Raw genomic sequence first — 72,089 nt, 5'->3', positions numbered from 1 at the left:
CTTCACTGATTTTTAGGGCTTTTTTTTTATTACGGGGTTATATGATGAAATTGATCATTTAAGTAGCTTCATATAGTTGTTTATAATCGATTTGCACTAGTTATAACATCAAATGATAGCTTGAAGTGTTACTTCGATTGTTAGGGTTTATGTGTTTATATACTTTAATCGTTTTTGTATTTCAAAGAATCTGAGGTTAGTTTGTTGTTAGGGGTTTGATTGTGGATGCTTTAAGCTTTATTTTAAGCTATAGATTGTAATTTTTCATGTACGAAATTGGATTTTGGCCAGAGTTTTGCTTGGTTTGATCGGAAAAATCATTAGAGGGGTTATCAGAATTAGAGGTTGATGCCATTGAATTCCTGATGAAATTCTGAGTGAAATCGTTGTAAGAATCGATTCAAACGATTCGTAGTTAAGCCAAATCGACGTCGCCGAAGTTCGCAGTGAAGCTCACCGGCAGTTGCTCTATTTCTGGCCGGAGAAGACGACCCATGCGGCGAGGATGGAAGAGGACAATGGGGTTGTGTTGCTGGAAGGCTGGGGAATGAAAACCCTCAGTTAATTTCATTGTTTCGTTACTGTATTGGCCGGATTAGTTCGTTGGAAAACCCACTAACGTCGTTGCCGGTTAGGCTGTTCTTGAAGACCCGTGAACCCGAATTCCGACCCAATTATCTAATTTCAAGACCCGGTTTCTATTCACTAAAACCCAATTTAAGTTTCCGAAACCTGTTTCTGTAATTTTAATTAATTACTTTTATTTTTATAAATCAGAAAATTAGTTGTAAATTCTAAAAATCAATTAAAAATCAGATTTATAATCTGAATTATTTTATAATTAATTTCTAAATTATTTTATTAATTTGGTAATTCGAAATTAATTATTTATTTAATTAATTATTTATCTAATTATTTATTTAATTATCTATTATTTAATAATTAATTAATTAATTAATAATTAAGATTAAATAATAAGATTGAATAATTCGAGTAATGATTCGATAATTAATCGAATAATGCGAGTAACTCGTAGTTGTTCGAGTTATGTCTCGATAATTGAGAATAGGTGTTCGAACGTTGATTCGCTTATTTATGCGATCAAAGTTGTAATGATTATTAGTATCAGATAATTAATTATAAGTAAGTGTTGTGAATATGTTGAGTACTTGATGATTACCTAAACAAAACATCTAAGTAGATTTTACTTAGTGAAATAATGTAGCACTCGACGGATAAGAATTATAGTCCCGACGGATAACTCATTATAGTCCCGACGGATGATTAATGTAACGGCCCGCACTTCCGGACCATTAAATCTAAATCAAAACTAATAATAAAATATATTATTACTCGATAATTCTAATAGATCACGAAATTCAAAGCAGCGGTCAAACTCAATAATCAAAATCATAAAAATAGAGACGCAGCTCCACAAATCCGATAATAATTGTCTAACAGATAATTAAATTTATTCTCTAAAAACAAAATCTTTATTCTAATTCAAATAGCACAAAACGAAGCAGCACAGATCTCCTCATAGTTCTCATTCCTTAATTTTAATATGCTCCAAATTCCGAACCTGAAATGTTAAAAGGGGTGAGCTACACAGCTCAGCAAGTACAAATTGACTATCTCTTAAACAGAAAAACAATGGGTGTTTTCATAAAATGATTTTTCTCAAACAATAATAATTTTGTAAAACAATTTGTTAAGTAGATCCAACCCAAGTTTTATATTTTAAAATTCAGAATTTAAAACAGAATAGAGCAGAATTTATAACAGATCAGAACAAAATAAAATAGAACGAAACGATAATTCTAATAAATACCACAGTCTTGATCTACGGCCACACTTTGCCAGTAGCCGGCATCTAATTCTTATTCTTATTCTTTATACCACACTTTGCCAGTGGTCGGCATCTAAAGTTCAATAATTACGCGCCCTTAATAGGTATCTAAAGTTGCACACTTGTGCGCCTACTAAGGGTATCTAAGGCTAGTTCCGGAACTATAGCGTAAATTACGAACGGGTTCGAAAACGTAGAGACTGGGTTCTAAAATTCACAAATACTTATATCTTATAATTTCAAAATCAAAATTCTTATATCTTATACGAAATTAAAAACAGAACTGAAATATCTTTTTCGAAAATTAAAAGTAAGTCAAAAGTACTTACCTCAAAGCCTGACCAGATCTGAATTTACTCTTTTTGACCCTCTAAACGATATTTTCTTGAAAAACACGAAACACGAAAGCTGAAGATAACGAAAAGACCTTTCTGAAAAGTCCAGAATCACTGAATTCTGACTTACGATGAATTTTCTACGAATTTTACAAGACAGCTGATTTTTGCTGAGAAAGTCCTACGAATTTTAATGATAAAAACAAGGAATACGAATATGGTGTATTTATAACGATACAAAACCCTATATCTCAACTAGGAAATAATAATATTTCCTCCTAAAGATTTACAACCTCTCCAAGTAAATTCCATAAATAAAATATTTGATACACACAATTACCTAAACTAAAAAAATTTCGATTTTCTAAATTATTCTTACACTTATTTCCACAAATAACAAATCTTTTCACAAATCAACTACCTTGCACAAAATGTTTTCAGAATATTCTAATTTTAAAATATTTATCTAGACAAATTAATATCTAATTTCTAATAAATAAATTAAAAATAAAATTACGAATTTTACAATTAACTTATTATCCATCGAGTGAGTAGCTTATGTAATAATAAGTTTGTAGCACAGTGTTGTATGCACCTTTGTATAGAATCTGAAGTAGCATATAAGTCATGTTGACTTTAACTAGATATGCAGAATAGGTTGATTAACTGTACATAAGCAATGTCTTGTAATTCTGTATAAGTGAAATGAAGTCAAGTGCCAAAATAGCTACCAACGGATGCTTAACAAAGCTTCGACGGATGATCAAATGACTATCAACGGATGTTTAACATAGCAGTCGACGGATGATCAATTAAGTCATCGACGGATGATCTGAAAGTCGACAGATGATCATATCAAGATTCAAACATCAGTTGAACAGTGAAAGCTGACACACAGCCGTTGAGTTGGATACAAGTACACTGTGGAAGCCCATTAACTGGGTAATAGAGGATGAAAAGCAGCAAAGATCAAGACTGTTAGATTTTATATTTGTTCAGTTCTTTTGACTTTGTAATTTTGGTAATATATAAACCAAGAGAGTAGCAAATAGAAAAATAGCTGACATAGCTAAGAAACAATAACAGAGAAATCTTTGTAAGCACTATCTTTAGCATTTCCTGTGTTCTTAGCAGTTCTATTTGTGTAAGCAGCTGTGAGCATTTCTGCACACATAGTCCTCTCGATATATTAAATATATCTCTGGTGGAATTGTTTAAATCCACCAGAAAGTTTTTAAAGACTCTTGTTTTTAATTACTTATGTTTTGATTCATTCAAGTTTACATTCCGAATTGTGCTAATCAAAACAAATATATCCATAATCGAGTTGAACATTTTTATTTCAAGAAAAAGGTTCAAGAATTCCATTCAACCCCCCTTCTGTAATTCTTGCTATATTGTTAAGGGAATAACAATTGGTATCAGAGCAAGCTCTTAATCTACAAAGAGTTTAAAGATCAAAACAATTCAGCAAGATGAACAAGAAAGATGTTGGAGTCAAGATTCCTTTTCTTGATAAAGATAATTACGATCATTGGAAGGTAAAGATGCATCTTCATATGCTTTCTCAAGATGAGGCCTATGTGGACTGCATAGAAAGAGGCCCTCATGTTCCAATGAGAGCTGCAACAGGAAATGAACCATCTGTTCCAAAGCCAAGGCATGAATGGTCTGATCCTGATATTGAACAAGTCAGGAAAGATAAAAAGGCCATGAACATTCTGTTCAATGGTGTTGATGCAGACATGTTTGATAACATCATCTACTGCAAGACTGCCAAGGAAGTTTGGGACACAATACAGATAATCTGTGATGGTACTGAGCAAGTAAGAGAAAATAAAATGCAGCTCCTGATTCAGCAATATGAGCATTTTCACAATGAAGAAAGTGAGTCACTCACTGACATTTTTAGTAGATTCCAAAAGCTACTAAATGCTCTTAAATTGCATGGAAGAGTCTATCAGACTAAAGACTCCAATATGAAATTTCTCAGATCTCTTCCAAAGGAATGGAAACCAATGACAGTCTCATTGAGAAACTCACAAGATTATAAGGAGTTTACTTTGGAGAGACTGTATGGCATTCTGAAGACCTATGAGCTTGAGATAGAGCAGGATGAAAGAATGGAGAGAGGAAAGAAGAAAGGAGGATCCATTGCACTAGTGGCTGAACTAGAAAAGGAGAAGGAAGTGAAGATGGAAGCTGTGGAATCAACTTCAAAGGCCTGTGAAAGCAAGGGTAAAGGGCTAGTTGCAGAAAGTGAAAATTCATTGAGCCAAGATGACATGGAGGACATTGATGATCACCTAGCATTCCTTTCAAGAAGATTTGCCAAGCTCAAGTTCAAGAAGAACTTTGGAGCTGCCAAGCCAAATAGAAACATGGTGGATAAATCAAAATTCAAGTGTTTCAAATGTGGCTTGGCAGGGCATTTTGCAAATGAGTGTAGAAAGTCAGATTCCAGTAAGAAAAGATTTGAGTCTGTGGATTATAAGCAAAAATACTTTGATCTACTCAAACAGAAGGAAAGGGCTTTTATTACACAAGAGAATGACTGGGCAGCTGATGGTTTGGATGAAGATGAGGATGTCAACTATGTCAATCTAGCCCTTATGGCCAAGTCTGATGAAACAGAGACAAGTTCCTCAAGCAATCAGGTAATCACTACAAAACTTGCACATTTATCTAAAGCTGAGTGTAATGATGCAATAAATGACATGTCTACAGAATTGTATCATTTGCGTGTTACACTTAAGTCCCTCACTAAAGAAAATGCTAAAATCAAAGAAAACAACTTGTTTTTGAGTGAGAGGAATAATGTGCTTGAGTCTCAGTTTGTTGAGTTTGAGAAATTAAAAATTGAGTGTAGAATTGCCAAGGAGGAATTAACTGAGTCCTTGAAAAAGGAAGAAATTTTAAAGAAGCAGCTCGATCGTGAACAGGAGGTGATTAAAGCATGGAAAACATCCAGAGATGTTCATGCTCAAATCACCAAGGTTCAAGGAATTGAGTCTTTTTGTGATGAAGCCTGGAAAAAGAATAAGGAGAAACTAGAACCTATTTTGGTAGATAGATTGCTGATAGATGTAGACTCGACGGATGATGAGGACTATCCGTCGGATAACAAAAACTGTTATCCGTCGAATGATAAAAATCCTCATCCGTCGGCTGTGAGCAAACCCATTAGCAAAGCCAAATTAACCAAGCTAAATGAAAAGTATGGGTCTGTTTCCAAGAACTTTGTTTCAGGAGAGTCAAGTCAAGCCAAGAAAGGGAAGAAGGCTAATGTTGGTCACATGACTGTCAAACAGTTAAGTGACAGACTTGAGAAGATAGAGGTAAAAATAGAGACTAAAAGGAAAAACAATAGGAATGGTAAAGTAGGGAATAACAAACATAATAACTACACACCTGACAAATATGCTCCTAGAAAAATCTGTGTCAAGTGTGGTAGTGTAAATCATTTGTCTGTTAATTGCAAATCTGCCATGCCTACTCCCATGTCTGTTCAGCCTCAATTCTCTAACATGAATGCCATGCCTCGCATGCCGGTTAATGCTATGGCTACACAGAACATGAATGCACAGTTTGCTAACATGCCATTTGCACCTAATCCATATTATGCTGCATATAATATGCCTCAAATGCCATTTAGCATGCCTTACTAGAATAACATGTTTGTACCAAGCATACCATTTCCTGTTAGCCATAACATGCATGATAATTCTGTTGCATCTAGTGGTTTCAAAGGCCCAACCCAAATGACTAAGGAAGAATCTGAAATCCTAAGTCAAATGAGTTAAGACCTAAGAAACAGAAGAAGAAAGCTAACAAGGCAGGACCCAAGGAAACTTGGGTACCAAAATCAACTTGATTTGATTTTGATGTGTGCAGGGAAACAGAAGGAATCTTTGGTACTTGGATAGTGGTTGTTCAAGACACATGACTGGTGATTCTACCCTGCTCACAGAGTTTGAAGAGAGAGCTGGCCCAAGTATCACTTTTGGAGATGACAACAAAGGTTATACTGTGGGATATGGCTTGATTTCAAAGGACAATGTCATCATTGAAGAGGTTGCCTTAGTGGATGGTCTCAAACACAATCTGTTGAGTATCAGCCAACTTTGTGATAAAGGCAACTCAGTAACCTTCAACAAAGAAACCTGTGTTGTGATTAATAATCAAAACAACAAAGTGGTTCTCACTGGTATGAGAAGAGGAAATGTGTATCTAGCTGATTTCAACTCAACTAAAGCAGAATCTGTAACTTGTCTTCTTAGTAAAGCAAGTCAAGATGAAAGTTGGCTATGGCACAAGAAGCTATCCCATTTGAACTTCAAGACCATGAATGAGCTGGTAAAGAAAGAGCTAGTTAGAGGCATTCCTATGGTGGAGTTTACAAAGGATGGACTGTGTGATGCCTGCCAAAAAGGGAAGCAGATTAAAGCATCATTCAGGAAGAAACTTGATTCAGCAATTGAAGAGCCTCTACAACTGCTTCACATGGATTTGTTTGGACCAGTCAATATATTGTCAATCTCAAAGAAAAGATTTTTCCTAGTAATTGTAGATGATTTCTCAAAGTTCTCTTGGACCTATTTCCTAAAGTCCAAGGATGAAGCTAGTGAAATCATCATCAATCACATAAGGCAAGTTAACAATCACCCTGATTTCGAAGTTAGAAGAATCAGGAGTGATAATGGAACTGAGTTCAAGAACCCTGTCATGAGAGCATTTTGTGAGGAAAATGGAATCTTGCATGAGTTCTCAGCAGCAAGGACTCCACAACAGAATGGAGTAGTGGAAAGAAAGAATAGATCTCTTATTGAAACTGCAAGGACAATGCTTGAAGAATCAAAACTACCAACATACTTCTGGGCTGAAGCTGTAAACACTGCATGCTACACTCAGAACATCTCTCTGATTAATCAAGCAAGATGCATGACACCTTATCAATTGTTCAAGAACAAGAAGCCAACTCTGAACTTTCTTCATGTCTTTGGCTGTAAATGCTATATTCTGAGAAATCAAACTGATCAAAATGGGAAGTTTGATGCTAAAGCAGATGAAGGATTTTTTGTTGGATATGCTGTTGGCAAAGCATATAGAGTCTACAATCTAAGAACCAACATTGTTGTTGAATCTATACATGTTGTGTTTGATGATAAAAAGATTGGACTAAAAGATGGAGATTACCATGAGAGCCTCAAATTCGACAATGTTGAGATGGTCAATGATGAAAGTGATGACGAGAGTGATCAAGAAACAGTGTCTAAGGATAATGCAGACAAATCTACTACAAATGAAGCACAAAACTCAACATCCGTCGAGTTACATAACGCTTCATCCGTTGGAAGGCAATCTGTATTATCCGTCGAAAGACAACCTGCCTCATCCGTTGGTACTCAAAATTCACCATCTGTCGGGTTATCAAAAGGAGCAGGAAGTCAAGGCAGATCACCCATAGAAAGCACCCCAATCTCAAATCAAAGATCCACAAACTCAGGGGGAGTTTCTAGCAATCAAAACCCAATCACACATCAAGACAACATTGAGGTCTCTTCATCTAGGGCTAATCTACCTCAACCAAGAAAATGGATAAAAGATCACCCCTTTGAACTGATTATTGGTGATGTTTCTTCCAGAGTTCAAACCAGGAGAGCAACTCAAGAAGAATGTCTATACAGCAGCTTCCTATCTAAGGAAGAACCAAAGAAGGTAGAAGAAGCCCTGTTAGATCCTGATTGGATTTTAGCTATGCAGGAGGAGCTAAACCAATTTGAAAGGAATAAAGTATGGAAGCTGGTACCCAAGCCTACAGGAAAGAATCCAATAGACACCAAATGGGTATTCAGAAACAAGATGGATGAAAATGGCATAGTAGTAAGGAACAAAGCAAGATTGGTTGCTAAAGGCTATTGTCAGCAAGAAGGAATAGATTTTGATGAAACATTTGCTCCTGTTGCAAGACTTGAAGCCATCAGAATCTTCTTAGCCTATGCAGCCCATGCCAATTTCAAGGTCTATCAAATGGATGTCAAAAGTGCCTTTCTGAATGGAGATTTGGAGGAAGAAGTGTATGTAAGTCAACCTCCTGGCTTTGAAGATCCAAATTTCCCAGAGTATGTCTATTATCTACTGAAAGCACTTTATGAACTGAAGCAAGCACCTAGAGACTGGTATGACACTTTATCAAAGTTCCTTTTGGAAAATCACTTCACAAGAGGTACTGTAGATAAAACTTTATTTTTCAGAAATGTGAATGGCTCTAGCATACTTGTTCAAATTTATGTAGATGATATTATTTTTGGCTCTACAGATGAGAAACTTTGTAAAAAGTTTGCCAAACTGATGCAAAGCAAGTATGAAATGAGTATGATGGGAGAACTAACTTACTTTCTTGGTTTACAAGTTAAGCAAGTTAGTGATGGAATATTTATTAGTCAAACTAAATATATTTTTGATCTTTTAAAGAAGTTTGATCTAATGGATTGCACATCTGCAAAAACTCCCATGACCACTGCAACTAAGCTTGAACTAAACACTACTGAAAAGTCTGTGGAAATTTCAAGTTATAGAGGCATGGTTGGCTCACTTCTGTACTTAACAGCTAGTAGGCCAGATATAATGTTTGCTACATGTTTGTATGCTAGATTTCAGGCTGATCCTAGAGAGTCTCATTTGATAGCTATTAAGAGAATCTTCAGATATCTCAAAGGAACACCAAACCTTGGCATTTGGTATCCTAGAGATTCTGGCTTTGATCTAACTGGTTATTCAGATGCAGATTATGCAGGTTGCACAATTGATAGAAAAAGCACAACAGGAACCTGTCAATTTTTAGGAGACAAGCTTGTGTCCTGGTTCAGTAAAAAGCAAAATTCAGTTTCTACTTCTACAGCTGAAGCTGAATATATTGCTGCTGGCAGTTGCTGTGCACATATTTTATGGATGAAAAATCAATTGCTAGACTATGGTTTGCAAGTTGAAAGGATTCCTATTTTCTGTGACAACACAAGTGCAATTGCCATCACTAAAAATCCAGTGCAACATTCAAGGACAAAGCATATAGACATCAAGTACCATTTCATAAGGGAACATGTAATGAATGGTACTGTAGAGTTACATTTTGTTCCAAGTGAGAAGCAACTTGCAGATATTTTTACCAAGCCACTGGATGAATCCACCTTTTCTAGGTTGGTAAGTGAGTTAGGTATGCTTAATTACTCTTGAATTTATCTGAATTATTTTGCAAGTTGAAAAGTAGCCAAAAATTTAACTTTTTTAGTCTTGGATGAAATTTTTGGCTAAGTCAAAATTTGCATCTCGACGGATGACCATTATTCATCGAGTTGAGTCATCCGTCGATATACAAATTGTAAATAAAAATCAATTACTTTTCTGGAGTATTTTAAAGCTCGACGGATATCAACTTATCCTCATCCGTCGAAGTGTCTAAATCTTAACCGTTAATTCCCTGAACATTATCCATCGAGTATACTTACAGTTTGTAAGCATTACACGACGGATAATGGGTGGAATTTTTACAGTTTATTTTAAAACGACTATTTTAGACAATTTCTATTGGGTAATTTACTTCTCTTTATTATTTTTATCAGTTGATTTTGAGTAAAGTATAAAAGCTTATTTCATTCGAATCATTTTCTTTTATCATTCTCAAATTCAACTGTGTTACTTCATTCTCTCTCAAGCAAAAATCCTCTTTCTCTTCAAGCTTTTCTTCTCTAACAATGGCACGCGTAGTTAAGATCATGTCATAGACTGGGTTCATCTATGAGAAGAACAACTTCACTGCCTTGGTCAATAAGGGGATTCAGCAATTTGAAGACTATCATAAGATGATGGACTTTGTGAACAACTGCAAGTTAAGTTTTGCCATGCTGGAATCACCCACAATTTATTGTGAAGTTGTTGAGGAGATGTGGACAACAACAATCTATAACTCTACTGACAAAACCATCACTCTAACCATCAAAGGTAATGATTTCTGTATCAATAGTGATGTCATAAAAGCATGTTTCAAGATTCCTGATGATAATGTAACTGCACCACACACTGACACTGATATTGTCAATATGCTCAATTCCATTCATTATGCACTTCCTACTGCAAAACTAAGTGAAATTAGAAGACTAGGTCTTAGGAAGGAATGGAGTTACTTGTGTGATGTAGTAACTAAAGTCTTTTCTGGAAAAATCAGTAATTTTGATTCTGTGAACATTTCCATGCTTAACATGCTATACATGCTAGTTACAGACAAATATTACAATTTCAGTGACCTTGTTGTGTATGAGTTAGGTTTTAAACTAGGTGACTTAGCCAAAAGAGGAAAGAATATTTACTATGCTAGATTTTTTATGCTGTTGGCTAACCATCTTTGTCAAGAGATTGAACTTGAGAACCCAAACAACAAATTAGCTTGTTGGGTTCAAGAGAGAAGAATCATTGCAGACTTGAACAGAGCCAACCATCACAAGGATGTGCCAATGTTCTATTTTCCTGTAATGTTGACATCTCAGGTAAGTGAGGTAAGTTCATCCAGACCCTCAACTATTCCAATCTCTTCTATTTCTTTGACTTCAGGCATAGCTATGGCAACTGTGACAATGACCAAACAGTTGCCAACCAAAGCTGCCAAAACAACTGCAATTTCTAAATCCAAATCAAAGAAAACCCCCTCTGGTATCTCTCAAAAGGTACCGGTTCAAAAATCTACCAAAACCAAAGAGGGGAGTGTGAAGGAGGGTAAGATAGGTGAGGGAAGGGATGAACATCAAAAAAACCCCAAGGATAAGGTTGGAGAGTTGAGTGAATCCCAGCCTAGCCACACTGCAGTTTCCCAACAAACTGTAGTGCTTAAAAAGGACAAAAGCTCACTTCTAGCTGCATCCTCCCAAAAGGATGTGGCTATTGAACAAAGCTCTCATCTAAGAGCACAGGCCAAGAGGGTTAGGGACACAAGCTCACACCAAACTTACACTAGAAAGAAGAAATCCAAAATAACTGGGGATGCACAAGGCACACACTTAGTGCAAACTGGTGCTAAAGACACAGTCCCTGCACCTTCTCAAATTCAGATTGATGTGGCTCCAATAAATGTGGAGTCACAGCCAAAATCTCTCATAATAGAAGCCACAGAAACACAATACTCACCAACTAACTCACTGGAAGTGGACATGATAAACACTTCAATTCCTGATTCCCCTTCTTTAACTCTGTTGGGGAAGCCAAAATCTAGTGTAAGTGAGCATTATCTTTTAGATGATTTGTTGGCTCACTTGCGAATTCTTTTTTATTCTATTGTGACATCTGTGCCTCAAATAACTTCAATCAACACAGAGTCAACAATAGTTTCTCTTCCCACCTCATTCATTTCTACTCTCTCGATGGATATTGCTCATCCGTCGAGTAGTGACTGTATCCCGACGGATAAGCTTAATAGCAGTTATCCGTCGGATAGCTTTACCACTCACCCGACGGATATCACTTATCCGTCGAGTGTCTCTGCACAACTTCAAACTTTAATAATTTCAAGTGCAGAAGATTTGGTGGTAATAAAATCACTCTTAGGACTGAGAGAGGAGAGTGCATTGAGTGAGAGGCTGGGTTGCTCCCAGGAAAAAGGAGAGGAAAAGAGTGAATCTCAGCAATCCATTCATTCAGGATTGGCAAAAGTGAGTGAGAGGAGTCACACCTTAGTAGGTGAAGGTGAGGGTGTGAGGGTAGGGAGCCAGGGTGAGACCCTGATGCAACAAAAGAGAGAATATGAGAGAAAGGCAGGTACTGGAGAAATAAGGATGGAACCAGCCATTGCTAGTAAGTCAATGATTGTGGATGATGCTGAAAAGGAAAGACAATTTTAGCAACATTACAAAGCTGTAATTGATAACATTTCCTTGGATGCTGACACTTTTACTCACCCTGTTTCAGCCTATCAACTGTTGGCTGCTCAGGGCAATGTGGAGGCAGAGCAGACTTTGAATTTAGTGCACACCACAGAATCCCTTCAAAGAGATAAAGCTGCTGTGAACAGAATGCCTTCTCAAGCTGGAGAGCCATTTGAAGAATTTGGAGTAAATTCTGATGATGATGACTCTGGTTCTTTGGATGGAAGCATGAACTTAAGGGGAGCTGAAGGCCCAAGTTCTGCTTTCAATTTACCTAAATGGGCATGGGCAAAGGAATTTTCACCAGGGCAATTTGAGGTGTCTTTGGTAAAACAAGTAATAGCTATGCAGCAGGCCCTTCAGGAAGCTTCAGATGCTGGTACCAAGGCTGTTCTTCAAGCTCACCTAGACTCTTTACATTTAATGAAGATCCAACACTCAAGACAGAATCTTAGTGTGGATGAATTGAAAAAGGATATAGCTGACTTAAAGACATATAACTCTGAGAAGCTGGATTCAATAATGCCATATGGTACCATGCATGATCTATTACTAAGATTAAAGAGAGAATCAGATTCTGACAAGAAGATAGCCAAGCTGGAGAACAGAGTTCAGGTTATTGAGAATTCAGTGGCTCTACTTCTTCAAAATCAACAGACTCGGACAAATCTTCTTATGCAACTGGCTAAAGCACAAGGCCTAACTCCTCCACTTGATGATAACAAAAAGGGGGAGAGAGAATCAAGTAAGGGGGAGAAAGGACCAACTGAGGGGGAGAAACTTCTAGTTCAAATCAGCAAAGTAATTGTACCTTCAATTACTATCTCAAAGCCACCAGTTGCAGATGGTATAGATCTTATAAATGCAGCAGCGGCAAATTTGAAAGATGCTGATAAAGGAGAGTTGACTCTGATCAACTGGAAAAAGATTGATGAGGAAATACAGAAAAAGTTTCAATTAGTCAAGGAACCATATCAGTCAGCCATCCATCACTCTCATGTCAAGCCAATCAATGTGAATGAGATGAGCATGAACTATCTGGAGAAAGGACAATCTTCCTGCATCAAGACTACAAAGGCTGAGATAATTCTTAAACCAAGGGCAAACTATCCAAAGTTATCTTTGAAGAACCCTATGGATTTTGTGTATGAGACACCCAAGCCTGATGAAAAGAAGCTTCTGTCAAGATCTATTCTCCTCTACAAAAATCCAGCTGATTCAGCCTCAAGAAAGAGAATTGCAAAGATATTCAGAAATGGGAAGGAAATTTGTGTGGTAGCTGGACATCCACAATTTGCTCATGCAAAGGAAGAAGAAAAATCCAGATTGAAGCAGGAAAAGAGGCAAGCTGCTCTAGATGCAAAGAAGTCTAAACAAAAGAAAGAATAGTTTGCTATCTTGGCCAAGCTACAGGCTGTGAATTCTTCTCAACAAATTCCCTCTCAACCATCTCAAGCTACTGAATCAGAGAAGAAGATTGAAGAACAGAAGAAATCCCCAAGAAAGAAAGAACTGGCTAAAAGAACAAAAAGAAAGTTGGATGTTGTTGACAAGGAATTGGAAGATCAATTTCCAAAGGAATCCACTCAAGCTGAAACTCAAGCATCAAAGCCCTCTGTGGTGTTTGAAGACATAAGGGTGGTGGACCCCTACAGGAACATACATGGAGAGCCTACTGTGCCAAAGGATGAGCCAATAGAGTGGGATAAATTACCAATTCTTGACTTCAACTTGCCAATTCTTACTAAGCCAAGAAGGACAAAATCAAGGGTAGTCAAGAAAGTGAAGCTGTCACCTCTCAAATCCAAGTCAGTAGTCAAAGCTCAACCCAAGGTCAACAGGGGAGACTACTTGTACTTGTGTGACATCAAAGAATTCTCAGATCTAAACCTTTATCTGGAGGAGCTGGATGAGGTAAGGGCAATTGATGCATACAGAAACCTACCTGAAAGGTTGGTGTTCAAGTACAAAGGGGGAAGGGAGATTCAGTGGCCTCTTCACAGGATACTTCAAGAAAGCCAAGCTGTGTTGATCAAAGTCTATTCATCCTTCAAGAAAAACTTTGGGTTCAATGTAACTGCAAGAAGATTAGTATTGAAGAAGATTGAAGAGCTAAGGAGTGTTAGAGCCAAAGATGCACTACCCAAAACTCTTATCATCCCATACACAGGGAGGAGAGTTCATCTAAGGCCCTACTGGCTGATGGAATTCATGGATGACAAGGGTGTGAGAAGATTCTTCAGATTAGAAGACCAATTGAGTATCTCTAGCAATGAGACTCTCTTGGAAATTCAAGAAATGTTAGATCTCTCAGAATCTGATGAATTAGAATTCCACAGACAGCTCCAGAATCAAATTGAAGAAAACAACAGAAAGCTTGGAAGAAGATCCAAACCTTCAAGAATCTAGAAAAATCTGCTCAGACTAGAGGAGCATCTTGAACTGACTGTGAGCCAAACCTTGTACATTTTTGTTTAAATTGAAGCACTTTCAGTTCTATCTACTTATCTTTAAAAATATATGTTTAGGATGTTTTGTTATCATCAAGTATCTCTTAATTTATGGCTACAATTCTAGTAGACATAAATTGGGGGAGATTGTTGTGAATATGTTGAGTACTTGATGATTACCTAAACAAAACATCTAAGTAGATTTTACTTAGTAAAATAATGCAGCACTCGACGGATAAGAATTATAGTCCCGACGGATAACTCATTATAGTCCCGACGGATGATTAACTTATTATCCATCGAGTGAGTAGTTTATGTAATAATAAGTTTGTAGCACAGTGTTGTATGCACCTTTGTATAGAATCTGAAGTAGCATATAAGTCATGTTGACTTTAACTAGATATGCAAAATAGGTTGATTAACTGTACATAAGCAATGTCTTGTAATTCTGTATAAGTGAAATGAAGTCAAGTGCCAAAATAGCTACCAACGGATGCTTAACAAAGCTTCGACGGATGATCAAATGACTATCAACGGATGTTTAACATAGCAGTCGACGGATGATCAATTAAGTCATCGACGGATGATCTGAAAGTCGACAGATGATCATATCAAGATTCAAACATCAGTTGAACAGTGAAAGCTGACACACAGCCGTTGATTTGGATACAAGTACACTGTGGAAGCCCATTAACTGGGTAATAGAGGACGAAAAGCAGCAAAGATCAAGACTGTTAGATTTTATATTTGTTCAGTTCTTTTGACTTTGTAATTTTGGTAATATATAAACCAAGAGAGTAGCAAATAGAAAAATAGCTGACATAGCTAAGAAACAATAACAGAGAAATCTTTGTAAGCACTATCTTTAGCATTTCCTGTGTTCTTAGCAGTTCTATTTGTGTAAGCAGCTGTGAGCATTTCTGTACACAGAGTCCTCTCGATATATTAAATATATCTCTGGTGGAATTGTTTAAATCCACCAGAAAGTTTTTAAAGACTCTTGTTTTTAATTACTTATGTTTTGATTCATTCAAGTTTACATTCCGCATTGTGCTAATCAAAACAAATATATCCATAATCGAGTTGAACATTTTTATTTCAAGAAAAAGGTTCAAGAATTCCATTTAACCCCCTTTCTGTAATTCTTGCTATATTGTTAAGGGAATAACAGTAAGCGGTTTAATCAAATAATTCGTAATAAATTGTAATTAATTCTAAAATTAGGGAATAATTATTTTAAAATGTAATAATTCTTAATTAATTATTTAAAAATATAATTAAGGTTTAATTAATTATGATTAATTATTTATAATTGATTTATTTAAATAATTAAATCTTGTTTATTGCGTAATAATTAAACCGTTAATCTGATTTGAGTAAAACGAAGACCGTTAGACTCAGAAAAATGGCCCGATTCCATTAAAAATAATTATAAATCATAATTTCTTTCAGAAGCGAGTCGGCTTATGATAATTAATTGTTTATAGGCCCTATTAGGGGTAAGAACGAGTCTAATAAATCCCGGAAAATTAGGAATCGAACAAGATAGTGTTAGTTAATGCGAGTACAAGTCTAGTATCGAATATAAAAATAATTATAAGTCTAAAAATTAATTATGTGACTTATGTGCTATGTGCTTTACGTGATTATGTGAACCTTGTGTGTTATATAATAATATGCGAGTCGGATAGAATCGTATAGAAAGACGATTAGGGCTACGTGGTATCAACCTGAGATTGTGTATGAAGTAAGTCATCTAAACGAATATCTTTCTGTGATAGATTCAGTCCAACAAGGCGAATCATGCAAGAGACAGAAGGCAGTGAATCATACGAGGTGAAGCACGCACCAGGTAAGTTTTTCCCCTATTCTAAGTTCAGAATAGTGAATTACATCCAACTTTCCATATCAATTACACCTTGATAATTCTTATTCACATATACTGATACATAATTATTGATCCTTGTTCCTCTTTTATTTTGATTCTTGATTTCTTCTAATTCATTGAATGCTCTATTCATATTCCAATACTTATACCTGTATTTATATATACTCTGATATATCCTGATGTTGGGATACATCGAAAGCATACCGATTGTTCCGGATGCTAAGCTATGGAGGATGGTTACGATGCGGGCCGGGTATGAACCGGACCCTTAATTATTGGCCATAGTTTCCTGGGTATCCCTTATATTGGTTGGGTCTATGCAGTTGGGTATAGATCTGCACTGTATCCTGACTGATCAGCAGGTTATAGTACATATGTTGGTTCTTGTTTCCAGTCTCGTTCATTTGGCACTCTCCAGCAATGGCATTTATTATTCTTTACAGAAACAGATGGTTGTTCAAACTAGAAGATTACCGGTTCATTTATTTTTCTCTCTTTACACTATATATATATATATTGTTGCAGGCTTGTTGAACAAATTTGGCTCACCCTCTTTTATTGTTATTCACCTTGTTTTTCAGTTTAGGTTGAGATTGAAATCCATCAGGATCCGAATAGTCAAGAAGCGGGTCAAGCACCGGGACCCTCTAATTCCAAGGGTGTTTGTGCCTATCCCAGAAGAGTGTTTTGAGTTGTCAGAGTAGGTGTAGCAGGATAAGTGATAGTTGTAGTTGAATAAAAGAAGTTTAGTTTAAAATGTAAATAGAATAATGTTTTGTAATAAAGAGAGTTCTTAAGACAGGTTATTTAGATTAGTTGGTAATAAAGTTGGTTTGTGGTTCTTGTTTTCAATCCTTAACCTTGAAAAGATCCTGAGTAGTATTAGTTCGGGGTAATTATTTATTTATATTATGCTTGTACAGGTTTAGTAAGTAGTTAATGTTAATAATGCCCCAAATCTATACCCCGGATTTGGAGGGTGTTATAGTTGGCATTAGAGCTTAGGTTTTGGCCCTTAAAAAACAAGAACATTAGAGTTAAGATAAAATAAGAAGATCACATAAGATAGTTTCTTAGATTTGGATTTTGTGAGTTTTAGGAATGTGATTTGATTTTCTTGTGTTATGGTTATTGTGTCAGATGGCGTCTTCTGCATCGTCTTCCGAGCGGACAGCCTCAGGACCAGCGGTACCCCCAGGATCAGTTCAGGTTTTTCCATCATTACCACCACCTCCACCCTTGCCACAGGGACCAGTACCAGATCAGCTACTAGCACCAGGGGTACCAGATTTTATTGATTACTTTCCTTACTTTGATCCAGAGATACCTGAGCTCCCTCCATTAGAGTTTCCGGCATTTGATATTCCTGATATAGACGATTTGCCTCTGTGGGAGGATTTAAATTTGCAGGTTCCAGTAGAGCAGCCGCAGCCACAGCTAGAGCCCCAGATGTTCACACCACCAGATTAGCCTGTACTATTTCCAGCACCATTAGTTGTCTATGCCCCTGTGCTTGGGATATATCAGTTTCCTCAGCATGAGTTTATGGACGAGATTGTCGACAAGCCAGTGCCACTGCCTACCCGAGGTTCTCGGAAAGATCTTTGTAAGCCCCGTATGGTACCGTATCAGCAATATCAGAGTGAGAGAGAGGAGAGGCAGAGATGGCAGGATCAGTGCAGGGAGATACTTGGATTATTTGAGACACAGGAATATGGACCAGTTAGAGCACTCCAGCCAAATTATATATTGAGGGAGAGACTCCTCCAGATACATATGGCAAGGTCCCAGGAGATGGCCAATTTGAGACGAGAGGAGATTCGCACCGAAGTTGTTTACCGCAGAGCGATGAGACTGACTGAGGCCGTGCTAGAGGCACTACAGCAGGAGTTAGGCTGAGTGCCTCCCGAATTTTGAGTTAGCTGACAGTAAGGATGTTGTATTATGTGATATATGTAGATAGATGCAGTATAATATAGTATGGCTGGTTTGTATACATGTAGCCGCTAGTTTTGACTGGTAATAGTAGCAGGATGACTGATCTGATGTAGACTCTTTTTGTATCAAGCACTAACACTTGTAGCTGGTGTCATATCTATATATATAATGAACCTTTCCACTTTTTCTTTTATTTTTCAGTCTTTCAAGCATTTATATTTATATTACTATTTTACCTTTGTATATTTTAAAATACTATTTTATTTACAACCATGTTGTACCATTTATTTTTCCAAAATTTTCAATTATTTCTACACAATTTACTTAAACATTAAACTATTTTTAATTACTTGTTTCAGATATTTTGTAAACTCTTTTCTTTCCAATATCAACTGTTTAAATGTTGTTTTAATACCATATAAAATTGTTTCTTTATTCATATCACCCGTTTAATAAATTGTTATCAAAAGAACCAATTGTTTTATTATCAGAACCATGACACCAAAAAGAAAAACAAGAACCGAGTCTTCTCATGGCAATACCGAGGGTCAGAACAATAATAACCAAATGGACCAAATATTTCATCTTATGCAACAATAAATGATGATGATGCAGCAGCAACAACTGCAGCAATTTCAGCAACAAATGTTACAACAAGGAGTTCGTCCAGAACAACAAGCACCATCAGTAGTACCGGTAATTACTTTTAAGCAGTTCCAGTCAGTGAAGCCTCCGAAATTCGAAGGGTCAGCAGATCCTACTAAGCAAGAGCTTGGTTAAAAAAAATGGAGAAGGCCTTTGCGTTGGTTAAAGTTAAAGAAGACCAAAAGACGGATTTTGCTAGTTATTTCTTGAAGGGAGAGGCCAATTACTGGTGGGAATCTAAGGAAGCACTGGAAGGTGAAGGTGTAGTGAATTGGGATAGATTTACCGATCTTTTTCCGGAGAAGTATTTTCCTCGTTACATGAAGAATTAAATGGAAATCAAGTTTTTGGAATTGAAGTAGGGAAATTTGTCGGTAACGGACTACGAAGCCAAGTTCACTGAATTGGCTAGGTTTGTTCCTGAGCAGGTAGATACTGATGAAAAGCGAGCCAAGAGGTTTCAGCAGGGATTAAAGTCATGGATCTGTAGCAGGGTAACAGTGTTTGAACGGATGACCTATACAGCCGTAGTTTAGAAGGCCATGATTATCGAAGGAGAAAGTAAAGCGTCTCAAAAGGAAAAAGGACCAGAAAGTTTTCAGAACCGGTCCAATAGAAGGCCTGGGTTTCAAGCCCGGGGAAATGTGAATTTCAGAAGGACGGAGCAGGGCAACCAGAGGATGGGTAACCGACTCCCAGCCCCAAATCAACAAAGACTTATCCGACCACCAATACCTGATTCCAGAACATGTGGAAAGAAGCATATCGGGATTTGTAACAAGCCAAACATCATGTGCTTCAAGTGCAAACAGAAGGGACATTACTCTGGGGAATTTCCGATGGGAAGGCAGAATTCACTTGTTTCTAATGTGAAAGAAAAGGACACATCGCCAAGGACTGTAGAGGAGTAATAATGGCCGCCAGCATTCCAAGGGTTTTAGCATTACCTCCGCCACCACAGCAGAATCAGCCCAGGGCAAGGACTTTTAACATGTCAATGAAAGAAGCTGTGTAGAGTACGAATGTGGTTACAGGTACGCTTCTTGTGAATTTTGTAAATGCCCAAGTATTGATTAATTCTGGAGCTACGAGGTCTTTTATTTCTGAAAAATTTATTCCTAAGCTATATTGTAAGATCCAACGGTTAGATGAGACATTAATTATAAAGTTAGCAAATGATGATCAGATTGCGGTAGATCGAGTGTGTCCAGGTTGCGATATTGAAATAGCGAGACATCATTTCTCAGTTGACTTGATACCTTTCAAGTTAGGAGAATTTGATGTTATTTTAGGAATAAATTGGTTAGCCAGTAATAATGCTCAGATCGATTGTGCAGATAAGAAGGTGAATTTTCGAACCGAGGAAGGTGAATTTACGAACCGAGGATAATGCAACAGTAACGTTTAAAGGCGAAAAGCAGAAGCAGAGATTCTTAACGATGATGCAAATGAGGCGATTGTTACATCAAGGATGTCAAGCTTATTTAACCTATGTATTGGATACGGAAAAAGAAAGTCCGAAGATCAAAGATATTCCTAAAGTTTGTGAGTTTCCCGATGTCTTTCCAGATGAACTTCCAAGACTACCTCCGGATAGAGAAATCGAGTTCACTATTGATTTAGCACCAGGAACTAAACCAATTTCAAAAGCTCTGTATCGAATGGCGTCTGTTGAAATGAAAGAGTTAGCAAAGCAATTACAAGATCTTCTCTACAAAGGAATCATAAGGCCCAGTGTATCCCCAAGGGGTGCACCAGTATTATTTGTAAAGAAGAATGATGGTATTATGCGACTATGTATTGATTATCGTGAGCTAAATAAGTTAACTATCAAGAACAAATATCCTTTGCCCCGAATCGACGATTTATTTTGATCAACTGAAGGTAGTGGCATGGTTTTCGAAAATTGATTTAAGATTGGGTTATCACCAATTGAAAATCAAGGCAGAAGATATTTCAAAGACTGCGTTCCGAATGAGATATGGACACTACGAATTTCTTGTGATGGCGTTTGGACTAAGCAATGCACCGGCAGCATTTATGGATTTGATGAACCGAGTATTCAAGAAGTACCTGGATAAATTTATCATTGTATTTATTGATGACATCTTGATCTACTCGAAGACTGAAGGAGAACATGCAGAGCACCTGAGAATGACATTGGAAACGTTGAGGAAGGAACAACTTCATACAAAGTTTTTGAAATGCGAATTTTGGTTGAAGGAAATGCAATTTATGGGTCACATCATCAGTTTTGAAGGAATTCAAGTCGATCCAGAAAAGATTGAGGCTATTTTAAACTGGGAAAGACCAAAGATTCCGACGGAAGTCAGAAGTTTTTTGGGATTAGCAGGTTATTACCGAAGATTTGTTAAAGATTTTGCAAAGATAGCCACGCAATTGACCAAGTTGACCCGGAAGAATGAAAAGTGTGACTGTAATGAGAAATGTAAAGAGAGTTTCCAAGAAATGAAGAATCGACTAGTAACCGCACCTATACTTATTTTACCTGATGATCAAGGAGACTTTATCATATACAGCGACGCATCCTATCGAGAACTTGGATGTGTTTTGATGCAGCATGGCAACATAATCGCTTACGCTTCTAGAAAACTAAAGCCTCATGAGAAAAAGTATCCGACACATGATCTGTAACTAGAAGCAATTGTTTTTGCACTAAAACTTTGGAGACATTACCTTCACGGCGAAAGATGTGAAATTTACACGAATCATAAAAATCTGAAGTACATTTTCACGCAGAAGGAACTCGACATGAGACAGCGACGTTGGCTAGAGCTAATCAAAGATTATGACATATCAATCAATTATCATCCAGGAAAAGCGAATGTTGTTGCAGATGCATTGAGTCGAAAGGAAAGATTGAACCTGTTAACATATATAGAGGAATTGCTCAAAGAATTTGATAAATTGGAAATTGAAGTTCGTGTTCCAGAAAACTCCACTGAAATGATTTATGCAATGACTTTTCAACCAGAATTATTGGAAAAGATAAGAAGATGTCAAGAAGAAGTAATGAATCACGAAATCGACAATTGGTCAGGAGAATAAATTACCAGCCAGAAAGATGACAAGAGAATTTTTTGAGTGGCTTCGAGAATCTGGATACCTAATGTACCGGAATTGAAAGTGGAAATTTTGCAAGATGCCCACAGCTCAAGATATTCAATTCATCCCGGAAGCACCAAGATGTATAGAGATATGAAGGAAAGCTTTTGGTAGCCAGATATGAAGAAAGAGATAGCGGAATGGGTCAGTAAGTGTTATACGTGCCAACGAGTCAAAGCTGAACATCAACGCCCGAGCGGATTACTACAACCACTAGATATTCCAGAATGGAAATGGGAGCATTTAGCTATGGATTTTGTAGTAGGACTTCCAAGGACCAGAGCAAATCACGATGCAATTTGGGTTATCATTGACAGATAAAAAAAGTCAGTATATTTCCTTCCAATCAACAAGAGGTTTTCTCTTGACAATTTATTACACCTATATCTTAAAGAAATAGTAATATTGTTGGTGAGACTGCGTAGCTGTATGAACAGTTACGTGAAAACTCAACACGATAATAACACTATAATATGACAGGTTAATAATACTACGTCTACACAAGAAATCAGGAAGAATGAAGACAAGGCAAATACAAAGAATCAGAAGATTAAAAAAAGGCCTGAAGTCTGTCTACAGGTCACTAAAAGAAGTTCATTAATATGATTATGCCTTAGTGAAGAACAAAGGTTAAAGACTTTCAGGGTTTCAGAAATATTGAAGATTCAGTATACAAGTGCTACCGGAAGATTTCAGTGTATTGGCATTGATTGAAGATAGACAGTGTTCGAAGCATAGGTTTCTGAAGAATTGAGAACAGGGTATAGACAGAGGTTAATGAAGATATTTTCTAAAGTACCAGAAAGGATTCCAGTGAAAGTACAGTTGTTTATTGACAGTCAGTGTCTGAAGCAATAAAGTTGAGGCAAGCTTAACAATTTAATCGAGGCCATAATACGAAGACCTGAATCGGGGTTAGTCGTCTGTGAACCAGACCAGTTGCACTAGGCGTCAATAGCTCGTGAAAGGAATCTGGGTATTATTTATAGAAGAATTTTTAAGTTGAGGAACGTACTTGGATTGAACATTTATATGTTAAAGTACGAGAAGAGGTGCACGGGGTATATAGCTAAACAGCTCAGAGGACTGGCGAAGCTTAAAGTTTAATTGGTAAATTAAATAAATTTATTTAGTGGACTTTAATATAATTTATTTAATAAACTTAAATTGATTTATCTTATAAACTTTAAATAAGTTTATTCTATAAATATAAATTAGTTTATTTATATAGGTTATATTTAAGTTTCTTTTATAAATTAATTTAATTACAATTTAAACTTAAAAAGAAAAAAGGAAAAGAAAATAGAAAAAGGAAAAACAAAAGAAAAAACAAAAAAAACAAAAAGAAAACAAAAAAGAAAGGAAAGAAAATCAAAAAGAAAAAGCAAAAAGAAAGACAAAAAAAAAACGAAAATAAAGGAAACAAAGTAACATGTGTTTGTTTTTGTTTTGGTGGTTAACAACTACTAATGTACCAGTGTAGTTGTCGCCACAGGTTGCCCCCTCCCCCTGGTCGCCACACACACATGCAGGTAATAAACTAAGTTATAAAAGGAGCCTCTCACTATGTCGCCACAGAACAAAGATTGTACCTGGTCGCCAATGAATCCTCAGCCACATATTTTATTGGATAAAGTCTACACTTTGCAATAGAAGAAAAGAGTCATTCCTTCATTTTGGATCAATTTTCTGTTCATCTTCTCTCCCAAAAGAGAAGTGAAAATGGCAGCATTGATTTACAGAGAAAAGCTTCTTGTTTATCCGTTTACCTTCTCACCGGAGTAACGTTATAATACCCGATTTAACTCTTATATATTCATAGGGGCATTATAATCGTTACCCGATAATTAAATCCTTAGACAAACAAAAGCTAGATTATTGTATAGGATTTGATTTGTAAATCTTTGTAGTAGCTAGGAACTTTGTTGTTCTTAGATTGTAGCCGGTTAATTTATTTACCGGAGTGTAGCAACACCCTCGAGGATTTATATACAAATATATACTTCCCCGAATATCTTGTGTTCCTCGTTTTTATCGTTCCAAACACTATTCCTCTCAAGAACACGAAATCACTAACCGAGCACTAAATCTATATCCGCTAAAGATTCGAAAGAATTTTTAATTTAGTGATTATCGTATTCAACCCCCCCCCCTTCAACGATAATTCGGGACCTAACAATTGGTATCAGAGCTGACTCATTGATACACAAATCAGGATCCTTAAATAAATTTATTTTATTAATTTGAATTTATATTAATTTATTTTATAAACCTAATTAAGGAAATTTATTTTATAAATTTATTTTAAATGAATTTATTATTTAAACTTGAATAAGTTTATGTTTTAAACTTAATTTAAATAAATTTATTTTATAAATTTGATTTAAATTAACTTATAATTTAAATTATAGTAAATAAGAAATTTTAATTTAGATTAATTTAAATTTATTCTCAATTTATTTAGTTTCCAAATTAATTTTCTTGGAAATTTAGGCTGCCATTTTTAGCTGCCACAACTGGTTGATCAGTCTGTTGTCTTGAGCAGCAATTGTGTTTGAGAAGTAAAGTGGTACTTGTATTAGTTTGGCAACAATTGGAAATTGGAAGCAAATTAATGTAGGTGCTGTGAGTATAACACGCGCGGGAAATAACAAAAAAAAGTTGTACGCCGTGGGCAAGAGTCACGCGCTCATATGGCTATCAGGTCACCGTTGTTGTGCACGCGCAAATCGTGAACTGCACGCACGGCATCCAACAGTCCACTTGCTACTCGCGCTGGTTTTGGTATGGACAGGAATTCATTCACAGACTTTTGCTCCTGGTTGCACGCTCTTAACAGGTTGACAAACTTAGTTTTTATTCAAGTGAATAAACAACCTCAGTATAGCTTTGGGAAAACAGATTGATATAGCCGCCTGTAATACACACTAGCAGCCTGCGAGTCGCCACATGATTACTAAGGTTTTGTTGTCGCCACAGCCGAGCTGCTGGTCAGCAATAGGTGTACAAGAGGACGCCACAGAAACTTGTGTTGCGACTTGCTTTGATCGCCACAGCAAGGCAGTCGCCATGGAGTAAAAACGGCACACATGTATTGCACTTAAAGCAGCTAACATGAGGTCTCAATACAGATGATCGCCAGAGAAACACTTCAATTTTTTTACCCCTTAATTAATTAGTTCCGATTTCTTTATTTTTCCAATAAAATTTAAAATTCTTAAATTTAAATTTTTCTTAAATAATAATTTACGTTTTATTTAATTTTTAAGAAAATTCAAAATTCTTGAAAATTAATTTTCTCGTAATTATTAATTTTTGATTAATTTATTTTCTAAGAAACTTAAAATATTGGAAATTTAATTTTCTCTTAAATATTAAATTAAGGGTACTCAAGGATTGATAAAATCGGGATTTCTCCGGGCTTTTAAAGTGGATTTTAATATTTCGAAGAAAACGAAGACCATATGCTATTCAGATGGAAAATTCTCGAACACGGAAATTATAGATATTGGTTTTCTTACTCCAATAGAACTGATTTCAAGACCTATAGAGGAAAATTGTGGATCTTCCTCAAAGGCTTACTCCATAGGATACCACTGGGTTTTCAGACGCAGGAAATGAAGGAAATTTCTACGGGTACAATTTTTCTCGGACATTTTAAGACAATCCTTTGATTCCAGATTATACAGTCACACAGTGGTTTGTACCAATGCTACATTTATCAAGGAATCAATGAGATCAAATAGGAAGGAATTGAGGAGGTCAGAGAGAATAGTGGGGACAAACAAATATCTCAGTTACAGGTAGTAAAGTTGGAACCTCAGGACAAAATATAAGAGTTACTGATAGCTGAATCAGAGGAAGCTCAGGTCGAAGTACTTGAGGGACTGTACGTCAGGGCAGTATTTCACTTGTCAGGGAAGTTCAGTCGCATCAGATTCACAAGGAGTACATAAGCTATATTAAAGGATCAAGCCTATCTATTCCGAAGCAGAGATTCTTATAGATTCAGTTCAAGAGGTGATTACAGACTGAGGTTGGGACATAAACAAGATTTGATAGCTACATGTTTGACAAGCAATATGTGTCAAGTAACTATCAGGGGTTTTGCTACAACAGAATAAAAAGCTTGAAAAACAAGGATGAGTAGGGATTCAGTTGAAGAGTTGAGACAAAGGTGGAATATTTTCTTAGGGAAGTAGCCAGTCAAAACTTATAGTGCACAAGAAAGAGTTAGGATGGATCAGATGACGAGAATCATGAATATCTTGCTTTTATAGCAATCTCTGAAGGTGATCCAACTCACATATCTCAGGTTTCAATTTCTTGAACCACTGCAATATTTTGTTTTCAATATTCAATGCATGTTAAGATCATATTGTTTAAATGTTTAACACTCGCACAAGCATGATAGCATCACACATAGATAATGTTGTACTAGTTCACTAGATTATTTTCTGGTAACTAGGTTTGATGTTTAACTTGTGCAAGTTACTTTAGATGATCTTAAATATGTGTTTGAATATTTGTTGAACATGATTAATTGCTTTAGTGAGGTATATGTTTTTCCAGCATATAAGACCTTTATTTATGCTTATCTTCTATATCCTAATACATTGTGATTTATTCATTTGATCTGAATTGTTTGTTAAGATGTATTACTTTATTATTGGATTGAGATAGCTAGATGAGATTTATCAACAGGATTGGACTAGTAGAATAAGTGATTTATTTGTTAATTCTGTTTGTTCCATATCATGCATGTCTTGCTTAATTCTTATGTGTAATGTTTCTGAATGAATGTCATGTATTCTTAATACAATGCTTGCTTATTTTAATACCATGAATGCATCTCCTCGTACTTGCATTAATTATAGAAGAAGCATGTTTAGGATTATAATAGGGCAAAGAATGCTAGTCCTCCTTATATAAGGTTGGAACCATTTTTCCCCTAGCCTAGAGACAAATCTGTCAAGGGTATGTAAATGGAGAAAATGGTTAGTCAAAGCTAAGAATTAGCTTGATAAGGTTGCAGCTGTTGTTATTTCTGTTTATAGTAAAATCTCTAATCCATCTGGACCCAAACTAATAAGTTGGGTACCAAGAACTGTTAATCCATTTGTGAGTGCAAGACATAATAGGTCAATTGATTCATGTGTATTCTTGGTAATTTATACTCAAGGCATATGATCAAAGAAAGAGCCTCATTATCAAATGTGATTAACATAAGCTATTCCGTCAATAATCTTTGAAGATGACAGCAAAGGTTTTCATTACGGGACAAGCTATGCAGAAAAGGGATATCATGATAGACTCAACAATTGCTATCACTGATAACAACTAATTATTGGAGTCATTGATAACAATTGAAGCAACTTCCTTGTTGGAGAATCAAGGCACAAATCTTCCTATCATAAAGTTCTGCATCAAAGAACAAAATGTCAATTCAATGAAGGATTAGTGTCTCATCTGAAGCAGGAAGATTGAGAAGCTTGCTCTTCTTAAAGTAAGGAAAGGGAATGCTCGTGGCTAGACTGGAAACTCTGAAAAGGTGAAGCAAATGGTTTATACTGTAAATCTTCATCTGACAAAAGTTTAGCTATGGTATTAGAAGCTCTCACCATTGAACATCAACTCAAGGAACTCCTTTGTAAAAAGGGATTAGTGAGAGGACTGCCTAATCTGGAATTTATAAGATGACAAATGTGAGGCATGTCAGAAAGAGAAGTCAAAGACAACATCACATCAAAGTAAAGATATACCTCAGTTATGGTGGTTGACTACTCTTATGAAAAAAGTTATTGTTCCTGCATTCTCAAGACAAGACATCACAGATGGTGATTGATCATATCAGGAGATCAAACTGGAAGCAACTGTAGAGACATATTCAGCACTGGGAGCTCCGTGTCAGAATGGAGTGGTACAAAGGAAGAACTATAACTTGATTAAAGCTACAAGGGAAATATCAAGCTAATCAATACTTTCTAAATACCAAAGGGCTGGAGCAGTCAAAACAGTTTGCAACACGTGAGATCAAGTCTTGATCTGGATGTATACATGAAGACCACTAATTAGTTAATGGCCAATAGGAGCAAACACCGGATAACCTGAAAGTGTTTGGAGAGAATGTTCTACATGAGCAAACAATGAAATATTTTCAGTTGTTTGAAGATCTTGGCATTTGCAGCTAATACTTGTAAGGATATTCTTCATGGCTACTCAATGGAGTCTACAACCTACAGGACATTTATGGTTGATCAGCAGAAGATGATTGAAATTCTAAATGCACAATTCAACAACTCAATGCTCCAAGATGTTAAAGGAGAAATTAATGGTATTGATGATTCATATCCAAGCAGTGGAATGGAAGTGTATACCACAACTCATTATCTCAATGAAGCCAGTCAGCAAGGGTAAGGATTTTCAAAAAATCCCAGCAACAGCTTAGGGGGAGCAAAAGAAGGATCAACTAGTCAGAAACAACACCACATTGAAAATCAGAGGACAATGAAGAACATATCTGCTGAGACAAAGGGTTTGATGTCAATATTATTCCCAGAGTCTAGTTCTTAAGTGATCCAGATGGTGGAGTAATGATTACAAGGGATACTGAGTATCAATGAGTATCTCTCTAGTTTTCTATCTAAGGAAGAAACTAAGAAAGTTACAGAAGCTCTGATATATACGGATTGATTGGGTGATTACAAAGCAAGATGAACTCAATCAGTCAGCATGCAGATTGTAGGGAAGCTGGTATCCAAACCAAATGACAATATTGTAATTGGTACAAGGATAACCAGAAGTCAAACTGGATAACAATGGCATTGTTATGAGGGATAAGGCCAAACTGGATGCTAGGTTATTATCTGGAAGCAGTATCTATCATAAAGCACCAGTGATGAGACTTGAGGATATTACGACATATCAGGCACCTGATGCACATTACACTTGGAATTGGACTCTAGTAGATGTGTACAAGTGCACTCCTGGTTGGTGAGTCAAAAGAGGAATTCAATGCACCACAGTTCATGGACTTTGCAGTTGTAGATCCATTGGACAATATATATCTCTTCTTCACAATCTCACTTCAGGTTGGTATGAACTAGTATACTACTCAAGCAATTGTTAAAGATATGGTATGGCACTCTAACTGAAGTTATAATTTAATGTGAACTAGTAGAGTCGTCATATTAATAACTCTCTTATCACTAGGCACAAACATATTGTTTTATATGTGCAGTGATATAATGATAATGTTATATGTTGGTTTACTAACAAAAACTTGTGCAAGATTATTTGCTAAGTAATTGCAGAGTGGGTATGGAGGAGCATGTTGGAAAGGTTGCAATTCTTTTTGGGATTACTTTAAGCAAGCCATTAGAATAATTCTTTTAGAAGCTCAAGCAAGCCAAAAGAACAATTCTTTTAGGAGCACAAGTAAACCAAAAGAATGATGGCAATACAAGTAAGTTAAGGATCTTTTGAAGATGCAAAATTTGGAAGATTCTGAACATGCCAAGACTACTTACCAACTGAAACACCTAAAGCTTGATCAGTGCAACTCAGGTAAAATGATAAGCTATAGAGGTATGCCGAGCTCACTCTTTTACAAAAATGCTAATAGATAACATGTAATATATTCAAGATTCCAAAGTGCAAGGTTCTAAGTAGATCCTAGAGAATCCAATCTTATAGCTATTAACAAGATAATTAGATATCTTAAGGGACTATCAACGCTTGGAGTAAAGTACCCTAAAGATATTATGCTTAACATGTTTGGCTATATAGATATAGATTACGCAGGTTGTAAGAGTGACAGGAGAAGCATCTCAGGAAGCTGTCATCTTCGTGGAAGAAGACTGATTTCTTGTTACGATAAGAAACAGCTTCAAATCCAACAACTCTGTGGAACACTCTATGACAAGGCACCTTCACACCAGGTATCATTTATTTAGAGAGCATGTCTTTTAGTCAAAGAATTACTGACAGAAACATTTATTAAATCACTTGATAAAGTTAATTTTTCAAGACTGGTTTGTAAGTGTGGGATATCATTCATTGCACATTAGTTGGAAATCCCATCTGTAAGGAATTCTTAATAAGTTCACAAGTATTAAATCTTCAATATTTAAAGGACTTGTGAATTTATCAGTAATCCAGTACCTCGTACTTAGTGCTACTATCTTGATTATCATGATTACAATGTCATATATATTTGTGGTAGTTAAGTATTATAGCATTAAGTTTGAATATTATTTTAATTGATTTAAATTATGACTTTAGACAATTCTATTCCATATCAGTCTCATAATTTAAATTAGGTTAAAATAATATGTAGCATAGTTATTTGTATCTTGTATGAATAATTGTGATACTTTTAGTATTAGTGATATTATTTAGAATTTTTGTTCTAAGTAATCAATGCTTATTTCTAAAATCACTGATATTGAAAGTTGAAGTATTTTCTAAGTTATGTGTATAAAACTCTCAATATTTTATATGCTTAGAAAGTATTTCTAAAATTATAAATATTTAAGTTCTATTATCTAACTCATAGATATTTAGTATTAATTTATTTAATATTTATTTTGGGTAGTTTGGATTATGGAAATTGAAGCAATTAAATAATTTTATTTGCTCCATAATTCAAACTAACTTAAAATAAATAAGCAGCATGATTGATTATAACTAAATCTGTCAACAATTGATATCTAGTATATTGATTGTGACTTGTGTGTTATAAGTTAATTATGAGATTTTGGTTTTAGTGAATTTAGCAATGTTCACATCTCAAGAATTCACTGAAATCAGAACCATGATTGTAGCATGATTAGTTGTATGCTAATTCTTGATTTATATCAGTTAATGATATTTAGTTAAGAGTTTAACTATGAATTAATTGTGAAGTATTAGTATTTGTCACATTACTTAGAACTCCTCTAAGTAATCAATGCTTATCTTCAGTCACTTATACTAATATAGAAAGTGTAGAAATTTTTCCTAAGTACAACTATGGTTAAAATGTTTGATTGCTTTATTAGAAGTAACCATACATTGTCAAGTTAGAATAATTTTTATACTTATTTGTAAATTCCTAAACACTTTGATAATAGGTGCAATACTCAATGGATCAAATTATATGGAACTTAAAATATTTTCTAAGATTGCAAACAAGACAATATTGGTTAATGTTGCTTTATTTATCGAACCAATATTGTTTGAGATACAACAATTGTTAGGAGTTAACAATTGTATGATATGTGAAATTGAATGCTGATATCTTTTTAATAGATAACTGGTATTCAATTCATTGATATCTTATTTTAACATTTAAAACAGGATGCAACATAATTATTGGTATCTAAAGTACTTGACAAGTACTAGTCAATGATATGTTGTTAATATTTTGTAGCAGATAATTGTGAGATTTTAAGTTCTAGTGAATTTATATGAGTTGCTTTATCTGACAGATTCACTACAATTTGAAATCAGCAGCATAGTCATTCTTATTAAGATTATTTATCAATAAACAATGTTGTTGGTAATAGTTTTATGAAGATAGATTATGGAGCTTTTGACGTGAATGAGATTTGCGTAGACTTTACCCTAAGTGATCAATACTTTTACAAAAACTCATTCATATTGAAAGACAAAATCTTTCTTTCTCTTCTTAATACTGCTAGGTCATCGGTTTGTGTCTTATCAAATCATTTATCTTTTTAGGCATAAAAACAAACTTGTGCACTCGAACAGTTTTAGAAGAAAATCAAACTTCTTTCTACTTTAGTGATTGCTTATTTCATTTAAATCATTTTGAAATCACTATTGTATATCATTTCTCTCAAAAGATTACATGCATAATTTTCATTCATTATAGATCTTAAGTGCATTTTATCTTTATATTGCCATATGCTCTATGATACAGGTTCAGCCTCCAATGGCCTTCTTTCATTTGATCGTCATGAGGTTGAAAACCCACAACTTCTATCCCCAGACTGTAAAGACAAACACAGAAACAGAACCAACCAATACTCTCTTACCACTAAAATGAAGTATGAATGAGCGTGAGGGAGAAAATGCCTTAGTGCACCACATAAGGAAGGTTCTGAAATAAACCCAGCAGCTCTGTCTCCTACAAAGTTGAGATATATTTAAACAGAGACAACTGCTAGCCCCATACATCTTCTCAAAAAGATGTAATGGCTGAAAAGGCACAAACATAATTATTAGATTCATCCTCTCAACAGGGTGCGTCTATTGAAATTCGCCTGTTGGCCAGGGTATCCGATGTAGTGTCACCACCTCAAACATAAGCAATTCTTGATGCACAAGGAAAGGTTACACACACAAAGGATGAGTCGACGGAAACAAGATTTTTGACCATTTTACGGTCAGATTCGATTGTTCAAGGTTCTTTAATGGACCAACTACCTTTACAGGTGTTAGGAGAGGATACTGATCTATTAGCCATATATCAGTGGTCAGTGTCAACCTCCCCAGGACTAATAAACCTGGATGCATCTGCAGATAGTGGATCTGACATATGTGCATATCGGTAACTTGTTGACAATGATTTAGATATTACCTGATGAGTCACAAGGAAATGCCTTCACAAACATTAGAAGGAAACTTTGATCTTTATGCTAAATTCTTTGGATCATTATTTACCTTCCCGGAGTTCAAATCTGGAACCCTAAAAGGGAAACTAGCAACTTGTAGATTATGACTCAGATTCATCTGACGAGTCTAACAAGGATGGGGATTTGTGAACTCCCATTACACCACCTGTGACCTCCTTAAGGATGGCTAAGGTGATTTTCCTTGCAGGTACAGCTGGATTTTGGAGCTATGAGAGGAGTGATACACTTGTGATAATGAGTGTAAACACGAGTGGAGAGAACAGTGAAACACTTGTGAGGTACATGAAATAGAATCACACACTCACAGTGAGGAAGAAAGATAGAAACACCATATCCCATTCCCTATCCCTAAACATGGTTCTTGATACTTCGACTCTCAAATCTGTTTATGATTGGAACCTAAATCTTAGGGACCTAACATTTACAGCTTCAATTAGAATACTTCGGGATCTAACAAGTTAGGAGGGAGCTAACAATTGGTAACAATTGGTGATCTCACATTTGGGAGGTATAAGGAGTTGGGAAGATTGGTGAACATGATGATCAACAGTGAAGTCATTCTTGCAGCATTTAACGGGACATGGTTGATCAGACTCTGATTTGTTATTTCTTTTCCAACCAAGTAAACTATGAGAACTCCTTCAAACAACAACATATATTCCTTCTCTGAGGGGGAGATAAAAGCTTATATAATAGTTTGGAGGATTCCTCAACTAAGGGGGAGAAATAACAGGGAGGAGGAAAAAGGTAAAGCATATGTACACTACACCGCACCATTGTTGTTTGTAACTACGGATCCTATTGTACGGGAGAGGTGGTAAAACACAAGGTGATTTCCTAGTAATCAGAAGAAGCTGTTTTCCAAAAGGGGAGTACCATTAGTTTTTATCTGCGGATCCAATTGTACGGGAGATGTGTTAAACGAAGGTGATCTCCTTTAAGCAGTTGATTCTCATAGGGGAGAAGCAAGAGAGATATGCGCTTCTCAACAGGAAATGTGGTTGTACAAAAGAAGCTACTGGTGATTACTTCAAGACTGAGAAGTGTTATCTGGCAGAGATTTGAAGAACCAAAGAAATGAAGATGAAACTACTTGAAGATCAGTTCAATGCTAGAGGATAACATCTTTCATTTCAGTTACTCAAGAAATCTGGAAATGCAGTATTTGATCCAGAAAACCAGTAGCATTATTTACAAGTCCTGGTACATTATTTTTTCTAGTTATTAGTTGAGTTTTCCTCTCTATTTAATTTGTTTGTTAGGTTTAACAATCAAATATGGGGAGATTATTGGTGAGACTGCGTAGCTGTATGAACAGTTACGTGGTAACTCAACACGATAACAACACTAGAACAGGACAGGTTAATAATACTACGTTTACACAAGAAATCAGGAAGAATAAAGACAAGGAAAATACAAAGAATCAAAAGATAAGAATAAGGCCTGAAGTCTGTCTATAGGTCACTGAAAAAAGTTCATTAATATGATCATGCCTCAGTGAAGAACAAAGGTTAAAGACTTTCAGGGTTTCAGATTGAAGATTCAGTATACAAGTGCTACCGGAAGATTTCAGTGTATTGACATTGATTGAAGATAGACAGTGTTAGAAGCATAGGAATCTGAAGAATTGACGACAAGGTATAGACAGAGGTTAATGAAGATGTTGTCTAAAGTACCGGAAAGGATTCCATTGAAAGTGCAGTTGTTTATTGACAGTCAGTGTCTGAAGCAATAAAGTTGAGGCAAGCTTAACAATTTAATCAAAGCCATAGTATGAAGACCTGAATCGGGGTTAGTCGTCTGTGAACCAGACCAGTTGCACTAGGCATCAACAGCTCGTGAAAGGAATCTGGGTATTATTTATAGAAGAATTGTTAAGTTGAGGAACGTACTTGGATTGAACATTTATATGTTAAATTACGAGAAGAGGTGCCCGGGGTATACAGCTAAACAGCTCAGGGGACTGGCGAAGCTCGAAGTTTAATTGGTAAATTAAATAAATTTATTTAGTGGACTTTAATATAATTTATTTAATAAACTTAAATTGATTTATCTTATAAATTTTAAATAAGTTTATTTTATAAATCTAAATTAGTTTATTTATATAAGTTATATTTAAGTTTCTTTTATAAATTAATTTAATTACAATTTAAACTTAAAAAGAAAAAAAGGAAAAGAAAATAGAAAAAGGAAAAAGGAAAAAGAAAACAAAAAGAAAACAAAAAGAAAATTAAAAAGAAAGGAAAGAAAATTAAAAAGAAAAAGAAAAAAGAAAGACTAGAAAAAAGGAAAAACAAAAATAAAAATAAAGGAAACAAAGTAACATGTGTTTGTTTTTGTTTTGGTGGTTAACAACTACTAATGTACCAGTGTAGTTGTCGCCACATGTTGCCCCCTCCCCTGGTCGCCACACACACATGCAGGTAATAAACTAAGTTATAAAAGGAGCCTCTCACCCTGTCGCAATAGAACAAAGATTGTACCTGGTCGCCAAAGAATCCTCACCCACATATTTTATTGGATAAAGTCTACACTTTACAGCAGAGAGAAGAGCCATTCATTCATTTTGGAACAATTTTCTGTTCATTTTTTCTCCCAAAAGAGAAGTGAAAATGGCAGCATTGATTTATAGAGAAGCTCAAGCTTCTTGTTTATCCGTTTAACTTCTCACCGGAGTAACGTTATAAAGCCCGATTTAACCCTTGTATATTCATAGGGGCATTATAATCGTTATCCGATAAATAAATCCTTAGACAAACAAAAGCTAGATTATTGTATAGGATTTGATTTGTAAATCTTTGTAGTAGCTAGGAACTTTGTTGTTCTTAGATTGTAGCCGGTTAATTTATTTACCGGGGTGTAGCAACACCCTTGAGGATTTATATACGAATATATACTTCTCCGAATATCTTGTGTTCCTCATTTTTATCGTTCCCAACACTATTCCTCTCAAAAACACGAAACCACTAACCGAGCACTAAATCTATATCCGCTAAAGATTCGAAAGAATTTTTAATTTAGTGATTATCATATTCAACCTCCCCTTCTATGATAATTCGGGACCTAACAAATACGTCATGGAGTACCTGTGTCCATTATATCGGATCGAGATCCACGATTTAATTCGAGATTTTGGAGACAATTCCAGGAATGTCTAGGGACTAAGCTAAACATGAGCACTTCTTATCATCCTCAGACGGACGAGCAAAGTGAAAGGACTATTCAGACAATTGAAAATATGTTACGTGTATGTGCGATAGATTTTGAAGGCAGTTGGGACGAACATTTATCGCTAGTTGAATTCTCTTACAACAACAGCTACCATGCGAGCATCGGAATGCCACCTTATGAAGCCTTATATGGAAGAAAATGCAGATCACCTACATGTTGGGATGAAGTTGGAGAGCGCAAAATTCTAGGTCCAAAACTGATTCAGTAGACCAAGGAAAAAATAAAACTTATTCGAAAGCGACTCGAAGCAGCACAAAATCGACAACGTAAATATGTCGATCCAACTAGAAGGGATAAGGAATATCAAGAAGAAGAGCATATATTACTGAAGATATCACCATGGAAAGGATTGACTAGGTTTGGCTAGGTTTGGCAACAAAGGCAAGCTAAAGCCCCGATATGTCGGTCCATTTGAAATTTTGAAGAGAGTCGTAAAAATTGCATACGAGTTAGCTTTACCACCCCATATGCAGCATATTCATAATCTATTTCATGTGTCAATACTTAAAAAGTATAACCCTGATACAAGGCATGTAATAGAGTATGAGTCGAGAGAGCTTCAAGCATATTTATCGTATATAGAGCAGCCGGTAAGAATTTTAGATCGGCAAGAGAGAGTCTTAAGAAATAAGTCTGTACCATTAATAAGAATCTTGTGGAGAGACCCATGGTTGAAGAATCAACCTGGGAGCTTGAGAGTGATATGTTAGAAAAGTACCCTCAGTTATTTTCATAGCGTGATTCTGAGGACGGAATCCTATTAAGGGGGGAGAATGTAGCGACCGAGAAATTTCGCTTGTATTATATCTTAATAAAGATAATTTATGTGTATTATTATGTGATTAAGTGTGTTGAGTCATAAAACCCTAATTGCTATGTGCTATGTGTTGGTTGTTTTGATCGAAATGTGTTTCGAGTATTTATTGAGTGTTTCATTATAAGTTATAGGTTTTATATCAAAATCCGTACAGCTCAAACAGTGTTTTAAAAGCCATATTTCAAACAAAATCATTGGCCCTATTTTGTCAAGAACGACCTATACCACATCGATATTCTAAACATCTAGACGTTTTACAAATTTACCCCTTTCGCGAAAAATGAATTTTTCGGACCCCTTCGGGTGTCAAAAGCCCCACAAAATCACATTTTTATTTTTATATGATCATGAAATTATCAAACATCATTTTTCTTTGTATTTTTGTATTATTCACAATTTTTAGGAATTTTTTGGCATATATTTTGTATTTATTGGATTTTTAAAAATTCATAATTAATACCCAAAAATTATAAAAATTGGGGCAAAAAAATTTTATTAGATGTGTAATTGGACCCTTAAATTTATTTAGGGGTATTATTTTGGTAAATATAAATAGTTGAATTACTATTAATTATTATTTAATTAATTATTAAAAATCAGAAAAATCAAGAAATTCAAGTGTTGGTGAAGAACAAGCAGAGAATTAAACCTTCGATTTGAAAGTGATTATGTTGCTCAAATCTTTCATGTGAGTAACCAAACTGATCCTCTTGATCTCTTCTATCTATTCCTGTAATCGATTTCATGTTTCAGTGCTTAGATTTTCAATTCATAATTTTAGGGTTCTTTACTGATTTTTAGGACTTTTTGATTACGGGGTTAGGTGATGAAATTGATCATTTGAGTAGCTTCATATAGTTGTTTATAATCGATTTGCACTAATTATAACATCAAATGATAGCTTGAAGTGTTTGTTCGATTGTTAGGGTTTATGTGTTTATATGCTTTAATCGTTTTTTTATTTCAAAGAATCTGAGGTTAGTTTGTTGTTAGGGGTTTGATTTTGGATGCTTTAAGCTTTATTTGAAGGTATAGAATGTAATTTTTCATGTACGAAATAGTAAGTTTGGATTTTAGCCGGAGTTTTGCTTGGTTTGATCGAAAAAATCTTTAGAGGGGTTATTAGAATTAGAGGTAGATGACATTGAATTCCTGATGAAATTCTGAGTGAAATCGATGTAAGAATCGATTCAAACGATTCGTGTTTGAGCCAAATCGACGTCGCCAGAGTTCGCAACGAAGCTCTCCTACATTTGCTATGTTTCTGGCCGGAGAAGACGACCCATGCGGCGAGGATGGAAGATACAGTAGGGTTATGTTCCTGGAAGGCTGAGGAGTGAAAACCCTCAGTTAATTCCATTGTTTCGTGACTGTATTGGCCGGATTAGTTCGCCGGAAAACCCACTGGCGTCGTTGCCGGTGGGGCTGTTCTTGAAGACCCGTTAACCCGAATTCCGACCCGATTTCCTAATTTCAAGACCCGGTTTTATTTCACCAAAACCCAATTTAAGTTTCTGAAACCTGTTTCTGTAATTTTAATTAATTACTTTTATTTTTATAAATCAGAAAATTAGTTGTAAATTCTAAAAATCAATTAAAAATCTGATTTAAAATCTGAATTATTTTATAATTAATTTCTAAATTATTTTATTAATTTTGAAATTCGAAATTAATTATTTATTTAATTATTTATTTAATTATCTATTATTTAATAATTAAGTAATTAATTAATAATTAAGATTAAATAATAAGATTGAATAATTCGAGTAATGATTCGATACTTAATCGAATAATGCAAGTAACTCGTAGTTGTTCGAGTTATGTTTTGATAATTTGAGAATAGGTGTTCGAACATCGATTCGCTTATTTATGCGATCAAAGTTGTAATGATTATTAGTATCAGATAATTAAATATAAGTAAGCGGTTTAATCAAATAATTCGTAATAAATTATAATTAGTTCTAAAATTAGAGAATAATTATTTTAAAATGTAATAATTATTAATTAATTATTTTAAAATATAATTAAGGTTTAATTAATTATGATTAATTATTTATAATTGATTTATAATTAATTAAATCTTGTTTATTACGTAATATTTAAACCGTTAAACCGATTTGAGTAAAATGAAGACCCTTAGACTCAGAATAATGACCCGATTCCATTAAAAATAATTATAAATCATAATTTCTTTCGGAAGCGAGTCGGCTTATGATAATTAATTGCTTATAGGCACTATTAGGGGTAAGAACGAGTCTAATAAATCCCGAAAAATTAGGAATCGAACCAGATAGTGTTAGTTAATACGAGTACAAGTCTAGTATCAAATCTTAAAATAATTATAAGTCTAAAAATTAATTATGTGTCATATGTGCTATGTATTTTACGTGGTTATGTGAACCTTATTTATTATATAATAATATGCGAGTCGGATAGAATCGTATGGGTAGACGATTAGGGCTACGTAGTATCAACCTGAGATTGTGTATGAAGTAAGTCATCTAAATATCTTTCCGTGATAGATTCAGTACCAACAAGGCGAATCACGCAAGAGACAGAAGGCAGTAAATCATACGAGGTGAAGTACGCATCAGGCAAGTTTTTCCCCTATTCTAAGTTCAGAATAGTAAATTACATCCAACTTTCCATATCAAATACACCTTGATAATTCTTTTTCACATATACTGATACACAATTATTGATCCTTGTTCCTATTTCATTTCGATTCTTGATTCTCCTAATTCATTGAATCCTCTATTCATATTCCAATACTTATACCCTTACTTATATATACTCTGATATATCCTGATGTTGGGATATATCGAAAGCATACCGATTGTTCCGGATGTTAAGTTATGGACTGGATGGTTATGATGTGGGTCGGGTATGAACCGGACCATTAATTATTAGGCCATAGTTGCCTGGGTCTATGCAGTTGGGTATAGATCTGTACTATATCCTGACTGATCAGCAGGTTATAAAGCATATGTTGGTTCTTGTTTCTAGTCTCTTTCATTTGGCACTCGCCATCAATGGAATTTATTATTCTTTACAAAAACAGATGGATGCTCAAATCAGAAGATTACCGGTTCATTTATTTTTCTCTCTTTACACTATATATATTGTTGCAGGCTTATTGAGCAATTTTGGCTCACCCCCTTTTTATTGTTGTTCACCTTGTTTTTCAGTTAAGGTTGAGAATGAAACCCATCAGAACCCGAATAGTCAAGAAGCGGGTCAAGCAGCGGGACCCTCTAATTCCAAGGGTGTTTGTCCCTATCCCAGAAGAGAGCTTTGAGTTGTCAGAGCGGGTGTAGCAGGATAAGTGATAGTTGTAGTTGAATAAAAGAAGTTTAGTTTAAAATGTGAATAGAATAATGTTTTGTAATAAAGAGAGTTCTTGAGACATGTTATTTCGATTGGTTTGTAACAAAGTTGGTTTGTGGTTCTTGTTTTCAATCCTTAACCTTGAAAAGATCATGAGTAGTAGTAGTTCGGGGTAATTATTTATTTATATTATGCTTGTACAGGTTTAGTAAGTAGTTGGTGTTAATAATGCCCCAAATCTATACCCCGGATTTGGAGGGTGTTATAATACAACTCAAAAGAGACTGATGGTAATTTGTCCAATATTTTCTTATAGCCTGAGGCAGTTGAAGTGATTAGCAGATATTTTTTTCCACCCTCACTAGTAGTTTCCATGTGAAAATCATTAAGACGAATATCCTTAAAACTTAAGAGGTTCCTAATTGACTTGCTAGAGTATAGGGCATTTGGTATATGAACCTGTGTCTCATTCGGTAGAGAAAAATTAGTCTTTCCAAAACCTTCGATTATATTAGACGTACCCGAAATTGTCCATACTTGTGAGTTGGTTTTAGTTAACTGGGAAATATACTTCTAGTTTTGTAGAATTGTGTGAGTAGTTGCATAGTCAGCAATACATATGTCTCCCATTTTTGTGGTGTGTACATATATAAGTGAAAAACGACTTTAGTAAGTTAAACAAAGTATATAAAACTAGAACACAGAACAAGAACATAAAACAAGTACATGGAAGTAGATGTCGAAACAAGTAGATGCAGCACATGACATAAAATAAGTGCATATGAAAACTAGTCATCTAGGCCATAGTAGATATTAACTCACTATATTTTCAATAACAACTCGTTGTTCTTTTCAGCTACAAGAAGGAGAGATATCAGCTCACTATATTTTTGATAGTTGCGCTCCCGATATTGTTGTGCCAGAATTATAGTGTTGGGATGAAAGGTTGAGAGCGTCTTTTCAATCATTTCAGCATCAGTAATATTCTCACCACACAAGGTCAGTTTGAGCTTATTTTGAATAAGGTAGAATTATACTCAGCAACATATTTGAAATCTTGTAACCTTATGTTAAGCCAGTCATACCGGGCATGAGGTAGATGAACAAGTTTCTGGTGATCAAATATATCTTTGAGATTATTCCAAAGGGTGAGTGGGATTTTGACGGTTAAGTATTCAGATTTTAAATTTTCATGAATGTGATGCCTAAGAAAAATGATAGCCTTGGCATTTTGTTCAACGCTTGGAGTTTTTCCCGATTATATGGTGTCTTTTAACCCGTTAGCACTAAGGTGTAATTCAGCATCGACTACCCAAGATAGATAATTATCCCCAGATACATCCAAGGAAACAAACTCTAATTTTGCAAGATTCGCCATTCTGAATAGATTTTAAACAAGATATAATATGTCACATAATATTTAAACAGGCAAGTTGAAATAATAACTTTATACAAAAGTTACGACGACATAGCCGGTCAGAAAACTTTTGATTATTACTTGACGACAGCGCCATCTTTATAGTAGTATCACTTGACGGCAGAGCCATCTTTATAGATTTCAATCAGTAATATAAATAAATATGTAACAATAATTAGAATAAAATTAGTAAAAGAAATCATACCTCTTTTATGAAATAGTTTTAGTTGTTAGAGACTCGTGGGTGAGAATAAGTCGTACCTCTTTCGAGAATCAAGCTTCAGTAGGCAGAGACTCGTGCTGATAACGTGATATAAATAAACTATAGAATAAGAAATGGAGAAGAAAAGAGAGATCTCAAAGTATTATTATTTATTTTGTGATTGTACAAGTACAAATGACTAGGCAAAACTTTTATTTATAGTAGAGTTTTATCAATTATACTAAGAATACTTAATAGGTAAGTTTTCTTAGTCAGGTTAACAAAATCTTGATTTTCGTGACAAGCTTCCAATAGTAAACAAAGTCTTTCTCGATAAGTATCGCGAGTCTTCCATAGTAAGTATGACGAGTGTTCCTTAATTATATTTGACAATCATTATTATAATATATACCAAATTATTCCCTCCATTTATTATAATATAATATAGATAATTAGATATAGACATCACAACATATCGAGTATGGGATATTTCTTTGCCTATAGAATTCCTTTGAAAAATTACTATTGTATATTGACCCGAGGTAAATAGTCCGGATATGCTATGCTATCTGAAGGTCAGTAAATAAAATTGTTTCAGGCGCAAAGTGAAGCCAATGTATGTTGAAGAGAAATAGTATGAATGAAAAATAAGTGATGGCCAAAATCAAAGTTGCCTACATAATTCATATTAAAAAGCTCTGTTCTACAATTTACACTCAGAAGCTCATCAAATGAGATCGGAGGTGCTGTACTATCTAAAAGTGTATGAACTGTTTCCTTCATAATTTATTTAGGCGCGAAGTAAGGTGAATGAATGTGTCAACCGAGCACGGAATTGTGAGACCGCCTTCTGGATGATTGAACCCATATTCTTCCTCCGCTCGACTCAACAAATCTTGAAAGGCAGGCTCATTTAGGTATGAAATTGGAACTACAAATCTGCTCCTTTGTCTCTCCCCGATATACACTGCCAAGCTCCCCTTGGAAATCGTTGATGAAGGATCAGCATTTATGAAGAAAGATGAACGGTTAAGGATTTGTTTGAGATTAGAAATACGAGGCATACGAATACCCATGATGCTATAGATATTTCAGAGAAGAGTGCGGGAAACAAGAGAAACACAAGGACTTGTATATTTAAGGCTTTAGACAGTTGAATCTGTGATGAATTCTACTAATGCTTAATTATGCGTTTATATAGAAGGGAGAGAATATTAAACCGTGGTGAAGAGGCAATAGACATTAGCACCTGATAATGTATTTGTTCCCGATATGAGACCTCCACATAATTGAGAACTTGATGATGATGTTTCACCTAATTAATCTGATATACTGGTGACAACTTGTATCAGCTAGTGTGTCCTGCTACATTATTCAGCAATTCAACACAATCACATGAGCACCTAACTTGCTTGTCTCACCATCACATGAGCACCTTGTCTATCACACAACCCTAAGAGTTTCTAGCCACATTATTTGTATGCCGTTCATATCTGTATATAGTCTAAAACATAATTTAGATGATAAAATATAACAGGTTGAGAAGTGTCAAAAGTAGTAGTAGGACATGATGTCTCTCAGGAGACATCGCGTTTTCTGGCATTAGTCTTGAACATATGTGGCCATTGAAAGAGAATAGCATGTGCTAATGCCTAATGCATCTGTGCCACTCAATCAACATTTTGATCAACTCTTCAATACTTCCTTTCTGTCCTATATAAACGCTATTGGGAATTTAACCAAATTCATCACAAATCAATTGTATTCAAGTCTGTAAGCCTTCCATTTTCATCTGCAAAAGTCCTCGTATTTCCATATCCCCAAAATTTGTTCTTACAACTTTAAATTTTCTTTTGCATCATGGGTATCCGTGTGCCTCGTGTCAGTAATATCAAGCAAATTCTCAACCGACAGTTTTCCTTCACAAATCTTGATCGTATTACAAATGTTCCTAAGGGGTGCATGGCAGTTTATGTTGGGGAGAACCAAAGAAGAAGATTTGTAGTTCCGGTTTCATATTTAAATGAGCCAACATTTCAAGACCTGTTAAGACAAGCCGAGGAAGAATTCGGGTTTAGTCATCCAGAAGGTGGCCTCACAATCCCATGCAGAGAAGACACCTTCATTGATCTCTTGAACCGGATATAAGAATTTATATATGTATATAAAAATTACATACGTATTTGTTTTTTGGTTAGTGTACAAATTTCGTGAATTAGCCAGTCCAGACATTGAAAATATGACTGAGACTTTTCATGTAAACCTTTTAGGCAGAGCACTAGTTGATACTAAATTTGTAGTTCAAGATATCAATTTTTACATGGATTTATTCATGATATAATCTTGTTTGTACTCTTTCTTCTATCAGCTTTGAATAACTAGTTCCATCTCAAATATATTTATTCAAATGAAGAGAAAAAATTTCATTTCTCCATGTGATTCTGAATTTAATACTTCTATTAATTAATATATATAAACACAATGAAACTAGAACTCTTTGATATAAGATAGAATGTGAATTTAATGCATTTCTCCATGGTGAGTTACATGAGGAAGTCTACATGGTACTTCCTCCTAGATATGAACCTCTTGTTATTCGAGAAAAGTTTCCAACTCAGCCTTTAACTTGCAGACTCCTCAAGTCTCTCTATGGGCTACGACAAGCCCCTAGATGTTGGTTTGTCAAGTTATGTGCTGCTTTAATTCAATTTGGGTTTACCCAATCCTCTAGTGATCACAGTTTATTCATTCACTCAACTGTGTCTTCCCTTACTATCCTACTTGTATACGTTGATGATATGATTCTTGCTGGTAATTCTCCATCTGTTATTGCCTCTGTCAAGACTTTTCTAGCTTCTATGTTTAAAATTAAAGATCTTGGTCACTTGAAGTATTTTTTGGGAATGGAGTTTGCCAGATCTACTGCTGGTATATATATGAATCAACGAAAATACACCTGCGATCTTTTACAAGATGCTGGTATGTCTGAGTGCAAACCTTCCCTTATACCCATTGAACAGAACCATACTCTGTCAGTGTCCACTACAGAACCTGACATTTATAATGTCTCTCTTTATCGTCGCTTAGTAGGTCGACTAATCTATCTCACAATTACTAGGCCGGACATTTCTTATATTGTTCATATTCTTTCTCAACACATGGCTCATCCTAAAAGATATTTCTTATATCACATTGTAAGAAAAGATACCTCATAATAATACGCAACTGCTTATAAAAACTTACGGTATGTCTATTTTAATACCTCAATCAGCCTAAGATTTGGCAATTTTAATGTATCTACATAATATTTATTTAACACATTTATAATTAATATAGCACTATGTCAGTCATAGAATGGGATAAATTTACTAATTTACTTGCAGGTAATACAGGTTAAACTTACCAAGGTCAAAAACACATTGATGATCTCTTCCACTAATTACAAACAAACTTTGTACTACTCCTTAGTGAAGATTACAATGAAGACTTTGTTTTGAATAATACAAATATGTTAAGGTTCAATTGAGGTTAAGTATGCATATGCAGATTTGAACTTTTCAATTTTTATGTATTAAAAGTGGTTACGTAATTGTGACATTTTTCCGTTGTAAATAACCAGTGATACCAACAATGAGAATGGATAAAGAATACCATTAAAGAGAAGCCACGCGTGATAGAGCTATGTGGGGATCCCTGTATTTCTTAATGCTCAGCAGTATCCAGTTCCCTCATCAAGTCACTTGGTTGAAACAACTTGGGAAGAATATTTATTGTCTTATGCTTATGAGAAGAGTAGAAAGGGAAAGAGAATGCCAGCATAGGGATCCAAGTCACTCCATAGCACACCAAAAGATATACAAACTGGAAAATTGTAAAGGCAATAGTGATCCAAGTCAGTCCATAGCACACCAAACAGTACTTTCTCCACAAAGGAAGCATGGGCACCTTCTAAGATTCTGTCATGTGAGAAAAACAAAAAATCATTCTCACTAGAAAAATCTTACTACCAAGAGGAATTAAGAGAAGTGACATCCTATCCCAAAGTTGGTTCCTGGGATTCCGGAAGCTTTCAATGGCCATGTAGGTGAAATATTTCCAAAGAACCGATGTAGGAATCAGCTTAATTACAGGCGTAGCGCATACAGATGCAACAGATTGCTAACCCTCTGCTCGTTCACTCCGACAGGCAAGTGTGAATCAATGTGTTTTTCAGGATCAAACGATTATGATTTGACTCCTCCAGTATTGTTATTTGGTATTTCTTCCTTTAAGTCATCACTGAGCTGGTCTGGAAAAGGAAGCAAAGCACTATACATCAATTGGAAGACATCAAAACATATTATTTATCATATGCACCCCGAAAGAAAAATTACATGTAAAATACAGAGGTATTCAATTTTAAGTTAATACTATTTCTAAGTAGCTGGTAAAGCATGTACAGTTCTATAGTTTACATGTAGTTAGATTTTTAAGAAAATAACTTGCAATCGGAGAGCTGTCTATGTTTAGAAACACGTTTGCATCTTTCTATAGATTTCTGAATTGCTAGCTTGCTCTTTGATACTTTCCTTGGCACTATCAAACCATCATTTTTCGAATGATCTGGTATAACTCAATTAATATTAATTTATTTCCAGACATTTACCATCAACTTTTAATTGGATATACGATCAGAACTTTTGTTTCTATATGTTGTACTGATCAACTACCTGTTTTCTGAAAATAGCAAGGCTCTTCAAGTGCATTGGAGACTGCGGGCAGAACTCCATTGGACGGAAGCAGTCCAATCAACCCGCAAAGCAAAGTCCGGTAAACACAAGTTTTAAAGACTAAATAATGAGCCATCTGTGAGGCAACACTATGGTTGGAAAAAATATAGTCCTGCTATCAATACAGCAGTAACAATGGCTGAAAAAATGTATGCTGCAGGAACCTTGCCCATATCCTGCAATTTTGTATCACAAAAATAGTCATGAGGCATAATATGTAGATGCAGCACCATAAATATTAAACATATTCAAGGGGACCCCAAACATATATACAACACTAACTTACATGTGTCTTTTAACCTCAATGTAGAATTTGTGTAGAATTTGTGTGGGTATGCTCTGCTTGTATGTGTATATGATAACATAGATGAGTGATAAATACTGTATAAGCAATGGGAGTTTGACAAATATAGTGAAACTGAACAACAATGTAAGAGAAGAACAAATACCTCTTGTATTGCTATGAAACATTCAGCTTGTCTATTACAAGGAAAATAAAAGTTGTAAATAGGAAAACTAAACTTGGAGTCTAAGAATGCTACAGTGCTACAGTGATACTACAGTATCAACCTTAGGGACCAAGTTGCTATGACATTATAACCATGATGTCATTGTAATGTTGTCACTATATTTAACACCCCCCTCAAACTTAAGATGGTTGAAAAACCGGCTTGAGTTTGTGAACAAAAGCAACGAAAGTGATGGGAGAACGTTTCACCGAGGAGACATGATGTAGAAGAATCATGTCAGTGTTGAACTTGTTGACCGGTGAATTTGACAATCAATCTCTGTTTATGTGTGTTGTATGAAATACCATCAAATATATGTGTCTATGATTGTGATATTTATATATTAAAGCTTGATCAAGTTTATGAAATTGACAATATGTCCTTGTTAGAAATCTCGAGCCAGTAATTGTACTTGACCTGGTATACGTTTGTTGAACATCATGTAATGTCCTACAGTTGTCATATAAGTGAAATAAATTACAAATTAAAAGAAAGCATACAAAAACACGAATCTTTGGCTAAAGACTTCTTCAATTGTTTATATGGGAGGAAAGGTCTATGGTTATATACATATGACAACTGGTACCAGATAGGTGAAGAAAACACCATCACATGAGCACCTAACTTGTATGTCCTACCTAAAACTCTTGACCTCATAAACTACGAACATTAAATTCGCCATCTTGCCTGTCAGGCAAACTTAGGAGTTAACAACCACATTATATGTATGTCGTTAATGTGTATACTCTCTATCTCTGCCCGATGAGAATTTATCCGGTAGAGACTTGTGATGTCTCTCAACAGACATTTAGATCCTACAATTAGTCTTAAATAATGGTGGCCACTGAAAGAGAATAGCATGTGCTACTGCCTAATGCATCTGTGCCACTCAATCAGCATTGTGATCAACTGTTTGATTCATCTGAGCTGTTCTATATAAATACTATTGTAAACATACCAAATTCATTACAAAATCAAGTGCATTCAAGTGTCTAAGCCTTCGTCTGCAAAAGCCCCTGTTTTTCCATATACCCAAACTTTACCCTTAACACTCTAAATTTTCTTTAGCATCATGGGTTTCCGTGTGCCTCGTATCACTAATCTCAAACAAATTCTCAACCGACAATATTCCTTGACAAATGTTGATTATATTTCAAATGTCCCTAAAGGGTGCATGAAAGTTTATGTTGGGGAGAACCAAAGGAGAAGATTTGTAGTTCCTATTTCGTACTTAAAGGAGCCTACATTTCAAGACCTGTTAAGTCAAGCTGAGGAAGAATTCGGATTTAGCCATCCAGAAGGAGGGCTCACAATTCCGTGCAAAGAAGACACCTTCATCGATCTCTTGAATAGATTATGAAATTTTATATGCACATATGCAGATACATCCAAGTTGTATTTTAGATAGTATACAAATTTTGTGAACTAGTAAAATCTTTTAGGCAGAGCATTAGCTGAAATTGTGTAATTCAAGATAAATATCAATTTCTACAAGGATTTTTTTCATAAATTATGCTTGAGTTTAGTATAACTGGTTTAAATCTTAAATATATTTAATCTAATTATCATAACTATATTGAGAGTCTAAGGTTTAATGGTTTGCTTTCCATTTCATTAACTCAACTTTAATTAGTTTTATTGTTTGAAGTGTGTCAAGTACTTTTTAAAGGATGTTAAAAGGAGAGTTTATTATCACAATAGCTCACTGAACTTGAATTTCTTTTGTTTATGTAGAACATATGTTTCTCCAATTGGGCTGTGCAGTAATTACCTAAAGATAATGAGCTGAAGCAAATGATATATTAGTAATTTGTTTAGGAACAAAGTGTATCTTAACAGATCTAGTGATTTGTTTGAGACATTGCATCAATGAAAATGAGCCTTGGTTGAAATATAACAGAAACTGATGCTTGATATCAGTTTGTATTGGTCGTAATGTTAACTACAGAGAGTTCATTTATAGATTACATGGTACATATCTAAACTATACAAGATAACTATTGAGTAAGGAAAGGAAGGGATAATGAGTTATCTATATTCTCCAATTTGCACTCAGAAGCTCGTCAAATCGGATGGGAGGTGCTATGTATACTATCTAAAAGTTTATGGAATTGTTTTCCGTTATACTATCCTTCCTTGGCTTGACTTAACAATGTTTGGGAGGCAGGATCATTCAGGTATCAAATGGGAACCTCAATCCCGGTATAAACAGCCAAGCACCGCTTTGGAACAGATGTAGTATGACCCCTGACCAAGATTTATCAAAGAAGATGATGCATGCAATCAGTGGCGGATACAGACTTTAATGTATGCTCTGTCACATATTTATGAGAATAATGTCTCAAGTACGTACTTAACAGAGTTATACGAGGATATAGTGTATTTCAATGAAACTAGAGAAATCATTATGATCCTTATCAGCAATGTTCAGCAACTGTTTTCCGCAAACTCAAAGTGTTTTCTGCAAGTCATATCTTGACTTAACAATTCTTGAAAGGGTGCTAATAATAGTAACAAAGCAACATTTGATAGGTGTTGAATTGCTTCATTTTTTAAAATTGTTTCAGAATAGTGGAAATTTGACTTTTTAAGCAACATTTTAATTGGCTTTGGTTTCCTTAATGAATCAAGTTCGATTGAAGGGACTATCTGAATATTCTAATTACAATGGAGTCACTAGTCTACATAATTTTCTAAACTACATGATCTTCTTCAAAATCTTGACATGAGATCTGTAAAGATATCTTCTGTGCAGGGGATTGTAAGACCACCCTCTGGATGATCAAACCCGAATTCTTCCTGAGCTCGGCTTAACAAGTCTTGAAAGGCAGGCTCACTCAAGTATGAAATTGGGATGACAAATCTTTTTCTTTGGTTCTCCCCAACATAAATTGCCAAGTAGCCCTTTGGGACGTCTACAACTGCTTTAGTTGCGAAAGAAGACCCCAGAAGAATTTTCTTTACATGAGGAATACTAGGCATTCGGATACCCATGATTCTAAGTTGATGTTTTCAGGGATGAATGTCAGGAGGTAAAGGACTAGAGTATGGTTGAGAAACAAATGAAGGTTTAGTAATAAGCTTCTGTTGATGATGTATGTCAAATTCCCTATGCTTATATAGCAAGGTTTCTTAATAAGTCACTACCACATGGTTTTGTCCTGCAATTATGGAATGAATAGCAAGGTTTTGTGATATATAAGTGTATGCGTATCAAGACACAACATGTCCTGTAGCCTGTAGCTATAGAAGATAAATCAAATTTCTTAGCTGTCCAACAGCTCTGCTTTTATATTTTTAGGCTGTCTAAGATTATAAACATAATCAAACACAAAATAAACTATCTAATCCTTGTCTGAAGCATGTATCTGAATTTTGTGGTACCATATGTAGTAGGGCAATATGTACAATGCATACTCTGTCTCCAAATCTTTAATCTGAAGTTGAAGTATTGACAACTTCTCAGTTCGTCTATATAAGCAATCAACTGGGAACATGAGATGTTTCCCAGCACAAATAGATATGGTCCCATCACTTTTCAAAATAGCTATACAAGGATTTTAAATGATTATTCATTTCTCATCTTTATAAAACCGCGGAAAAAAGGAAGTAAAAAACAAATCACAAACTAATTACCCAAACCATCAAAATCATTTCTTACAATATTTTAATCCATCGTTGGATATCGTATACCTGGTATTTCTCATGTTAAGAAAATTATCCATCACTCTTCTTTATCGAGATACCTTGCTAGTTCAATAGTTCTCGTTGCTCCAGAAGCTTGCCCGGCTGTTTATGTTGGGGAGAGCTAAAGAAGAAGATATGTTGTTCTGAATTCGTATTTAAGTGATCCTGCCTTTCAAATTTTATCAAGTTAGGCTGATGAAGAATTCGGGTTTTGATCATCCAGGAAAACTGGTCTTACAATTCCATGTAGACAAGACAGATTTGCTGAACTCACTTCTCACTTAAGCATTGTAGTCAATAGTCTGGAAATGTATATGAAACTCTCTTTTTTCTTTTGATAGGCTAAAGGATATATATAGCAACATCTCATTTCAGAGAAATATTTGTAAATCAATAGTTAATATTATGTACTCGTACACCTCGACAGTTATTACCATGGGTTTATCATTTTTGTACATAAAGCATATATGTGAATCCACTAGACCACCAGTCGCAGCCTGACAGTGACAGATAAATACAGATATGATTGTGTGGGTTTGTTATAGCAATGCCTGCACCTCAAAGAGGTCGAAGCATTACCTGGACTCCATACTGGGGGCGAGTAGTCAAGATTTGTACTGGTGAGTGAATGTAGGTTGGGGACAGAACAAAACTGTAGCGCTGCAGTATCATTGCGAGTGAAATCTTTGCTTCATTTGTTGCAAAGTTCAAACCTACACAACTTCGTGGCCCTAGGCCAAAGGGGATATACACTGCTGGATTATTGTTTGTAGCTTTTGCAACCCCTTCTGAAAATCTCTCAGGCTTGAATTGATGTGCGTCCTCTCCCCATATATTTGTATCATGATGTAGTGCAAGTGCTGAAAGAACAACATGGATATTGGCTGGGAGTATATAGTTTCCCAATCTCGTTTCCTCTTTAACTTGTCGTGTAAATTCAGCTACAGGAGGGTAGAGCCTGAGTGTTTCATTGATGATCATGTTCACCTACACCGCAGAACAGCAATAATATCAAATTAACAAAATGAAATGTGTACTGTTTCTATCCAAGAAAAACTAGAGTTCAAAGTGATGAACAGAAAATACTATTTTAAGCCTTGCAATTCCATCTGAATGTGGTTGCTCCTTGCCAAACAAGTTGAGAACTTCTTGTCTTGCTTTTTCTTGCCAATCCGTGTGACTACCAAGAAGAAACACAACCCAAGAAAGCAAAGTTGATGTAGTTTCTTGTCCTGCGACATAGAAGGTCTTGCATTCATCAACTACGTCTTGAATTGTGATTCTTTTGTCCTGCTCTGACTCAATCATTGCCTTCATAAGTGAGCCAAGAAAATCAGTCCCAAAACTCCTTTCTTCTCCATGCATACCACATTCTTTCTTTCTTCTGTCCATAATCCTCAAGATAGAATCATGTATTCCGTGTTCAATTTTTGCAGATCTAATATCGTCTTTACTCTTAAACAACCGACTGCAAAGGTAAAGTTGGTAATTCCTTATTTTAATGACCACGAGAAAGGATAATGTAACTTTGTAAGAAATGGAGCATTTACCTAAGACCAGGGATCCTAACTTTGTAACTATTTCTGGTAATTATGATAGCCATCTCTGTTAACATGTCGAAAATATCCTTTCCTTCCATGAAACTGCTCCCAAAAGCTGTCCTAGAAATGATTTCTGAAGATAAAAATTTGAACTCTTCAAAAACATCAATCTCTCTTCCTTCATGTTGTTTCCATCTATCTAGCATCATCTCAACACTTGCAATCATTTCTGGGGTCATACTCTACAAAAGTACAGTTATTAATATCACTATCATTAGTAAAGAAAAACGATTGATCTATATATGGACTTGATTACCTTCAAGCTGTCTGCATGAAAAACCTGATTGGCAAGCTTCCTTTGCTTTGCCCATTTCTTTCCCTTTGTTGTGACAAGTCCATCTCCTAATAAAACCTTTACAAACCCCGTATTCATTTCTATCTTCGGATAATCTTGCGTTTTGTTCATGACTTCTTTAATCAACTCTACTTCACTAACAAATAGCTCAGCTCTGGGACCATACCAAGTCACAAAGTTCTTCCCTGATATATTTTGATAGAACATATAGTAGAAACATCAGTTCTATGTTTTAGACTTTTGGAATCTACAGGGGTACACAAATTTCAGATAGTTACATTACCGTAAATTTTTATCCAGGAGTAAAAGTGAGGCTGAAATCTTGGAAATAAATTGTGTGACAAGTAATCCATGGGCATGCTCATAGATTCCTTCCTCATACTAAGAATATCCTTGGTGTTTCCATGAAGAAACTTGTAAGAAGTGCCCTTGATTCCTTGCTTTCTGAGGAATCTCTGTTTACGAATCGGAGTTAACCATAATTTATTCAGAAGTGAAATCGAAACAAAGAGGACCACTGAAAGAGAGCTCAGAACAAAGACAGCTGGTGTAAACTGCAGAAAATCCATTTTTTTTCAAAATCTCTGTAAAATAAAATTTTAAGGTTTTGATGACTCTATGAGGATATGATCAATTATCAATTCATGTACATAAGGTGATTGTCATTGTCATATAGATAAAACTGAAGCAGATAAGCCAAAGTTTAATGATCTAAGCCAACGACTCTGTTTATGCTATTATGTATTATCAACAGAAACTAGTGTCCAAAATGAAATATTTGAATCTTACAGCCTATTATTTCTACAATTTTTTTTTATCTGGAGGGTCCTACTTGGCGATGAGTCCTAAACTAGAGTTATAAATTTCTTTTGTAATAAACGTTTGCAATTGGATTTAGGAAAGAATCTTTCACTCGACATAAAATAAAGATCGTGACTATTAATGTAATAATGAAAGTTAATTTCAAATTATCGTTCGGAAAAGATTGGTAATCTAGAAAGCAAAGTTTATAATTGTTTTCTTACATGTAAAGGCGAATAAAATTTTGTTTTTATTTATTAATATACATCTGAAACAAGTAACAACTAACGTATGATAAATATATATGAATGAGAAACGACTAAAACACATAATTCATCTAACTCTGTTCTGTAATTGACTCTATAACTTGATTTAAGTTGAATTTTTTATCACAACAAAATCTCGTAAAATAACGTTATTCTTTTTTATTCAAACAAATAAGTTCAATTATAACTCAATAAACTTCCTTTGATCCAAGTAAATATATCTAAATTACAAAGTATTAAATTCTATGAAATTCTCAATTTGCAATTGTAAGTTACATAAGAAAATAGAACCAGCTATCATGCCAATTTCATCCTTGTGTATTTGCTTAGCAGCCTTGATCTATTACACATTAAATTATACAAAAGATGACCAAATAGTCCCTTAATAGCTTTAAACTCATAAACAGATTATTCCCAGTAGCTTGGGCGGGAAACCTACTGAGGCAGGACTGATTGCTAGGGGCATTAAAACGGCTTACTGTAACTAGAATGAGACATTGTAAAGAAAATTTTCACTATGATTACCGGTATATTTATACATGTTACATGAATTGTTCTTCTGCTACCAAAAATTGGAAGGGATGATCATACATCCTGCTCCTAACTATTTCCAACAAAAACCAAACCAGACAAGATGACTAGTATGTGTGAACCCTTGCCAAGTTACCTGTATCACGAATTCATAATTATGGGGCCTATACATGAGCGAAATATACTGCTTACAACAGTCTGAACTTCTCCTGAGCTATGCTCACTACGAACCAGGTCCACCAACAGTGGAAATATTATGGAAACATATCTTCTGAAGGAATCCCTCTCCATACCATTCAAAATTCTCAAAGCTGACAGAAGCAATGAAGTTCTAGCAGCCAGCTCTTCCTTTCTGGCCGAACCAAGTGGAAGGATCCAATGAATGGTTGGGCTTTTGATTAGTTTCTCTGATGCAGACTCTGAACTGGCACAGTTCAGATACATCTGTACAACTGTTTTACATACAGATACCAACAGTTGTTCAATGTTCAGTTCTTTGGATAAAGATGGATTAATAGTGAGCAAATCATGCGCAAAGTTGAGATAATTCTCGTAAGACTCGTTTTCAAAGTGAACTACTGGTGGATCTGAAATTTCTAGGATAGAGCACGCTCTCTGCAGCTTTAGCTGTAGAGTCGTCTCACAGTTCAATAGGTGGGAATGAGAAGCGATACATGAAAAAGTATCAAGTAGGATCTTCACATTGCTGGCAGACAAATATTGCTGGTGTAATTTGAAAATATCAGTGATGACCTGCAACAGAGTATTAAGGACAAAAACCCATTTCATAGTTGTCACAAAGGACAGAATCAATAATTAGCAAAAAAAGGACAGAATTAATTTAATTTTTCATGGCACCAAAATCATCAACATTTTTGACAATTGCAAGTAAGCATGTAACAAACAATTTTCACGGTTTATGAAAAATTAATACAAAAGTAGATATTGGAAAGGAATAGCAGTTATTCTCTCAAACTAGTTGGATAATTGCCATTGGGAATCTATACCGCTGATTTATCTGGACAGTTTTGTACTTCTATTATAAATAAGTACAAAATGTGAGGAACAAAAATCTCTCACACTAGTTGGATTTGATTACATGTGAAGTCGCAGAGGAATTTGGAATTATAATGGAGGTAACACATTAGGAGATAGATCTGTCCGACAAAAAGAAGAGAAAAGAAATGTGACTAGTCAAATGGCAGGCTCCCCAGGGTAAGTAAACCCAAGAGTAAAAAGTGAGTAGCGGCATATAGAGAAATAAGAATTTAGAGTTGGTGCTGAAAATTATTCACGGGAATTTCCAAACACTAATACAAGCAATTGCATCTATGTGCAGGGCAACAGAAACACAGACACGAAAGTAATCAGCTACATGTTCCTACTCTTAAGATGGATGAAAACAAAAATACCCCTTCAAGCCAATCCTTTCCAATTACATCATACTATATAACTTCGTTACTTTAGAAAACCCCACACAGGCCTTTTATTTTGTCAAAAAGTGCAAGTGTATACAGAGTATGAGAACTTCTATATCATTTGTAAGTTTTAGTGTGTTTAATGTGGAAACTTCTTTGTACTTATGGTTTATGTCTAAAACTCTCAGTCAGAGATCTACGACTAAAGATTGTCAAAAATGCTTTAAATAATTACCCTCTGTGACTACTCAGAACTCAACTAGACTGGAAGGATCACCTTAAATAGTTAATACAGTTCCAAATTTATTTGTATATACTAATAATTATTAGGACTCTTGTCATATTACCATCAAGGTCAATTTTATCTCTGGAATCTTGATCTCTATTGAACACGTGTAATCTTAAGCGTGTTCTAAGATTACGAATAATTATGATTGACCATTGACATTGACTGTTTGTGTTTGAATGCTTTGGTGCCTAATCATATTTCCTCTAATTATCAGGTTCAGACCTTACCCAGGCAACCAAAACATTCATCCAAAAATTATAATCCCTAGGCTGAAAGATCTTTAGCGACTACAACCAGAATTATGTTGAAGGTGGCTACGGTGGTTTAGGGTATATTTTGGATCAGTTATCGGGTTGAACTGATATATGGGAGGCTGGGATACTGTTGCTAAATGTATGAGTTGGTCAGTTTTTGGCAAAATGGTCTTCAATGAACATATAAAATCTAGGGGTGATCTAATATGCTTGCTTATATTGAGAAAAAGTGTTCTGTATCCACAATTATACATCTAATTAGGCTTTTCCGAACAGAAACTACAGTCATGTGTAAGAAGTCTGACTAACGAATTTCTATCTGTGATGCAGATGGGAATGGGTTTCTTGTATATGGACAGTTTCTCCTACATCAAAATACACCGATACTTGGTCAAAAAAACAAACAAAAACAAAATACACCAATAACTCAGATACCATTGCCTTCCACAAAATAATATCAATATGACTGGTAAAACTGTCTCGTACACTCTTCACGACCCTGCTTTATATCTTTCAACTTAAAATTAAATATCAATAGGAAATTGAGTAGTAAAGCAGTCGCTATATATATATATATATATATATATATATTACAAGAGCTGCAAAATATGTCATGTAAAGAAAAAGTAATATTGACAATGTAATGAGCAACATTCAACATGACAAGAGACTATAATAAAGTTGCCTCGTAATGAAGCAACACGACAACTTTTACAATAAAAGAGATATACTCGGCAAATTTGTAAGTTCGAAAATGTGAGTCAAAGAGGTTTTTAAAGAAAGCTGTAATGATTTTCATGCTATTTTGACTAGTAAAGAGAGAACCTGTAAAATGAGAAGTTGGGCAGCTACATGGCTCTTTATCCTTGAAATAATATACCCTGCAGTCTGCAAATTATCATCTTCTGAGTCATCATTGTCAAATCCATTATTAGATGGCAACCTTGAATTGTTAAGATGGACTTTAGCATCAGCATGCATCTCAGTATTATCTAAGGTTCTTATAAGCCGCATTACTCCGGGAAAAGTAGAAACTCCGGTCTTATTCAGAGCAAGGAAAATATCATTCCATTCATCTTCTGAAAGCCTACTTCCAAGATCTTTTACCAAACGCATCAGTGCCCCTACTCCAGTACTTGCATAGCCCTTACCAGTACTCGTCATAAAAATTGCAAGTATGGAAACCAGCCCAAGTAATTGAGATCTTACCACTGTATAGAAACTGACAAAGATATCCACTAGACATTGAGCTGCCACAGCAACAGTTTCAGAGTCCCAGGGTTGGCTTTGAGGAACTGGAGACCCGGAAGATGGAAGAGAGTTGTATTGTACATTAGATTCCTTGTAGTCACTTGCAGATTCAAATACGGGATATATTACAGTATTAAAGATACTGATCCAAAATTGTCGAGAGAAAAGGTGACCATGATCCTTTAAAATGTTAAAAAGCACTTCCAGAGCACTCTTTCGGATAGCTGACCTGGGGTCTGCCGTCAACCTAGATAACCCTGTAATAACATATGATACAACAATGATGCGAACTAATGTGGCTATACACTATATCTATGAAATGATAACATGTCAGAGAACCGGGCTTCAGAAACTAACCATAAATACATAAACTTCATGATCAAATGGTGAAAAGGTGAGCAGGGACATTTGGTCAAGTGGTATAACTCTTGTTTTGGGTGCAAGAGGTCCTGAGTTAGTTTCTCAGAATGCCTCTCTTTGATCCCTTTGCAAAGACCTCTTGGTCTAGCTAGATCTCCCTCAATCCCTTTACTGTAGGTCGAGGGTTCAGACCTTGTCAAAGACTGGGTGGGGGCGCTGAGTATAATACTGGGCTAGTGAAACTAACCATAGATGCATAAAATTCATGATTAAAATGGCAATAAGGTAATGCAGGGGAATTTGGCCAATTGGTATGATTCTCGTTTTATGTGAAAGGTCCCAAGTTCCATTCTCGGGATGCATTCTTTGATCCCTTTCCAAAGACCTCTTAGTCTAGCGAAATATTCCTCACTCCCTTCACCTCCAGTGAAGGGTTCAACCTTGTCAAAGACAAGGTATGTATGCTTTGTGTGCTTAACTATCAAAAAGTAATAATACAATAATAATAATAATAATAATAATAATAATAATAATAATAATAATAATAATAATAATAATAATAATATTAATGATAATAATAAAACTCGTACTTCTATTAATAATAATAATAAGGTAATGTGTTGTCACTTAAAATGCATATTTTTCTAATGCTTGCACGGGTCCAATCTAAGTGTCAAGGTGAACCTGTTATATGGTTCATTTTGGTAAAACTTGCACACATATAACACTCAACACAGATCTTCTGAAAAAGATAAACACAACGCTCGCACTTGGTCTAAGGGAGTACTTTAAATAGAAATTAGCAAAAAAAAAGCACTTTGAATAGGAGTGTAAGTGTTGATGTGCCATCGTTTCATAGACACTACTTCAGTTGGGTTTGACATAGCCAATTCCAACTTGTTTGGCAACTTATACACATCATCTCAACTATTTCTGGAGTTAAAAATTTTACGACAGTTTACCTGTAAGTAAAGGAATCCAAAGGGATGCATTATCATCTTTATTGGTCACAATTTGTCCATCTGTAGCATCACCATCCACTTCGGTGACAGATGAGTCATCATTATCTTGGTCAATGAAGGTAAGTCCCCCATCCGCAAGTTTGACAGCACAAAACCGGAGAAAAGCAATAGCATTGAGGCTAACATCACTGTTGAATCTGCTACTTGTAAATGCAATGAGGCATTTAACACAATCTCTAAAAGTCAAAGCCTCGACCTCAGTTATGTGCGGGAAATATTCTCGTACTACCTTTTCCATGGTTTGGAAGGCCAGCAAAACTATGTTCTTTCTTTCATCAGCCGCAGCAGCAGTAAAAACCTATAAGAGGGAAAGAGAGATGAAAAACTACATTTTCAGGGGGGCAGTTTGGTCCATATTTAATGCCTTAAACAAGGGTTAATATATCAATATAATGGACGATTTTTTTTTATAAACCAGTGTTTCTGCTTTTACATAATACCATAAAAGCATTTCTAGCAGCAGAAAAATTTCAGAAGCAGGTACTGGTACACACACCATGGCCAAATCTTTACACCATCCTATTTGTTCAATAAACAACAAGGTAGAGTGCTAGAGTTTATCCTCTTCAAGGTGCTTGAGTCACTAACATAGGTTTTATTTTCATAATTTCAAAACTTGAAATGCAATTGTGCCTAACTCCAGATTCCAATGCAGCCAGTGAGGCTCATGGACACATTTGATATATCTTTTGCAAACACTGTATTTTTGCCAATATGGGTGATTGGGGGGGGACGGGGGAAAATTGTAGATTTAAGAAAAATATATAATGCATCCTCCAAAGTAATGTAAAATAGTTGGCTTCAACCAAAATATTAAATGCATACTCTAAAGTTATATAAGATATTTACTTACCAGAAAAACACTCTTCCACCCAGATTTTACATTATTTACACGAGTTAGGACCATCTGTGAGATACAACGAACTATAAGCTCTCTAATTTCAGCAGAGCTGCTTTTTTGCATGATGATAACAAATGGCATCAAAAACTCATTCTGAAAATTGTAGTTTGCTAATTCCTCTCGCTCTAGGAACTTCATAGCTAGTTGTCTCAGAGAATCCATGACAAAGATTGCAACGGAAAGATTCTCAGACAAACCCACTGACACAAAGAAATCTGAAAGAACACTCCATATTCGAGACCAAACTAGCCTAATCCGGTTCATATTGTAATGCCTGAAAAAGAGAAACAACTGCATGAACGTATGAAACAAAGTTGCATTTTTTTCTTTCTCATGAAAACGCTACTCAATTACTTAAGAGGTCAATCAAACTTTTCATAAAAATCCTCATCTATATAATAATCATTCTCAAAGTCAACCCCATAGCTGGAAATACATTTAAGTACCCGTTAAGATCAAGTAAGCCTTTAAAATAAGCTAAATGACCCTTGTATTTTACAAATGTAGTCATGGATAGATAGTGGTCTATGAAGTTCAAAATGTACGTTAGATTCCGAATTTGAAAAATAAAAAAGACAAACAGAACTATGTGAGAGCATAAAAGAAGGCCATCCCAACTGATCTTATTGAAGTTTGAAGAAAACTTAATATGCATTCGAGACTGGCAATGAAATCATAAAGAGGAGAGATGAGTTATCCGCCAAAAGTTCTGATCACCCTATTTGATTTGCTTTTTGTGAAACGGTCACATGCAATAGGTATTTAAAATTAAAAATTCAAAATTGATGTCTATTGAATAACTAATTTACGTCAGAAAGTCTGTTAGCCTTATCATTTAAAGTGAAGCGAAAAAAATAGTGGAAACTGTATTGGATTTTAATCTTACGTGACTTCAACTATCTTCGTGAGACTAAAAACACGAGGATCCGTAGGAGATTGCAACTCTGACATGGATACTTTACACAGGGCTCTCACAAAAGCCACTATAGCCTCACTCTTTAACCTTTGGCTATGTGCAAAAATGTGGTTTAGTTCAAAACTGCCAACCTGATCAAGCAGATTTAGGTTTGAAATAAAGTTACTAATCTGCTCTGGGGTTACCAGCCCTGACGTATTGACTTTACGACTTGTGCTATCATATGAACCTCCTCTAACAACAGCCATTACAGCTGGATCCTGAAGAGTTCCTTTTTTCCTCAGCGAGGTCTTCGGAGATTTTTCGTCAGTTTCACCATTTTGCGTAGTAAAAAATGATGCATCAGATGGTACACCCTCTCCTAATAGTTGCAAATGCTCAAACCGGGAAAGACATGTCAATATATGCTCCCAAGCTTCTTGTAGATAATTTCCATCTTCAATTGCAATTGAAATAATGGCCTGCCAAGATTAAAATATGCCAAACACTGATTACACACTCGTTTAACATGTGAAATGGAGCCATTTAGAAGCAACTGACTAAAGGTGCCCATTTTCATTTATAGCAAAAGATATATAATAAGATAATAGCAACATGTGTACAATATATCCATAAGACATGTTAAATAGAAAGGAAAATTTAAGTAAAATAATAGTATATTCCTCAGGCAGAACGATAAATGTAAGATGAAAGTACAGAATCTGTTTACGCATCATTATAAAACTCACAATTATAGGACAAAACATTGATACAGCAATTTAATTATTAAGATTACCATGCAGAGTAGACACCAGTGGCAACGAAAAGAACTAAAAGCACACGAGGCCAATATGATTACTTACATAAAATATCTATAGATAATTACCTGATTGCATATACCATTTTGTTACATATATAATATATAACTTCCCATCATTACAAGTAGAATATTTCAAAATAAACATAGTTACACATATTTATATGATCTATTGCTACTGTTACATTTCATTATACATAATAATTTATATTTTCAAATTTAATGAAAATTTCAGAATGATAACATAACATATCACAGAGTGTATTTTGAACGTGGACAAAGAAATTAATATATGAGTTTGAATGTATTTTATATTATTTAAGGGATAAAAACTAGTTGTACCAATAAGGACTATAATAATATTCTAAATATTCTAGATTATAGTAGTAGAATATTGTTAGGTTTGTTTCCTTTAATAAAATATTGTAGCAGCATATACATAGATAAGAGCTAGTGTTTTCTTCTTATTAGATATTTACTTGGTTTACAAGTAATAGTATGTACTACATAGATTGATGTATATACTCTAGAAGCCCCCAAAGGTTCTTTTAGTGGTACCAACTTTAATAATCACTCAATATTATTTATAATATTATTACAAATTTTAAAATATATAGATAATTCTGAATCAGCCGGAAGCTTAATATTGAAATTCAACAATTAGGTTAAAAACATAATATTGATGTCTTTTATTACTATTCTGATAAATGTCTTCTAAGTTTATTATTATCAAATACATAATTATATAACAATCATATATATTCTAATCTAAACATTCTTATTATTAATGACAACAATTTACTAGAATTGAGAATTTAATTGTATATATATCACTCCATGTATTTTAAAGCAAATATAATACTTGATATTTCATTACATATAAGACTCTTTTACATTAATAGCTACAATCTATTATTTTCTCATAATTCCATACTTGATTGGAAAATTAGAATTAAGTTATTAACAACTGAATTTTTGTATCTTCATAAGTATTATTTAATTGCATTTTCAAAAATAAATAAAAACATCTTACTTTGTTCTATTAATTAAAGTAAATAGTTTTAATGTAATCACAATATTTTGTATTTAGTGAAAAATATTCAACCACTAGTTATAAATTTAATTTATTACTCCCTCCATCCCCTTTTAAATTTCTTCCGTAAAAATTACGCATATTAAGAAACTATTAGTTGGATAGTTTCCTCGTCTATCCATAACAATTGCATTAAATTTTATTGAGTTGTTTGCAGGCGTAAATTAGTCAAACACTGGATATTGTAGCACAAGGGCTTAAATTAGTCAAACACTGGATATAGTAGCACAAGGGTAATCTTTGGAAAAATCTTCGTAAAAATTGTATTGGAAGAAGAGAATAATAACTTAGGGACAATTTTCTTAAAAAAAAAGAGACATACAAAAGGGGAAGGAGTGAGTATAATTTATTTTATTATATAGAAAATTAGAATCAGCCCATTCTTGGCAAGAATACTGGTACCATTTGTGATCGAAGATTAATAAATAGGCACTCGGTATATAAATGCCATCCTGGAGGTCTACTAGCGTTGCAGAAGTCGCAACACCTTAATAAGTAATACTTTAATAAACATGTATAGTCCCCACAGGGAAGTAAAACATAATTATGAGAAACCGAATATTCCAAGAACTTGTGATGACCTTTTACTACATGAATTAGGACATAGTGGTGAAGGTGGCTCATCTTTTGTGATGCATTGGACACCAATGTAGAAATGGAGGGGAAAAACATGAGGATAGATGACAAAGATGATTATAGAAAAAACCAATGAGCGAAAACAATAGTTACAAGCGATGATAGTAGCTAGAGGAAGAGGTGTAGACAATTTGGACTTTGATTACATTTAGATGATGCTAAATAATACTGGTTGTTATTGTCTATTGTGACATTGTCTATAATGTTTTCGAACTTGTCTTGCTTATTATAATGAATTCTATAACATAATATATGACGATTTCTGTTAAGAAGCACATTGAGACACACAGGCCTCCATTGGGAGCCCTCCTTCAACCTCTTCTTACATAGCAATGAACAAAAAAGTAAGAGTCTCCACTAGACTAGTCTACAAACTAGGGATAGTGACATGCTTTAATTCTGTACTACATATTTATTAGCAATTAGTGACTTACAAATTGCATTACATTTTTTGGTACATATAATTTACATGATATACATAATTGATAAGACGTAAAGACGAGGCTAGACTACACTCTACCGCCTAACCGCATAGACTGTTAGGCGCCGCCTAGACGATCATTAGGCGGATTATACGTTTACTATATAAACTGGATATATTTTATATGTACATACATTTTTTATGTTATAATAAAATAGAGTAACTACACTACCAAAGAGTAAAAGAGTAAAAGAAAAGAAAAGAAAAGAAGAAGAGGAAGAAGAAAAGAAGAAGAGAAGTATATATATATATATATGTCTATATATGTATGTGTATAAAAAAGATAAGAAGAATTCCTAATAGATGGCTGCTCTTTGTCTTGATGATTGATTAGGGTTAAGTAGTGACGGCTGTAGCAAGTGAGTCGTCTTATAACTTAAATAAGAAACTGGGTTGGACTAGGCCTAAAAAAGAATGGGCTGGACTAGGTCAAAATAAGACCGCCTAGGCGGATTTGGACGGATTAGGCTGTCGCCTAGCCGCCTAGACGACCCTAGGTGTCGCCTACCCACTAAAAAGGAAGACGGGTCGGACGTCTACCCGTTTTTCACCACCTAGTCGCCTAGGGGACGCCTTAACAACTATGATGATATATTTTACTATTCAGACTGCGTAGGGGGGAAAAGACTCTAGGTAATATAATTGTAAGTGCATGGTTACATTCTGACACCCCAGAACCACATACCATATGCATGCCGTGCATATCAATATATATTAGAGATTCACTAGAGCCGCAGATAAAATTTGCTTGCATAGTAGAATTTCAACATAGTCTAGAAGTAGAATAATTATTATTTTGACTCCCCATTTTGCAACATCAGGAGATCAGGTAAGTTGCATAACCAAAACCACAATATAATTGCTAGTGCAATCATTGATCAAAACCTTTCATTCCTCTCTACAAATATATGCCATGTGTCTATCTTCTAGTTAGCTTCTCTAACAAATCCTAAATCTGAATGTCACAATTTCTAGGGCCTTTAATCTCTCAAGTGTTTCAACTATAGTTCTCTTAGTTATCCGCAATTAGTTCAAAAATGACATCAACATAGAACAAACGGTTGTCAGGGTGCCAGATGCCATTTGAGTCTCACATCTTCGCCAAACTTCCACTAAAATTCTATATAAAGCTTTAAAGTATTTTCATAAAATCCTTAAAACTTGTATTACACAAAGACATTATTCGATGTAAAAAAAACAGACAACTTTCAGGTACATGTAGAAAAGTATCTGTAGACTGGTTACCTTGACAGCATCGACATTTTTTTGCTTTATATCTGCAGCACAATGTAAGTAAGTAAATTTGGCAACTGTGGTAACAAAAGCATCTCGTTGCGTCTGCATGCCCATTACAGCAGTAACATGAACAGCATGCCGGATGCCTTGTAAGCTCTGAGATGTAGCAGCCTTGTCATCACTCTGATCTAATGTTACACTAAAAGCAGCAAGCATTGGACCCCAGCACACCTCAACCATAAACCTCAATATTGCTGGATCAGTCACACAGTAATAAATAGACCTGCAGTGGAATGTAAATATGATGGATGTGATTTCATAACCAAGATTAAGTAGATTAGCGTTACCGCTATTTGATGCTATAGAACATCTTAGCTTGATATTAGGCACAGGTCATAATAAAGTTTGCATGGAATGTAGCAAACAAATGAGGACTAGTTATAACTTCTGAATCTATAGACAATAAATAACAGGACCGGTACAATAAATGAAGTACGAACATATATTAGCAAGGCAAGAAAGTTTTCAGGACAGTAACAATGTTATGATTCACAAAATCCATCATGTCATTTGATATGTGTCACGGACTTTAGAGAGAATGCATATATTCCCACTAAAAGACATCAACCTGTCGAACACCATTAAAAGAATATAAATTTTTAGAAATTGAAATATCTTACTCGGACTTTCCCGATTTTGCCTTGAACTGCTCTTGAATGTTCCGTATAAGAACTCCATTTGCCCCCAAGGGTTTTTCTTCAGTCTGCTTCCAAACAAAATTAAGTATACCATCTAAGCCCAACAGTCTATTCAAATTGTTTGACTGCTTGCTCTGAGGTACAGACAAATCTGCTTTCATCTTAATCTCATCCCTCACAATTTGATCATAAAGATCCCCCAGATATTCTTCTGCCAGATCCTTTCCATCATCAATTCCACGATTGTTTCGTATAAAATCAGCCTTGGTCATCTTCAATCCCAATGAAAAAATAAAGTCAGAACAGAACCCCTTGATTTCGCAGTTACTACCAATACGCGAGACTGCAGGTTACCACTTTGCAATATATAATCAGGTTATAGTATTGGCCTACATTACAGACTACTATCATATCAAATCCTCCTGTCAAATAATATTATTACATCACATTGGTTTATACTAATGTCATCCTAAATTTCCTACACATATCTAAAATTGAATAATGGTGAACCAATTAAATATAATAAAGGAACTAAAGATGACATGTGATTCATATATAATTATATTCGTCTTTTAACAACTTTTCCTTTTTTGGCAGCTAAAATGGCACAAACAAAAACATAAGAGAGAAGGAAAATGTATATATATGATGCAAGTGCAAGAAGCATAACATAAAACAAGTAAACAAGCTTGCCTTATCTTTAACCATGGTATTATGGGCATCTGTGTTAAGCATTATCACCGAGTAAGCAAGAACATATGCAGTATCTGCACTAGTAAATGAAGTTGGGTTGCATTTACAGTAGCGCTCGGCAAACTTTTCCATAATTCTGTCGATCTTTTGCGCTTCCCCAGGCAATCTGAAGCCCCTTAGGAAAAATCTAATTGCCTCTCCAAAGTCCATTCCTCCGAAGTTAAAGGAATCAACATAAGCATGCATAACTTTAAGAGAGAATTCTTCCCTTTCACCCAAATAGTCACCAATCATAGCCTCATTCAAGCCGGATGTATTTTTCAAAAAATCCACAACTGCTTCTGGGGAACCACTTATTCTTTTGTTTCTTATCAAGAAATCAATTCCCTTGGAAGGCTTTTTATTAAACAGAGAGACACCTTTCTGCATGTACATAAAGTTGTCAGTATTTATTAACACACATTCTTTGTTAGCAGAAATAACATATAGTAGAGAAAATTATAAATCTTCAGTAGCATGACAGCGAAGAGAGCAAAAAAAAATTCAAAATAGGAATGTTAGATACTGATAGTCAAAAAAATAATAGGTAGGTGATGATTACTCTACCTGAACCTCTAACTTATAAGCTCGACGTTGCTCAAGAGTAGCCGCATCTGAGAATTCAGCTGCTTCAGCTTGCAAGTCTAAATCAGAAAGATTGCTATCATCACCTCCACGACTTTCATCATCGGAGGTGCTTGGCGGAAAAAAATCTCCTATTTTTAACTGTTGGTCCATCCAAAGTCCCATCGACTTGATGATTCTAACCAGACACTTAACAGACTCAAGTCGAAACGTAAGGTCGTGAGCAGGAGACAGAGTGGTTGCTGAACCAGGAGGTGGACCTAGAGCAGTTTTCAGAAGGCCGTTAACAGTCCTGCAAATATCTGGTATAATTAAACAGCTTCCTATACATTTAAGCGCCCACACAGCCAAAAGGAATTAGGCTTACGACATGACTTTTTTATATTTACGAATATTCACCTCTTCCATAGGTGGTCCTCCAATGTGGGAGACAACCAGTATGGAAATTTTGTTGTTCATGGAAATAATCTTTCACTAAAAGATAGTGTTTCATGCATGTCGGCAAAGCAAGACAACATTTAACACATCGATAATAAGGAGACCAACTATAACACCCCAAGCCCACATTACTAACATGTACCGCCTTGTTCAACAATCCACCAAAGGCTGACCTAATATAGCTAGCAACTTTGGAGGGCTTAGGGTGTTAAATATGGTATAAGAGCCAGCCCAGGCAGGTTTTGTATGTTGCGGGCTCGATAAGGACCTCAACCTAAGTTGGTGGGATAATAATAACATCCCACATTGTTATGGTTATGTTTAAGTTCAGATGCCTTTCATAAGCACAAGTCGACAACCAAAGTGTACCAAAGTAAGCTATAGCGGATCGGCTTATGGTACATGTTAGGCATGTTAGCTTGGCTCGGGCCGTTCCACTAACAAAATACTAGCAATCAACAAACAACCAATAAAAAAAATCAAGAAACTTTTGACGTCTTATGATCCAAGCATCGTGTGTGTCTTATCTCACATTATTTCGACATTCACAAAAAATGGAAAATCCTACATTAATCTCTGTACAGATTGAACAATCAAATTATCAAACAAACATAAGAATCTTACATTTCCCAAATAGACACCAGCCTAGTACCATTATTAGTAGGGAAAACTAGTCTAATAGAATAAGTCCCTTAAGGCACTATAGCCTAAAATAGCACAGTCAATAATTTTATAATCTAAAGAAGCAATAAGTCAAGACTAGTGAAGTTGACTATTAAAAGTTTAAAAGGCAGCATGACACTAAAGCAGGGATACACAATACCTTTCAAAGATGTTTGGAGCATCCACATCGCAATCGTAATTAACAAAAATATCAATAACAATCTCGGGATCTTGTGATATCTTCTCCAATAAATTGAGGATAGTCATCTTCTGTAGGAAGCTGGGTTGAAGAACATTCTCAAGCACACGGAGAATGAGCATGGGGAAAAAAATTCCGATTTCTGATTTCAAGCCTGATCTGAACTTTGTTAGGAAATTCTCAAAAATTGAACACAGAAGCTGGAAAACATTCATAACAGACAGGGCACTGTTTTTCAACAAAGATAGGCAAAGGTACTGCTTCACATTATTTAAAAACCTGTAAAAAGGCCGAAGTTCAATATTAGACCATAATTTATTGATTGTCAAATAAAAATAAGCTTTATATGAAAAAATATAATAATAATGAGGACAATATACACATAGTTAAAGAAAGTAATAAAAGTAACTAAAATATGAAGTTATTGAACAACTAGCCTGGCAAAGACGTCACTGAAGAAAGGAACCGCTGTTTCCCATGTAATCTTACCATATCGGAAACAAATGATTATTACTATGTTCTACCTTAATGTAAAAAAACTGTATATGGATTAAAGTAGTTACGGTTGCACTAGAAGATTATATCCTCACAAGTTCGCAACTTTACAAGTCAACATCCAACGGACACCTCGGCAAAACGATCTTACCAAAAGATCCCCAAGTTTGAGTATCCGTAGAACTCAAGTATGATTCCTGAAAGCTAAAACTCATGATTTGATAATTCTCACGGATTAGGCAATGTCTGCCTAATTGCGTTTGTAATTATAACAGTAATGTGTTTTGGTACGTATAAACTCTTCATATATGATACATAAATTATAATTAGCAAAAAAAAAGTGTTTTGGTGACAATGTGTCACTTTTATGATACTAGGTTCTTGACCGCGAGAATTATTAGTATTGATCACTATCTGTATCCCCGCAATAGGTATTGGTATGTACTCTGATTTTGTTTCATGGGGTTAGGTTTCAATATTTCTGTTATAGATTCATGATCTTTGTAATAGGAGATGCCAACATTTTATTGTGTAATCATATTTACATAGATCTTTGTATTTGATGCTGTCTTCATCCAATAAACATATGAAAGATGGACAATAATTAACCAGTCTTTATTTCTTCAGAACTCATGACTGAGTTTTGTCCAACAAAAGGGGAATGATGGGGAACTAGATTTGTTATATATACTCCATCTAGAATATAAGTGTATTTATTTGAAGCATTATGATTTCAGCCAACTGTGGGGATCTGAAAAATTCTAGATTGCATCTAGTTGTCTTACTTTTCAAGCTAGTCGTATTTTTTGACAAAGGGCTCGTGATACAACTTGTAGCTTGCTTCTCTTCCCTCTCGGCTTAACCATTTCTTAGTTCTAACTTCTAAGTAGTGACTATAAGAACCTGAAATGACATATATTCTACATACAAGTTTTGTAAATTCTACATTTTGAAAATTTTGAAGGCATTAATTACTGACTATTGAGGTTATGTTAATTATTTATGGTTTGTGTTCCTTCAGTTTTCTTTACGGCTAAATCACCTTAGGTCTATCTTTTAATTTTTCTCCCACATAATGATGCCTAAAAGTCGTCTTCTTACCATCTTATGACATGTAAGAACAAGTAGTGTTATATCATGGAAGTTGTCAACAAAGTGTCGCTTAACTAATTACTAATCAAAATTTTCATTGATCTGAAAAATTAAACACTTTGCATCATAAATGTCCAAAACTAGCTACAATACACGATGCCACTAAAGGGTTTATCATTTTATATACACTTTTTCTCTTTAACGGAAGTTAAAATTCTTTACTACAGAATTTGTAAGATAATTTGCATACCTGTGCAAGCAATTCTACATTTTACCTCGACTGGGAAACAGCATTTTATCATTTTCGAAAAAAAAACTCAAACATAGGCCAGTATTATATTTACAATGTGTGAGTTCAACACAAGAAAGAATAGCAAAATTACTTGCCTCTCGTTTGTTCGCCAGATGGTACCGGCACTGTCCATAATGACCTTAAGCAACTCCAGTGACAAGGTTTTTCCCCTCAAAAGAATCTGATCATCCGGTTGCTCTTGAGACGAAAATTTCATAGATAATTTACACAAATTCTTAAAAAGCATTAGCCCATCCTCTCGAATCTTGGTGTAATCACTCAAACTTCCAGGTGAATCACCTTCGTCAACAGACTCATCCCCTTTCTTGTGCTCAACTGACTCAGAAGTAGACTGCACCGAATCAGAAGAAAACCTCCCTTCATTAAACATCTGAACAACCTCACTAACAAAATTCTGAGCAAATTGAATCGAACTCCCTTCATTCAAATTCCTATCTGAAAACTCCAAAAGCTCCCCCACCGCCACACTCCTAAACTGTACAGCCATCGAATCCGCCTCAACTCTCGTAAAAACAATAATCATCATCTGAGCCAGCACCGCCTTGGCACATATCTGATTAGTCCCATTCAACCCTCCTAAATACACATTATAACATGACTTAACAATGTCAACAAGACAATCACCTCTAATCATATTCATCGGAGACCTAACAGCGGAAAGCAACACTTTCAACACGGCTAACTCAATAACCTCATCACCTAAACCGCCACACTTACACACGGCCTCTAACAAATCAAACACAACCTTAGATCCATCTGAAATCCTATCGGCCGTAACCTCACAACCTCTAATCAAACCTAATCCAAACAACCTAAACACGCAATCAAGCGCAGGCTCAACAACTTTAGGAGACGCGGTATCTAAAGCTAGAATTAACGGTTGTAACAATAAATCCGCATCAATTTGATTAAAACCGAAAAGCGGAGAAGCAGAAACAGGCAAAATCGACGGATCTTTGGAAATATCGATATCGGAAACAGAATGAAGCTTATCTAAAGCAGACTTACAAGCGGCAACGAGATGAGAGTGCTTTCTCCAAGCTACATTTTTGATGATTTTGTCAAGAGATGGCCCCAAAACCCAACCGCAACGTGTGGGCCCACCTAGGGTTTGCGATCCACCTCCGCTCGCTCCCGACATCTATGAATCAATCAGTCTAAGAATATACATAAATGATGCGTGTGTGTGTGTGTTTAGAGATGCAATATATACAGAGTGAATTAAATTAAGTGATGAATTAGAGTAGAATTAATTAAACAGAGCTGCGGCGATTGAGAATGATCTGAGATGTATAATTGAATTGCATTTGCATTACCTACTTGCATAATTTTGTGACATTTCAAATCTGGAAATGAGTCGGTGTGTAGGTGACATCACACGTTTTCTTCTAACTTTGCTTCAAATTAAAGACAAACTATTAGCCCACCTTTACTCCCGTCCCTTTCAATTGTTTATATTTTTTTAGAGAGTCTCCGACATGCATTTTAAAATATATATTATATATAGTTTTGTTATTTTTTTTATAATTTTGTTTTTCTGAATAAAAATTAAAATATTTAACTTTTATTCAGAAAAAGAAAATTGTTAAAAATATTTCGGTTTATTCGGTACGGTTTGGTTAACCGAAATATTTAAAAAAATTATGTTTCTGCAAAAATAAAAATGAAGTTGTACATTTTTTTAAAAAAAAAGTAAAATAAATTAGACTATTATAGACCATATACACAAATGAATAAAAAAAGAAACACAAAATAATTTTGAGATTTGAGATGCAAATCGGATTAAACATCATATGAATATATGATTCACAGCAGCATCACAACCATCAAATTTCAATTTACAAAATAAAAATTACAGGCTTATAGCCATATATTTTCATTAAAAGTTACAACTATCATATAAAATGGTTTTTACTCAACCAGATAGGGGGAGGGGGAACTAAGCAGACAGACTGAATCTACAGACTCAGGTTCCAATTTAAAAAAATG

At 35.1% G+C, this 72,089-nt stretch overlaps 4 protein-coding genes and 1 long non-coding RNA gene across 6 annotated transcripts; 1 reads left to right on the top strand and 4 right to left on the bottom strand.

Annotated features, from left to right (window-relative positions):
- The first annotated feature begins 43,374 nt into the window (after positions 1-43,374).
- LOC141666784 (auxin-responsive protein SAUR22-like) lies at positions 43,375-44,125 on the top strand. Its single transcript, XM_074472970.1, has one exon. It carries the CDS (start codon positions 43,634-43,636, stop codon positions 43,919-43,921), a length of 288 nt encoding a protein of 95 aa, XP_074329071.1. The 5' UTR covers positions 43,375-43,633; the 3' UTR covers positions 43,922-44,125.
- A 1,740-nt stretch (positions 44,126-45,865) lies between these two features.
- On the bottom strand, positions 45,866-47,631 carry LOC141666786 (uncharacterized). The gene is made up of 3 exons (XR_012552360.1): positions 46,829-47,631; positions 46,483-46,718; positions 45,866-46,061 (listed from the first exon to the last, which is right to left on the bottom strand). It is a non-coding gene; the product is annotated as an uncharacterized LOC141666786 (long non-coding RNA).
- Positions 47,632-48,986: 1,355 nt separating this feature from the next.
- Positions 48,987-50,210, bottom strand: LOC141666785 (auxin-induced protein 15A-like). The gene has a single exon (XM_074472971.1). It carries the CDS (start codon positions 50,043-50,045, stop codon positions 49,764-49,766), a length of 282 nt encoding a protein of 93 aa, XP_074329072.1. The 5' UTR covers positions 50,046-50,210; the 3' UTR covers positions 48,987-49,763.
- Positions 50,211-50,670: 460 nt separating this feature from the next.
- LOC141664003 (cytochrome P450 CYP749A22-like) lies at positions 50,671-53,316 on the bottom strand. Its single transcript, XM_074469863.1, has 5 exons — positions 52,918-53,316; positions 52,596-52,819; positions 52,289-52,521; positions 51,825-52,206; positions 50,671-51,725 (listed from the first exon to the last, which is right to left on the bottom strand). Exons 1-5 carry the CDS (start codon positions 53,201-53,203, stop codon positions 51,297-51,299), a joined length of 1,554 nt encoding a protein of 517 aa, XP_074325964.1. The 5' UTR covers positions 53,204-53,316; the 3' UTR covers positions 50,671-51,296.
- An 882-nt stretch (positions 53,317-54,198) lies between these two features.
- LOC141664258 (brefeldin A-inhibited guanine nucleotide-exchange protein 1) lies at positions 54,199-71,500 on the bottom strand. Of its 2 annotated transcripts, none has more exons than XM_074470175.1 (12): positions 71,417-71,500; positions 70,175-71,241; positions 68,162-68,479; positions 66,883-67,192; positions 66,277-66,699; positions 65,566-65,855; positions 64,895-65,168; positions 60,614-61,104; positions 59,680-60,001; positions 58,767-59,124; positions 57,019-57,701; positions 54,199-54,985 (listed from the first exon to the last, which is right to left on the bottom strand). In XM_074470175.1, the coding sequence occupies exons 2-12, from the start codon at positions 71,239-71,241 to the stop codon at positions 54,374-54,376; spliced, it is 5,148 nt and encodes a 1,715-aa protein (XP_074326276.1). In that variant the 5' UTR covers positions 71,417-71,500; the 3' UTR covers positions 54,199-54,373. The 2 variants fall into 2 exon arrangements, with proteins under 2 accessions (XP_074326276.1, XP_074326275.1); XM_074470174.1 differs by having other exon boundaries at positions 71,421-71,441.
- Between the last annotated feature and the right edge of the window lie 589 nt (positions 71,501-72,089).

The sequence above is a fragment of the Apium graveolens genome, chromosome 6, assembly GCF_009905375.1.
Source record: "Apium graveolens cultivar Ventura chromosome 6, ASM990537v1, whole genome shotgun sequence".
Taxonomy (NCBI): Eukaryota; Viridiplantae; Streptophyta; class Magnoliopsida; order Apiales; family Apiaceae; genus Apium; species Apium graveolens.
This window is presented reverse-complemented; position numbering and strand designations above follow the sequence as displayed.

Excerpts from the sequence above, each read along its gene's own strand:
- LOC141664258 (XM_074470174.1), bottom strand. Across the intron at positions 66,700-66,882 it reads CTTATAAGTTAGAGGTTCAG|AAAGGTGTCTCTCTGTTTAA; the intron begins GTAGAGTAATCA and ends ATGTACATGCAG. Across the intron at positions 61,105-64,894 it reads AAAATGTCGATGCTGTCAAG|GCCATTATTTCAATTGCAAT; the intron begins GTAACCAGTCTA and ends TAATCTTGGCAG.
- LOC141666784 (XM_074472970.1), top strand. The coding sequence starts at position 43,634 with ATGGGTATCCGTGTGCCTCGTGTCAGTAATATCAAGCAAATTCTCAAC.
- LOC141666785 (XM_074472971.1), bottom strand. The coding sequence starts at position 50,045 with ATGGGTATCCGAATGCCTAGTATTCCTCATGTAAAGAAAATTCTTCTG.
- LOC141664003 (XM_074469863.1), bottom strand. The coding sequence starts at position 53,203 with ATGGATTTTCTGCAGTTTACACCAGCTGTCTTTGTTCTGAGCTCTCTT. Across the intron at positions 52,820-52,917 it reads CTCCTGGATAAAAATTTACG|GGAAGAACTTTGTGACTTGG; the intron begins GTAATGTAACTA and ends AAAATATATCAG. Across the intron at positions 52,207-52,288 it reads GTTAGGATCCCTGGTCTTAG|TCGGTTGTTTAAGAGTAAAG; the intron begins GTAAATGCTCCA and ends TTACCTTTGCAG.